This window comes from Schistocerca serialis, chromosome 5 (genome assembly GCF_023864345.2).
Source record: "Schistocerca serialis cubense isolate TAMUIC-IGC-003099 chromosome 5, iqSchSeri2.2, whole genome shotgun sequence".
Taxonomy (NCBI): domain Eukaryota; kingdom Metazoa; phylum Arthropoda; class Insecta; order Orthoptera; family Acrididae; genus Schistocerca; species Schistocerca serialis.
The window spans coordinates 796,026,381-796,098,469 of record NC_064642.1 but is presented as its reverse complement, the minus strand read 5'-3'; positions in this window follow the sequence as shown (position 1 = coordinate 796,098,469).

The following is a 72,089-nucleotide window of genomic DNA, read 5'->3' as shown; positions in this document are numbered from 1 at the left end:
TAACTATTTTTTCTTGCTTTTTCTCTGTTTGTAAGATTACTTTGGTAAATATCCCGAACTGATTGTACGCTGCGTAATTAATGACGAAGAAAGGAGTCTTATTTTTAAAATATAAATCACTGTTTCAAAAGGAAGATGTCGAGTTTACATCTTCGAAACAATGTTCATCATTTGTCTGTCATCCTTACTATTTCACTTATCTCGATTCCTTTCCTCCTGCCGGCCTTGATATGTTAGGATGTATGTGTCGTAGATGTGTTGGTGCGAATAATTGTCTATTTTGTACTAGTAATGATACTTGATTTATTATTTTTTAACATTAATCTCTTTCTTACTTTATTAACAGATTATCGAGTAAAAACGTGAGTGAGTGTTGTTATAAAAACCGCCATAACCGGTTTGGGCGCAGTATGCAGACCCGCCATTGCGGCCATCTCAGCGAGACAACTAAGGATTGTACTAAATGTTTAGAACCTGTTCTCCATTTAATTAAACGTAATTCCGACTGCCCAGGGTGAATTAAATTATCGCGCTTGAAATATTCCGAAGTGATACGGTTGCGGAAATAAGAAGCCGACCCAATGATTCCGAGGCAATAATGTTTTGTGTTCCAGTACCCTTTGATCCGTAAATTTCTTGTCAATTTAACTCACCCGGTTCCTATGAAGGTGAGTGAAAGCTCCTTGGTGCCAAGCCACGTATGTGAATCACGCCTGTCTCTGTAGTTTCAAAACGACACGGCTCCTAGTCACTAGTCGTTCTCACAGCCTAATTGTGGGATGGTCAGGTCTAATGATCGTAATTGCTTGCTACCTTATAGCGATGTGAATATTTCTATACTGTAGGTTAAATCCTCATACCCAAATGTAATAAAATGTTGCCAGAGATGTGGTAAAAACGCCACATGGGGATTGGGAGTTGATAGTCAACATAATTAAATGTAATGGTCTGTGCGCACGAAGGCAGAAACGCTCATTATTATATTATTAATCAGCTGGTGATAAATCACTGATCACAATTACAACGGTGAAATTAGAGAACCACGTAAGTAGCTGCAGGAAAGGTGGCAGCCAAACGGGGACTATCTGGGGGAAAAAAACAGAGGAAATCCTAATTATCACTCACGAAAGAGGTTCTTGAAAAACACGTGTTAGTCCACTTCTTGAGCATTGCTCTTCAGTTTTGGTCCCTTTCACGTAGCATTAGTAAAGGAAGTAAAGAGCATCCAGAGAGCAGCATCGCGTTTCATCACAGGTTTGTTCAGTATGAGCTGCAGCGTCATGGAGATGCTCGGCCAACAACAGTGACAGCTGCCACGATGTACGCATTAGGGAGCACACGAACGCCGTAGTACATGTGACAGCCGGCTCCTCTAGCAGCACGAACGGAATCCCAGAGGTCAGCTGTACCGTACCGGCGCCTCTAGCAGCACGAACGGAAAACTTCACGAATGAGAAACCCAGAGGTCAGCTGCATGTCTTTCGTACGGTGTCCGATACTGCAGGCCTAATTTATTTTGGCTCCCAGAATGTAAAATGGGACTGGTCGTATTTCATGTCTTCTACGTAAACATGCTCATGAGATTACTGAAATATTTGGCGAGGAAGTGTCCAGCAGGTTTAAGTGAAGTCAGCTACCTTAAGCGGTTAAAATCAAAGTAATGCGCATAAACATGTTTCTTGTCATTGTGTAAGACGGAATGGAAAAGAAAACGGCATGTACAGTCTCTATTTATTTCAGCTATGATTTGCCAGAAACGTCATCCAAGGTAAACGTGAGTTTAGAACAGTTCCGTCTGGACGCTGCAAGCATATTGCTACAATGTGCTGCTTCATTAATAATGAAAGTGATTTTTCTGAAACAATCTTTTACAACAATGGGAAATCGAGGTCGTTCGTACTTCATTTTGTACTTCAGTGCTAAAACAGGTGAAGAATTGTTTCACTGCAAAAATGACTCACAACATCTTATATTTTTGCAGACACGTATCCTTGAAAAGTGTAAGGACTTATTAACTCAAAACACCAGAACGAGTCGCTACACAACACTCAGTCGTCCACAGTTTATCCACCGGCTGCAGCTGCAAATTTTTTCGAACTTCTACCTCACTGTTGCCTATTATACTGTTAGAAGGATTTAAATCACTGCACTCGGTCTTAGTACTTGTTTGGGACGTTTCAGATTTGCAGAGAAGTACATCGTTGTAGTTCCCTGCATACCCTTTTTTACTGTTGTCTTTTCCTTTTCTTGTTTTAAGTGTCGTAGTAATATCATTTTTTGAAACGTCCAGCTCAGAAAACTGTGGTATCACGTACAATCTTTCGGTACTGATCCTGAACTCTCAGGATCTCTTGTAAGACATCATTGATGATCTTTTAAAGACACATTTGCAGAATGGGCGTGGTTATTACAAAAAAAACGTAGGTATAAGTTCAGAATATAAATAAGGAATTACTTAAGATATTAATTAGTACAAGCGGTTGTATCGATTGTGGCGTGCAACCGCTGAAACATTAGAATAATTACGCAGTTCAGTTGTCTTGCCGAGAAGACGGCACCTTTTTTGTTCCGGAAGCCGTCCTGCTCGGACGCATATCTGGCATTACTGCAGATAATTATTTGGCGCACCGCCATTATTATATTTTATTGGGACGCAATCTCACTAGGCGTACTCATAGTTGCACACAGCAACAAAATTAATGTGTCTATGTAATTTAATTTAGTATATTTTGTGAATACTGTGATATTATTTAATCTTGTGTTTCTTTTATGTTGCAAGCTGTTGTTCCAAATATTGTCGAAGGTCCAGCACGAACTTTGGAATTACTCAGTCCGCGAAGTCCGATAGAGATCTATTTCCAGAAAAATCATACACGGTCAAACGTATGCAAGAAGCCATAGTCAAGCGCACAAAGTTTGTATAAACCAATCACATACTATTATCATTACTTATTATTATTTTTCTGTTCTCTGACGCCGGCCTGGGTTGCCGATCGGTTCTAGGCGCTACAGTCTGGAACCGCGCGAACGCTACGGTCGCAGGTTCGAATCCTGCCTCGCGCATAAATGTGTGTGATGTTCTTAGGTCAGTTAGGTTTAAGTAGTTCCAAGTTATAGGGGACTGATGACCTCAGAAGTTAAGTCCCATAGTGCTCAGAGCCATTTGAACCATTTGTTCTCTGACATTTTCAAACCAGACAGGAAAAGCCACGATACATCAAAAACTGATGACTAGAAATGCAAGAATACTTAGCAGGAGTCCATTGCTTACCATCTGCTGTATTTCTCTTCAATGCCGTGACCCAAGGTCTCTGTCCAGTTGCATGTTGCTTTTCGTCAGGAAGGGAGAAGAACTTCGTTTCAGGAGGAGACTGCTGTCTCTGTAGTTACATCCGGCGAGAGAACGATTACAGCGCTGGCCGAGAGTGAAGCCACTGTTGCGGCTCCGCCTTAGACAGGCCACGGCAGCCAGCCATGGCTTATGTAGGACAGCCACCTGCATAATTTTGCAACTGGGCGCTACGATACGCTGGCACAACGTTCTGCAACGCAGTTATGTAGCAGAGTGCTGATTTGTTACATCCTGCAGCACAGAGCAAACGTTTCACATCCGGCTCGTGCACCAATTACCTTTATTTTTGAGTAATTTATGATATGATTTGAGGGTGCCATCGAGAAAAATGGAGGTCCCCTGATCAAGAAATTCAGATGTAATCTAGGATGGGGCAGTGACAGTACCTCCGGAATCCTCCTCTTTAGTTTAAGTCTCAGAAGAAGAAGGATGTAATGTTTCCAATTCCAAATAAAGAAGGTGCTGTCGGTGTGAATATTATCGAACTTTCAGTTTAAAAAGTCTTGGCTGCAAAATACTAACACGGATTCCTTACAGAAGAATCGAAAAACTGGTAGAAGCCGACCTCGGGGAAGTTCAGTTTGGATTCCGGGGATATGCAGAAACGCGTGACGCAATAATGACCCTTCAACTTCTCTTAGAAGATAGGTTAAGGAAACGCCAAACTACTGTTACCTGTAGAAAAAAATGGTTCAAATGGCTCTGAGCACTATGGGACTCAACTGCTGAGGTCATTAGTCCCATAGAACTTAGAACTAGTTAAACCTAACTAACCTAAGGACATCACAAACATCCATGCCCGAGGCAGGATTCGAACCTGCGACCGTAGCGGTCGCTCGGTTCCAGACTGTAGCGCCAGAACCGCTCGGCCACCAGCGGCCGGCAAGCTGGCTTTTGACGAGGCCAGTAACTATAGTACACATCATGTGATATGGGTCTGCCGCGGTGATCCTCTTGCTATGAGCCATGTTGGTGGAAGTCTATTACTGAGAACTCATGTTCTCAGCAAGTAGCAAGAGCCTTTAATAGGGAGTGTGATGTGCATTTTCCGCCAGTCGCCTTCATAGGGCACGGATCAGAGGCTGACCCGCTGCCGTCGTCTACAGGCCCTCAAGTTCCATTGTCGATTCTCGTTTCTAGACCTAAAGCAAAAACTGGAAATTTTAGGCAAGTTGAACCGACGTTTTTTGCAGAAAGCCATTGCTGCTGAGTAGACTGCTGGACAAGCAACAACACTGACAGGAAAGAAAATCGCAACACCAAAGAATAATTAATGTACAGTCAGAAAATATCGGGAATAGATTTGTCTAAGTACCATACTTAAGTGTTTAACATTGCAGTATCACAGGTTAATGTAAGCGCGAGATTAGCCATTGCAAATTTGAATTGCTCGTACGTTAATAACCGGTACAACCACCAGAATCTTGATTGCAAGTGTGGAATGGAGTGTGCGTGGGATAATTACTAGTGCTCCTTCTCTCAAACGAAATGCCACCCCAGACCATATTGTAACAGCTCCATGTAAGCCGCTACATGGCTCGACCCCACAACTAAAGACACCTGAGTGCCCTTCCGACACTCAGGCAAGAGCCTGATGGTAATTAGTAAGATAGGGTTATTTAAATATAGACCATCATTTTAATATTAGCTATGGTAATTGTCTGCAAAGTGTGAATGCGAACGTATGATGAGGTATGCGTGAGATGTCGGCTGTGGGTGTGCTATAGGCATAGTGGAAGTGTAGCCAACCTCGAATCTAGTAGAGCGCGACTGCACTGGACCAGAGAGGCATAAGCTCCACGCGCGTCATTAGCGCTCGTTAGGTTGGCAAATAACCGTGGGCGGTATCTCTGAGTCCTTGCGGCCACGATGTGTGGACCCGGACGAGGGAGGCCGTATCGGGGTTGTTGCTGGGAAGACCTTGGTGACTAAGCACCCTCTGCTCTATCGCTTCGATAATTAGCGAAGATTTAGAAGTCCATGTTCACTTTGAACTTGGAAGCAGCTTCCCTGCTGAGGAAAGCCACTATGGTATTTCCTAGAATCATCTCGGTTAGGAGAGATAGGGAGATGATTTCTTTTGCCAAGTAATTTCATGGGAATTTGTGTTCACTGCACTTGGGAGTGAACAGGTGCTCATTGCCGAGTAATACTCAGAATTGCTCAATTTGCATTTCAGTGTGAGTGTGAAGTATATATGCAAAGTGTATTTTATTTAAATGTGTTTATTGACTCCTGATTGTGGAGAGATTGGTAACACGTGGTCCGCAGACCCCGTGCATTTCTTGGTGAGAAGCTTCAGCTCGACGTAATCACATTTCGTGATCGAGCTGGATCTTCTACGTAAATTCACGCGTGTGATTTAATTGTTCCTTCATAATATCCAGTAAAACTCGCGGAGTTAGTTAAACGTGAAGACGGGACTTGCCCGAATTAAAGTTACAGTTGGAACCATGTGCTCTCTCCCAATGTTGTCCCACTTGGTGTATGGGAACCTTCCTCTTTTATCTGTTAGATAAAATGAATTGAGTGAATGTTTGTGTGTGTGTGTGTGGCTAAATGATGATAGAAATGTGCAGGCGACAGTCATTGTCGATTCACGGCACATGTTAGCCGGATGTTTAACTAAGTTTACTTAGATATTATACTATTTATACCACGCCAGCATTCCGTGATAAGTGAGAGATACTAAAAGGTATCAGATAGATTATATAATGGTAAGACAGAGATTTAGGAACCAGGTTTTAAATTGTAAGACATTTCCAGGGACAGATGTGGACTCTGACCACAATCTTTTGGTTATAACCTGTAGATTAAAACTGAAGAAACTGCAAAAAGGTTGGAATTTAAGGAGATGGGACCTGGATAAACTGAAAGAACCAGAGGTTGTACAGAGTTTCAGGGAGTGCATAAGGGAACAATTGACAGGAATGGGGGAAAGAAATACAGTAGAAGAAGAATGGGTAGCTTTGAGGGATGAAGTAGTGAAGGCAGCAGAGGATCAAGTAGCTAAAAAGACGAGGGCTAGTAGAAATCCTTGGGTAACAGAAGAAATATTGAATTTAGTTGATGAAAGGAGAAAATATAAAAATGCAGTAAATGAAGCAGGCAAAAAGGAATGCAAACGCCTCAAAAATGAGATCGACAGGAAGTGCAAAATGGCTAAGCAGGGATGGCTAGAGGACAAATGTAAGGATGTAGAGGCTTGTCTCAGTAGGGGTAAGATAGATAGTGCCTACAGGAAAATTAAAGAGACCTTTGGAGAGAAGAGAACCACTTGTATGAATATCAAGAGCTCAGATGGCAACCCCGTTCTAAGCAAAGAAGGGAAGGCACAAAGGTGGAAGGAGTATATAGAGGGTTTATACAAGGGCGATGTACTTGAGGACAATATTATAGAAATGGAAGAGGATGTAGATGAAGACGAAATGGGAGATAAGATACTGCGTGAAGAGTTTGACAGAGCACTGAAAGACCTGAGTCGAAACAAGGCCGCGGGAGTAGACAACATTCCATTAGAACTACTGATGGCCTTGGGAGAGCCAGCCCTGACAAAACTCTACCATCTGGTGAGCAAGATGTATGAGACAGGCGAAATACCCTCAGACTTCAAGAAGAATATAATAATTGCAATCCCAAAGAAAGCAGGTGTTGACAGATGTGAAAATTACCGAACTATCAGTTTAATAAGTCACAGCTGCAAAATACTAACGCGAATTCTTTACAGACGAATGGAAAAACTGGTAGAAACGGACCTCGGGGAAGATCAATTTGGATTCCGTAGAAATGTTGGAACACGTGAGGCAATACTAACCTTACGACTTATCTTAGATGAAAGATTAAGAAAAGGCAAACCTACGTTTCTAACATTTGTAGACTTAGAGAAAGCTTTTGTCAATGTTAACTGGAATACTCTCTTTCAAATTCTAAAGGTGGCAGGTGTAAAATACAGGGAGCGAAAGGCTATTTACAATTTGTACAGAAATCAGATGGCAGTTATAAGAGTCGAGGGGCATGAAAGGGAAGCAGTGGTTGGGAAAGGAGTGAGACAGGGTTGTAGCCTCTCCCCGATGTTATTCAATGTGTATATTGAGCAAACAGTAAAGGAAACAAAAGAAAAATTCGGAGTAGGTATAAAAATTCATGGAGAAGAAGTAAAAACTTTGAGGTTCGCCGATGACATTGTAATTCTATCAGAGACAGCAAAGGACTTGGAAGAGCAGTTGAACGGAATGGACAGTGTCTTGAAAGGAGGATATAATATGAACATCAACAAAAGCAAAACGAGGATAATGGAATGTAGTCAAATTAAATCGGGTGATGCTGAGGGAATTAGATTAGGAAATGAGACACTTAAAGTAGTAAAGGAGTTTTGCTATTTGGGGAGCAAAATAACATGATGGTCGAAGAAGAGAGGATATAAAATGTAGACTGACAATGGCATGGAAAGCGTTTCTGAAGAAGAGAAATTTGTTAACATCGAGTATTGATTAAAGTGTCAGGAAGTCGTTTCTGAAAGTATTCGTATGGAGTGTAGCCATGTATGGAAGTGAAACATGGACAATAAATAGTTTGGACAAGAAGAGAATAGAAGCTTTTGAAATGTGGTGCTACAGAAGAATGTTGAAGATTAGGTGGGTAGATCACATAACTAATGAGGAGGTATTGAATAGGATTGGGGAGAAAAGAAGTCTGTGGGACAACTTGACTAGAAGAAGGGATCGGTTGGTAGGACATGTCCTGAGGCATCAAGGGATCACAAATTTAGCATTGGAGGGCAGCGTGGAAGGTAAAAATCGTAGAGGGAGACCAAGAGATGAATACACTAAGCAGATTCAGAAGGATGTAGGTTGCAGTAGGTACTGGGAGATGAAGAAGCTTGCACAGGATAGAGTAGCATAGAGAGCTGCATCAAACCAGTCTCAGGACTGAAGACCACAACAACAACAACAACATGTTTATTGAATAAATGTGATTGTGTTATTATATAAATATGTTGCAGTGACTTCTCCCAGCCACACCATATCCCCTTATCATTTCACTGAATATTTGGTATGCGTATTTCAGTTAATCACCTGTCCCACTCATGGGCATATTTCATTTAATAAAATCTGTAAGGTGGTATTAAAACTTCATTATAATAATATTCTAATTCTAACTTGATCAAAACCACCGAATAAAACTTTAGTTTGAGTATTGATGCTTGTTGCTGCAAATGGCCGCTGGCGTCTTCTATAGTGCAGGTGCCATTTATAAAATTGAGGAGGCCTGCCGAGGGTGCGGTAAGCAAGTATCATGGAATATCTCCAGGTCTATGTCCAGTGTAGACACACAGGTCGTTGCAGGTTATCAGTCGGCTTCCTTCTGACCAACACAGGGCCACCATTGGCCCCCAGGCAGAACCATCTTTCATCAGAAAACACAACAGACCTTCACCGTGCCCTCTAGTGAGCTCTCACTTGACAGCACTGATGTCGTCAATGGCGGTAGTTTGGGGTCAGTGAAATGCATGCTACAGGGCGACTGGCTTGGAGCTTTCCTTCAAGTAACCGGTTTCTAACAGTTCGTTGTGTCATTCTGGTGCCAAATGCTATTCAGATTGTTGTGCAGCAAATGCAGTACAATGCGCCAGAAACATACACCGAACACGGTGGTCTTCCCTCTGGGCAGTGTCACGTGGTCGTCCGGAGCACGGTCTTGTACATCCTAGTCACCACTGCTGCCAGCAGTCATCCGCAGTGTCTTCATTCCTGTTCAGTCTTTCTGCAATATCGTAAATGGAACATCCAGCTTGTCGAAGCGTTATTGAACGGCCTCGTTAAGATAAAGGGATCTCCTTAAAGGCATTCTTGACTAACATGAACTCTCCTAGTCCACATGACCATTGACAAAATTCATGACAGGGTAACCCCAAATAAAAATAACAGCGTGTACTTAAAGGATATTTGATTTATATCTTCGCATTGGCGGTACTGTCACCACTCTTATAAGACGGGGCGACGTTTGAATAGGCATCAACTTTCGTTTATGTGGCCCGTGTCCTTCTTTGTGTTGCGATTCTTTCCGTCAAATATTCAATGCTCTATCCACAGCTTTAGAAATAATTCTTGGAGGACATGCTAAAGAACATTTATTATTAATATTGTTCTGGATTGGCAAGACAGCCAACCCACTATGAGAGGAAGCCGAAAGGCAGGCGTTTTAGCTCACGCAGGCTGGCGTGAGGTCTGGAACAGGTCAAGGAAATGAGACTAACAAAAAACGTACGTAGCTGCTGGAATACTTAACTTTAATCCATAATTGGTGAACATCGCTCTTGACGGTACATGTTTTACAGCGTCAATAGTAACTGGTAATGGCGCCTTGCTAGGTCGTGGCAAATGACGTAGCTGAAGGCTATGCTAACTGTCGTCTCGGCAAATGAGAGCGTATTTTGTCAGTGAACCATCGCTAGCAAAGTCGGCTGTACAACTGGGGCGAGTGTTAGGAAGACTCTCTAGACCTGTCGTGTGGCGGCGCTCGGTCTGCAATCACTGATAGTGGCGACACGCGAGTCCGACGTATACTAACGGACCGCGGCCGATTTAAAGGCTACCACCTAGCAAGTGTGGTGTCTGGCGGTGACACCACAAATATATTATTAATTTAGATATACCGTCATTAATATGGAATGAGCTGGGAGTATCCCAAATGAATAACAACGGCGATTTATCATTTCTTATTGCGTTACCAGTAGGATTTGTAGGATTTTTGTAGCACACTACTTCTGTATATCGTGTGTTACATTTTGGTCTTTTTTACTAGTTTCCAAGGGTGTTTTGATATCGCTGGTAAATGTCCACGAAAGAATGGAACTTTTTATGGCACCCTCATCGTTGGTAAGCGTGATTATTCCAAGAATCGTATGAAGAATTTCTACAATGTACAGCGTACAGTTCATTGTTGACAGCCGTCTGCATTGGTCAGTGTTTCGACTAAGACTGAAAATGGAGAAAACCGCGTTTCGTGCAGTTGTGAAACATTTTCATTTGAAGGGTTGGACTGCCGCACAAATCAAAACAGAATAGGATTAAGTTGACGAGGGCTCCGCACTATTATTGAACACCATTTTGAGCCGTGGTAAAATTTGCTGTTTTGAAGAGCGCGCCGCAGCGCGTAGTGTGAAGCAGTCGCACTCAGTTTCTGGCGGTGGCGCCGCTGTGGCAATCGCAGCTTTGTTGCCTCCCTCTGGTGGGAAAGGGGAAAAGTTGCCTGTTCACGTGCATTTAAGGCGCGCTATGAGTTGGTCAGTCTGTGAGTCTGTGTCGGTAAGTCGGAGTGAGTCTGGGGGCAGTCTCTCAGTCTCGGCGAGTCGGTCACTTGGTCAGCCGAACCAGTGTGGGGCAGTCAGTGTCTGTCTGTCGTCCGGAGTGCTAGTATGTGTTAGGCCGCCAGTCTGCTCGAGTTGTTCAGGCAATGGACATTGGCAGTTGGACTGATCGGTAGGTTGGTCCCTTCCTGGGGCAGGGATGTCGGGTAGTCTGAGGGCATGTTTCCTCTGCAGGGGTGGGTCTGACCGAGTGATCGCTTAGTCAATGTCGGTCTGCCGTCTGGAGAGCCAGAATGTCTGTCGTTCGGACCGACCTTTAAGGCCGGTTGGATCGATCGGTTGGTCGGTCGTGCACTGAGACACAAGATGCCTTGTCCGTCGTGAGCGTCGGCGCATGCGAGGTCGCCATGTGGCAGCCAGTGGCCCGCGCCGTATAGCGAGGGGTAGTGACTTCGCGGCTGACACGAGAGCAACAGGAGTCAACCCACGACATCGGTCTGGCCTGCGCGAGCTGCGACGCTGTGAGACGGGAGATGGCCGCGCCTTCCTGCGTCCGTTGAAGTGGCTGGCAGCAGACGGTTCGGGAGAGCGTTGGGAGTGCTGAGCCAGGTCTTCGTTGGAAATCGCAGTTTATTTGAAGCTGAGTGATTGAAGATGTGTTGTTTCAGTTACTTGTTAAATTCTACTTGTTTTCTTGGTCAGTCTCTCGTCCCCAGCTTGCTCACATTTGTTAGGCAGTTAGTGTCTGTCTGTCGGTCTGCCGTACGTTAATAGCTGCCTCTGTCATGTTTGTCGGATTTGGCGTTAACGAGTTTATGGAATTAAGGTAAAGGCCGATTTCCTGAAATACGTTTTTATCTTGCCTATCATCTTGCGAGGCGGTATATGTGTAATGTAGAGCATGTTGTACACCTTATGTAAGTCTGAATTTCATGGGTTTTATTTAGATAGTCATTTTTATAAAGTTGCCACCCTTCCACCGTAAGAGCCCTTTTAAAATCAAACTTGCACCTTTAGTGGCAAATAAATTCATAGTGTGAGTGTTTGTACCATTTCCATCCCTCTTACGAGGTGTATAGTTAACGTGTTTGTGTGAGTTTTTAGTTTAAAGTAATATGGTGTGTTGCAGATTTGCACCAGTGTAGTTTTCAGAGGTCGTTGTGAGCGGTCGTGACTACGGCCGTGTTGAAAGGGAGCGGAACCTTCTCAGCCCGAAGGCTCCTACTTAAATAAATTGTTATTCTGCCTCTGAATAATTGTAACTTGATATTTAGAGGGTGCTTTCTGATTGTGATTTTAAATCTGTTTTTTAAAAGGCTTTTAGGAATTAAATTCACATTTGTTAAATGTAATTTTATTTTCCATCAGTTACTTCCTGGCCACTGCTTCCACGCTCACCTAGTGTGATTAAATGTGTTAATGTTCTTGGTGAATCGCTAGTAAAGAAAGTAAATTCTTTAAGAAAAGATTTTGAAAGTAAAATCACGGTTCAGATTTACTTTTGGATTAATGAATCTAAACATGGTCGGATGGACACAAAAGACGAAACACGATCCGGCCGTCTAACTGAGGTCACCACAAAGGAAACTGTTGTGGGTTGGCAGGAGAGCCAACCCCGGTTTACTAGAGGAAGCCGAAAGGCACGCGTTTTAGCTCACGCAGGCTGGCGTGTGGTCTGGAACAGGACAAGGAAATTAGACTTTAGAAATAACGGACGTAGCTGATGGAATACTTAACTTTAATCCATAAATGGTGAACATCGCTCTTGACGGTACATTATTCGTAATCTCAATAGTAACTGGTAATGGCGCCTTGCTAGGTCGTAGCAAATGACGTAGCTGAAGGCTTTGCTAACTATCGTCTCGGCAAATGAGAGCGTATTTTGTCAGTGAACCATCGCTAGCACAGTGGGTTGTACAACTGGAGCGAGTGCTAGGAAGTCTCTCTAGACCTGCCGTGTGGCGGCGCTCGGTCTGCAATCACTGATAGTGGCGACACGCGGGTCCGACGTATACTAGCGGACTGCGGCCGATTTAAAGGCTACCACCTAGCAAGTGTGGTGTCTGGCGGTGACACCACATTCCTCCCCCTCAAATCGGCGCACGGTTGTGGCATAAGGCTTCCGCCCGCAGTGGGGAGGACCCCATGTTGACGTATGCGACGAGGTGGGGAGCCTAACAACAGGCGAGGCTGTGCCACCCGCACCCTGCCATTCGGACCGAGGGGAGCTAGGAAACGCCTGAAAACAAGCTCCAGGGTGCACGCCAACATGCGTTGTATGCGCCCGTAGAGAGACAGGAGGGGCCGAAGGGTCACCTCCATCGGGCCGGGGCACCCGACGGGCGAAGACGACACATGGTCCGGAGCGGGCAAGAGTTCCATGTCGGAGGACAACTGGTCACGGGAAGCGATCGGCGGCGCGTGACCCAGGGAGGCGCCCGGCGGTTGCAGCGACGCGTCCACTGCGGGCGTCGCCGGCGGGAGAACAGGCGGCGGCGGCGGCGGCGCGTCGCCATGGGGCAAAATGGAAGGCAGCGTCGGTAACACCTGGGGCTGAGGCGAGCCAGTAGATGGGTCCCCAGGGCGCTGACCGGACGGCACCGTCGCTGAAAGCAGACGGGGAGCGGCAGATCCCGTGCGACGACAGAGGCGCAGCTGATTGAGATGCCGACGCACCTCACCAGAGGCCCCCACAACCAGGTACATAGCGCGGCCGAGGCAGCGATGAATGCGCCCTTCGAGCCAACGCCGTGAATCTCGATAGTTGCGGTAGTAGACAACGTCGCCTGGGGCAATAGCAGGTGTCTGCCGCTGCACAGGAACCTGATGCGGCGGATGTAGCAAAGACATCAAGCCAGCGAGAGACCATCTCGGGGCTCAGAGCGATACGAGGACAAAAAGAGCAATAATGCGTCCTCCCGAGAATGCGACTCTGTTAACTTCAACATCTGCGACTTGAAAGTCCTGACCAATCGTTCAGCGGTACCGTTTGACTGAGGCGAAAACGGTGGGGACGTCAGATGTTGAATACCATTGGCCTTGCAGAATCACTGAAATTCTGCGGACAGGAATGGTGGGCCATTGTCGGAAACAATAGTCTGTGGAAGACCTTCAATGCAAAAGATAGCAGATAACGTTTGGATGGTGGTAAATGACGTCGTGGAAGACATCCGGACAACAAAAGGAAAATTACTGAATGAATCTACCACAACCAACCATCGAGCATTCCAGAATGGACCAGCAAAATCGACGTGTAAGCGTTGCCAAGGAAAGTGGCTTTTGGCCATGCAAAGAATTTCCGCGGTGGTGCTGATTGTTGTTCGGCACACACCATGCAAGAAGAGCACGTATTCGTAATCGCGGCATCGATTCCGAACCAAGTACAGTGCTGACGAGCAAGTTGTTTCGTTCGCACTATACCCCAATATCCTTGGTGGAGAAGCCGTAAGACAGAGGACTGTACGAACGTGGTATCACGACCCTGGACTGATCATTATCTGAACGCAACAGCAAAACACCACGTCGTACAAAATGTCTCTCCTGGTGAGCAAAAGTCGGCGAACCAACGGATCCCCGATCCGTGACTTTGACAAGGGCCATTGCGTAGCAACAAAACCCAGAACGGTAGCAAGGACAGGGTCGGCAGCTGTGGCTGTAGCTACACGACGAAAATCAATCGGAAACGATTCGACCACGTCATCGGTTTCTGAATCAATGAACATGCAAGCAAGTTCGGAGGAATCGAATGCTCTATCCTCAGCAACAGGCAAACGGGACAACGCATCGGCGTTTCCGTGCTTAGCAGTGGACCGATACAAGATATCGTAGCGGTACTGCGAGAGGAAAATAGACCACCGAATGAATTTCTGTGCTGTACGTGGAGGTACAGGCTTGGTCGGATGAAAAAGCGATGTCAAAGGTTTGTGGTCTGTGATGATGGTAAAGTGACGACCATACAAGAAATCATGAAACTTTGTAACACCAAATACGAGAGCCAATGCTTCTTTCTCGATCTGTGAATAATTTCTTTGTGCAGACGAGAGCAATTAGGACGCAAGGCAATAGGGCGATCGTGCGAACCATCTTTGTGCACCAGCACCGCACCGATCCCGAAATCCGATGCATCCACCATAAACAAAAGGGGGTTCTGGGGATCGAATGGCGTAAGGCAAGTACTGGAAAGCAACGCCGATTTCAACTGGCGAAAGGCGCGTTCGCATTCCGTCGTCCAGACGAACGGAACACCTTTACGGCGTAAGCGATGAAGCGGAGCTGAAATGGAAGAGGCGTGTGGGATATATTTATTATAGTAATATATTTTTCCCAGCACCCTCTGTAGCTGCTTCAAATTCTGCGGCGAAGACAAGTCTTGTATGGCACGGAGGTGCTCTGGACTGGGATGTATGTCTTGGGCACTGAGTACATGTCCCAGATAGGGTAAGTCACGAGCAAAAACACACATTTGTTCTTCAGCAAGAGAAGACCATTTTGTCGCAAGACCTGAAATAATGTTCTGAGACTGGCTAAATGTTCTTCTTCCGTCTTTCCGGAGATCACAATATCGTCCAGATAGTTTGCTGCAGTAGGGACCGACGCACAAACAGTTTGTAGATATTGCTGAAGCAATGCAGGGGCGGATGCACACCCGAATGGCAGTCGTTTGAATCGATACCAACCAAGATGCGTGTTAACCACCAAAACGCGCTGGGATTCTTCGTCCACCGGTATTTACAAGTACGCATCTGCTAGGTCCAACTTCGAAAAATATTTACCCAGGCACAGTTTGTCAAAATGATCTTCCGGGCGGGGCAAAGGAAAAGTTCCAATCACTAGTTGTGGATTCACTGTTGCCTTTAAGTCCACACAAAGTCTCAATTTTCCGGAAGGTTTTTGCAAAATTACTAAGGGTGATGCCCAGAGAGAAGCCTGTACACGTTCAATTACACCTTGTGATTCGAAATCGTGTAATGTTTTTGCGACCTCATCACGCAATGTGTGGGGAACATTGCGCGCTCTGAAAAACTTCGGTTGCGCGTTTACTTTCAGTTCCAAATGTGCTTTATAGTTCTTAGCGCAACCCGGTGCAAAAATGTCTGCAAATTCTTCACATAGACGAGAAACACTGTCTGAAGGCACAGTCTGGTTCACTGATAGGACCTGATTGACTATAGACACGTTAAACAACTGAAATAAACCTAAACCAAACAAGTTCACTGCAGAAGAAGAATGAAGGACGTAAAATGACACAAGTTTTGTTTGTCCCTTGTATGTTGCAAGAAGGCTGCACTGTCCTAACACAGGAATCTCTTGACCTAAATAGGTACTTAACATTTGCAGCATGCAGCGGAGGTGTGCCCAGCAGTTTGTAAGTGTCTTGATTGATCAGTGAAACTGCAGCCCCGGTATCGAGCTGGAAAGGTATCACTTTGCCATTAATGTCCATGTCCACAAAAAGTTTATTGCCCTGCTGACGACAAGAGCGACTGTCTCCTGCAACGTGAACTGACACTGGTACAAAATCACTTGCGACTTGACAGGAGTTCTGACGATGTCGACGCACACTATTTGTGGGACGAACACAGTCACTGTTAGAGAGAGTGGCACTGGGCAGAGTGGAATGAACTATATGAATTTCCATGGGCGAAGTTTCGCGAGCCTGTGTATCCTTGGTTCGTTTCCGATTCCGGCATGAAGCAAAGGGCCTGGAATGATTTTGAGATGCCGATCGGAGCTTTTTCTGGCAAACACTCTGAACATTTCCTTTTTTATTACAGTAAAAGCAAATAGCTTGGCATGACGGGCAATTCTCACGTGAATGTCTAGTAGCACACCGTGGGCATGATTTTAGCACTGCAATTACTTGCCGACGCAGTACACGTGGCTGAGAGCCTGGAGGCAGCAGCACGGCCGGGCGTGAGGACTGTTTACTGTTTCGTGCAGCTCGCCCGGCGGGCCGGTTAACCTGAGACATGGGTGGCAAAGTTTCAAATGATTCCTGAGCAAAGTCAAGTGTGTCCTGCCGATCCAATATGTCCATCACTTGTTGGAGGGAGGGATTGACTAGTTTCAAAATCTGTTCCCGTATACGAACATCAGAAACGTTCTGTGCAATTGCATCACGTGCTATAGTATCTGAATAAGGGTGTCCACATTGACACTCAAAAGCACAATCCCCAGTAAGGCCTTGCAAGGTTGCAACCCACTCCCGATTAGTCTGACCGGCCGTATGTTTTGTACGAAAGAAGGTATACCTTTTCGCAACTACATTGACTGATTCTTTGAAATATGCATCTAATGCAGACAAAATTCCGTCGTAGGACAGAGTTGCTACGTCGCGTCGGGGAAATAATTTGACTATCACACTGTACGTGTGCACCCCGACGGAGGACAATAAAAAAGGCTGCCGCTCGTTACCTTGAATTCTGTAGGTGGCGAGATGGAATCCAAATTGGCGTGACCACTCCGTCCAGCTTTCCAGTGCCACATCAAAAGGACGAAAAGGTGGTGCAACTGCGTTTTGTGGCTGCGTTAGCGGTGGAGCGGCGGCTGCCGCATCGTTTTGCATTGCACGTTGACCCTGGACGAGCTGTCCAAGGGCATCCAGTAAGGCCTGCGTCTGCTGATTCTGTAAGCGATAAAATTCGGACAGTACATCTGGAGATGGTGGCGAAGCCATTACACAAGTAAATCAGGGCAGTATACTTAAGAACACGGTATGGCCTCGTCGCCAATGTTGTGGGTTGGCAGGAGAGCCAACCCCGGTTTACTAGAGGAAGCTGAAAGGCACGTGTTTTAGCTCATGCAGGCTGGTGTGAGGTCTGGAACAGGACAAGGAAATTAGACTTTAGAAATAACGGACGTAGCTGGTGGAATACTTAACTTTAATCTATAAATGGTGAACATCGCTCTTGACGGTACATTATTCATAATCTCAATAGTAACTGGTAATGGCGCCTTGCTAGGTCGTAGCAAATGACGTAGCTGAAGGCTATGCTAACTATCGTCTTGGCAAATGAGAGCGTATTTTGTCAGTGAACCATCGCTAGCAAAGTCGGTTGTACAACTGGGGCGAGTGCTAGGAAGTCTCTCTAGACCTGCTGTGTGGCGGCGCTCGGTCTACAATCACTGATAGTGGCGACACGCGAGTCCGACGTATACTAACGGACCATGGCCGATTTAAAGGCTACCACCTAGCAAGTGTCGAGTCTGGCGGTGACACCACAGAAACAATTGACAAAATCCATGATAGGGTAACGTGGAATAAAAATTCCAGAGACTGCTGAGAATGTAGGCATCTCAACCAAGCGAATACGTGATATCCTGCGAGGGGAACTGGCTATGAAAAAGCTGCGTGCGAGGTGGGTGCCACGATTGCTCACAGCCGACCAAAAGCGCATCCGTCACAACGTTGCAACACAACGTCTCGCGATATTCAAACCCAATCCGCAAGAATTTCTGCGCCGATTTGTGACTGTTGATGAAACCCAGATTCATCATTATAGACCAGCTCAGAACAGCAGTCAAAACAGTGGTGAATGGCTGGTGAAAGTGCACCAAAGAAGGCAAAGAACATTTGGTCAGATGGTAAGGTGTTCTTTTGGGATTGAAAAGGAACAAACCTCACAGATTACTTCACAAAAAAGTGTGGTCTCTAACCACGATTATGGCTATGCCACATATCAGCGATAAAAATGGTGAAAGAGCGTGAGGTGGGAAGTAGTAAACTGTTGCCAGCAAGCGAGGGTTGGCTGTCAAACTGGTAAAAAACGAAATGGTGTTCGGAAGCTGAAGCCAGGAAAACTGGCACAGTTGCAGAGGGGTTTATAAACAAGACACAATAGTTAACAGAAGAAGAAGATTTAACTGTTCATTCCTTATCCAGTGCTGAGGAAACCGCACTCTTTTCCAAGATGCTTCCTTCAAATGCATTACCTGCCAAGAATGAAGAAGAAGCTCATGGTTACAATCAACAGAAAGAGCGCGTAACATTAATAGCGTCTTGTATCCCAATTGGGAGTGGTAAAACTACCGCTCATGGTGAATGGTAAATAACAACATGCACGTTGTTTTCGACTCAGTGACATCAATAAAGTACCAGTTCAATATAGCACTCAGAGGAAAGACTGTATGGACAGACAAATACTCCCGGTGGTTCCACGAAATCTTTTTACCAACGATGAGAAAAGAGTTGAAGAAGAAAAAGATTGCACTGAAAGCAATCCTTATTGTTGACAAAAGTTCGAGTCAAAATTCCAATGTGACCTACGTTTTAAAAATTGTATCTTTGCATTTAATAAAGTATATCCGCTACTTTTTTAAACTAAATTTCAGACACTGTCAATAATCCGGTACTTCCGCTAATCTGGCACCCATATGTGCAAGGAACACCCGTATTAGCAAAGTCTAGTGCAGCGGTTTCCTGAGTTTTTGTCACTGTGAACCGCTTATGAGGGCGGGGGGGGGGGGGGGGGGGGGGGGCAGACTCCATAAGTTTGTGCAACGACTGGAGCAGGGATAAGGAACGGTACAGGGGCAATAATTTTCGCCATATTGCTAAGTGCTGACTATACATGTACGGTTTACGCATGGTGTAGATAACTACTATGTATGACTGAAATGTGATGCAAACAAGTAACAACGTTTCGTGAAAGCACTTTCTTACACAGACGTTCATGTGTAGATGTGGATTTTACTTACAGTAAATAATATGAAATTAAATTTTAGGCGGTTTTGAAACAAATAATCAGTGTGTAAGACAGGAATGACATTTAAAAATTTTATTAAAATTTTACATCACAAATAGTGTAAACTGGTCAAAGGGAATAATAACGTGATCATGGAGTACATTAAAATCCCAAAAGCAAACCAAAAAAATGTGAGAAGCTAGTGAATCTCTGATGGTAAATCAGACTTCAGAATCAGTAGTTAGCTAGTTTTCAAATTTAACTTCTGATGAAAGAACATCTAGATGTTTCAGTTGGGGGCATGTTGCTGTTTACGTTTAATCAATGTTTCAAAGTCTGGCTCGACTGTGCTCAACTTAATTCTCAAGTCTTTTTCAACTCTAAGTCTGTTTCTGTATTTATTTCTAAAGTACAGCAACCCGGAAAACGCGCGTTCAGCCTATTCTTGGTAACAAACCGCAACAAAATTCGGAATGCTTCTTTGGAAAGAGAAAGGGTATTCTGATTTTGTTCCCATCCAAAAAGAAAGCAACATTACCTTTTTGAAAGCATCTTCCTCTGAACTGTCACTGGTCGTGTCTATGACAGTTTCTTTCATGATAAATTCTTCCGGTACTTATTCTGAAAATGGATTTCTTATTCAGTCACATTATTTCGTGAAATATTCAGCAAAGAACTTCCCAAAACTTTTCTGAAGGATCTCTAAATGTGTAATTGTGTCTTGAAGTGAATCTTGCATGGAAGCTAAGTCATTATCTTCCAAAAGTGATGTAAGAATGTGCAAAAGTTGTGTAACGCTTGTGAACTGAAAAGAGTCAAATTTCTTTTAGTGAACGATATTTTGCTATCTGCTAAGAGAGCTGTTGTGTCTCGTCTTTGTAAGAGCGTATTCAGAATGTGAAATGCATCAAAGATATTAGCTAAAAAGTTGTACAGTACTTGTGAACTGAAAAGAGTCAACCTTCTTTTGATAAACGATATTTTGCTATCTGCTGAGAAAGCTGTTGTGTCTCGTCCTTGTAGGCCCATAATCAGAATGTGAAATATGTCAAAGACATTAGCTAAAAAGCCAGTGTTGTTAATCAATAGTGAAAAAATTCGACATATCATTGTTTTTGTCACTGAGAGACTTAAAAATCTCTTACCACTGTTTAATATCTTGCCACGGAAGAGCCATCTTATTTCATAATGAAATAGGAAACTTTTACCTCTCGTATCTCCACACAACAGCATGAATAGTCGTGAAATGAGAGCCCTTACCATGTTGGAGTTTGTCGCCAGTACAGCTTCACATCAGAAGTACAGCTGTCAAGTGGGCGCTCTTTGTAATACGCATGCTCCTATTCCAGACACAAGCTTTCTTCACATCATGGTGCCATTTAACTCACAGTCCAACAAAGCGACAGTAACAACACTAAACGGAGTACTGCGTAATAACTATTATAGCGTCACACATTGGTAAACTGCATGAGATCGCAGGAGATGCAAAGTGGCAAGAAACTTTCGAATAACCACTGACTAGCCCCGATCAAAATACCATCAGTGTCAGAATAATATGAATCATTCCCGGCCAAGGCGCTGACGATTAACGAATGTAAGTGTGGGGAAAGTACAGTGCAACCCTGCCGTGTCCTGTATGCAGTCCGAAACAATCATTCTAGGGTAAATCCATTTTCTTTAACATTATTTAGGTGCCGTTTTATCAACTGGTTCCTCACTGTCATTTTACATAAAAAATAAACTGTAGTAAGAGATTGTAGCTATATTAGCACGTGTTTTGCTTACTTGTGAGCGCACCACCTTAAATGTCCTTGCGTGTCACCAGTGGTCCGCTTACCACCGTCTGAGAATTCCTGGTCTAGTGTAACATTGGGGTGGCTCTTGTTTCATCGTAGTCTTAATACCAATCACAAGCCAACCGGCCACCCGTATACATTTCGTTTCCAAGCAAATAAAGCAACATCCACATAAAATACAGTTTTTTTTAACTGCGCAGTTTCACTGTTTAAATAATAATTTCAGTCTTCTTTATCGTAACCTAATCGCAGGCGACATCTGAGCAGAATTAGAAGTAATATTTAACTCAGCGCTCAATGTATGAAGGACATCACAAAAAAGTGTAATAAGCCATCACAGACGGGGCGGATCTCGTGCTCCCGTGTCTACTTGCTTTTGTAGCAGTCGGTGCCGACGACTCTTTCTCCTAAGAATCCATTCCAGCTTCAAGTCCGGCGATAGCTTTCCGGTGTAAGCTAAATTGTGCAGATCGAGAGCCCTCTGGCGTTCGAATAGAAGGGCGCCAGTGCGATGACGGGCAAGTGGTCTCGGGGGTTGTGCCCGGCCTTCGCCCTCACCCCTACACGCCCCCTCGCAGGGAGAGGAGTCGGGTTTCGCCGGCCATTACAGCCCTCCCCCTCCACATGTTGGCCACGGCAATTGTTCGCTCCCACCGGCTGAGTAATGGTCGCAGCCACCACTGCCCCCTGTTCGCTTCTCTCGCCGCCGCTGGCCATTGTTTTCTCCAGTCTGCCACCCCCTCTGCACGGGTTCGCTGCCTGAAGCGGCGCCACTTTGTCAGGTGAGGGATCGGTCGTGGGCCGTTTGTGTACAGGCGATGGCTGTTCCGTCATTACCAATTACTGTCTGTCACACGGAGAGGCTTTCACATTGACATGTACTCTTCTCCTTACTAGAATATAGGACATCAAACATAGCAAAGATAGCGAATGTGTGGGGAAGAAGCATAGCTTTTCGTACCTTGCTCTCTGGTATTCATATAGCGCTCTTTTCTTTCCATTCACGGGTCCGAAAGGTTTTGGTTACGAAGGTACTTCTTCCCTAATGCCGTGTGCGCCTAGCGCAACTTCGTGGCGTCATAATTCTTGTCCACATGTTACTGCAACTTTTCTGTCACTAAGAAGTTTTAGATGAAGAGAAGTAATGATAGACAATGATAGATAGGAGCTTTCGAAGTTTGTCAGTGTTTCCTATGGAAATTGCGGTAGAAAGGTAAAAAGTCGATAAATCAAATGTGTAAAACCCCATGTGATGAATTTTCCTTAATTCTCTAAAACTAATTGTGGGCAGGACCCTCTTTAAGAACTAATCTCTAAATGTTTGTGTGCAATAACGCGAAAATTACGGCGCTGGCATAGCTCTTGAGGTGGGGATTTGTGAAACAAATATCTCACTCTGACTGATTCTGTCTGATTTGACTAATACTTTAGTGAAGATTTTGAGCTGATTACTAACATCTTCAACGACATAAATTACAAACCTGCTACTTGATGTACACTACTGGCCATTAAAATTGTGACACCACGACAATGACGTGCTGCAGAAGCGAAATTTAACCAACGGGAAGAGGATGCTGTGATATGCAAATGATTAACTTTTCAGAGCATTCACACAGGGTTGGCGCCGGTGGCGACACCTACAACGTGCTGAGATGAGAAAAGATTCCAATCGATTTCTCATACACAAACAGCAGTTGACCGGCCTTTGCTGGTGCAAGCGTTGTTGTGATGCCTCGTGTAAGGAGGAGAAATGCGTACTATCACGTTTCCGACTTTGATAAAGGTCAGATTGTAGCCTATCGCGATTACAGTTTATCGTATCGCGACATTGCTGCTCGCGTTGGTCGAGATCCAATAACTATTAGCAGAATATGGAATCGGTGGGTTCAGGAGGGTAATACGGGACGCCGTGCTGGATCCCAACGGCCTCGTATCTCTAGCAGTCGAGACGACAGGCATCTTATCCACATGGCTGTAACGGATCGTGCACCTACGTCTCGATCCCTGAGTCAACAGATGGGGTCGTTAGGAAAAGACAACAAGCATCTGCACAAACAGTTGGACGACGTTTGCAGCAGCATGGACTATCAGCTCGGAGACCATGGCTGCGGTTACACTTGACGCTGCATCACAGACGGGAGCGCCTGCGATGGTGTACTCAACGATGAACCTGGCACGAATGGCAAAACGTCATATTTTCGGATGAATCCAGGTTCTGTTTACAGCACCATGATGGTCTCATCCGTGTTTGGCGACGTCGCGGTGAACGCACATTGGAAGCGTGTATTCGTAATCGCCATACGGGCGTATCACCTGGCTTGATGCTATGGGTTGCCATTGGTTACACGTCTCGGTCACCTCTTGTTCGCATTGACGGCACTTTGAACAGTGGACGTTATATTTCAGATGTGTTACGACCGGTGGCTCTACCCTTCATTCGATCCCTGCGAAACCCTACATTTCAGCAGCATAATGCACGAGCGCATGTTACAGGTCCTGTACGGGCCTTTCTGAATACAGAAAATGTTCGCTTGCTGGACTGGTCAGCACATTCTCCAGATCTCTCACCAATTGAAAACGTCTGTTCAATGGTGGCCGAGCAACTGTCTCGTCACAATACGCCAGCCACTACTCTTGATGAACTGTGGTATCGTGTTGAAGCTGCATGGGCAGCTGTACCTGTACACGCCATCCAAGCTCTGTTTGACTCAATGCCCAGGCGTATCGAGGCTGTTATTACGGCGAGAGGTGGTTGTTCTGGGTACTGATTTCTCAGGATCTATGCACCCAAACTGCGTGAAAATGTAATCACATGTCAGTTCTAGTATAATATATTTGTTCAATGAATACCCGTTTATCATCTGCATTTCTTCTTAGTGAAGCAATTTTAATGGTCAGTAGTGCATGTGAAGGTGTCGAACTGAAACAATCACTAAACTCAATACACGCATTTACTCATTAACACATTTGTGAACTCAAGATAGTAAAGATTGAAACGTCCCCTTAGAAAAATTAAATACGTGACTGGGCTTGTCCTTCCAACGGAAAGACAGTGCTGACCTTTGACATGCACACAGGTATTGGTCCACAACAGAGCAAACCCACAGCAGAGTCAGTCGAAATTTTGAAGAGTATTTGTAGGTAGGTCATCACAGAGCAGACCCACTGTAGCCCTGGTAGAGATTACGGTATTGGTGGGCCACCAGAGGTGCAGACCCACTACAGTCCTTGTAGAAATAATGGTATTGATGGATCATCAAAGGTGTAGACCCACTGTAGTCCTTGTAGAGATGGACAGCAGCCATCTGCTGTGACTGTGCAGGTGCACAATCACCATTGAAGAGTCGTGCAGACACTATAGCAAGTCCATATCCACCACATGTGCACTCACAAAGTTTTTGGAATTGTCCTTAGAACCAGCAATGCTGTTATCCAGTCCCTTGCTGAATTATTAACACACGTGCAAACACTATCAGTCCCTATTTCTCACATATTGTCCATATACTATGACCAACAGAAACGTGTGCAGTGAAATGTAACTTACAAGTTAATAATATGATGAACTGGTATCAATTACAATTTTATAACATAAGAATACAATAACAATGGTACAAAATACATCATTAAAAACATAATAATACAGATAACATTTGTAGTAATACAGGCTTTACAAAAGAATAGAAATAAACATGCACATCAGTGTTACAAGAATTATGACATAAGTACATACATAAAGATCAGAATAACTTTTGAAACATCGACTTCACATATGAGCAACAAAACAGAACAGATAAATAATGTCTAAACATGTTTACAAAGTAAATAACATAGTATTAGAAAAATTCTATAATGTAATTCATATCAGATAAACACATAAAGACAGGAAAAACACAAATATACAAGAGTACACAAACACATAGCAGAATAACACAAGAGGAAAGGGCAGGGTTTGTTTTCAGTGTAACATTTGGTACTGCAGTCCAACCTAAAACTTCCTTCCATAGATCTTTCGTCTTATTTCAACATGTGTTTCCACCAAAAAAATCCTATCCAACCATGCTTTCTGTATTTATATGTTCACATATTTCTTACCTCATTATTTATTTTCCATTATCTTACCTCATCATTTATTTCCAAGAAAATCCTACGTAAACCTGTTGTCCCTAAACCCTATTTTTTTGCTCATATCCTCTTTCAAAATACTTTTTTGGCCAAACCATTTTCTTACAGCTTCTCAATGCATTTCTTCCAATTTATCACAACTCGTTCTCTCATATAGCCTACCCCCTCTTAAGCTAACTTAAATCTACTGAGCTCAGATGCTAAACTAAGGAACGAGGCAATGTAGCAGCACAAAACAATTAACACAAACAGCAATGACCAAAAAAATGGAAAATTGCAAAGCAAGCTACAGTAAATATAAATTACCGAGCAATGCAACATTATAACTAATATGAGCCAATGTGCAGCAACAAGAAAAATAAATCAGTAGTAAAACTAGTTTAACAGAGTAATACAAAGTGAAATTTAGTAGCACTATGCATGGCAAACAGCAGCAGCAAATGCAATAACTTATATCTCAACATGACATAGCTCAAGCAGAAAAAATATTACGCTAAGGACAATAATGCAGACAAGGGAAATGTATATTCACATCTTAATGTCTATGTAATTAAAGTGGTGCACCACAAGAAGTTATTCTACCAAAAAAATTACCAAGTAGTTGAAAAGAAAATTCCATATGCAATTCCTGTGAAGGGAAATGTCTTTTTATGCTCCTTTGTTTTTTTGAATAGATCATAAAATTATTTACTGGATGTGTAGGCATAAAATATTTATATTAGTACATCTATTAAATTTTATTTTAACCAATGCTGCTGCAGCTAGAAACTTGATATTAAACAAAATGAGCAAACTCTCAACTAGAAAGACAATAGCCGTGAAATGTTTCTCATCGTTTCATTAGGCATTTTAGTAAATATCATAAATTAAGAGCTCCACAGTGTAATCATGTTTTCAAGTTTGAGGGTGTCGTATTTACGATGCTTTGTACAAAGGAATGTCAATAGCGAGGATAATGGCCTCCCTCTTTTATTTTTTACCTGTGCCTCTGAAAAGGCACACACTAATGGCTTTTTCTCCAGGCATCTGACACAGCTGGCCACTCAAGACGCATTACGTCCAGGTCACTTGGCTTTCTTACCAAAATATTTACGACACCAGTTTGCACTACTGTGACAGTCTCATATATAAATTTCACGGTTCGAGAATTTGCGTTGCAAATCTGTAGAAACAAAATCCTATTGATATAACAGAGTCCAAAAAATTTTCGTTGGCATTGTAATACATTCACGCATTTACATACATTTCAAAACTCTTAAAGTACAATTCTTGGTTTCCAACAAACTTTTTCACAAACCAGAGTCCCAAACCACTACTCATTATTCCTTACCTTATTCGTCGACACTTCTTCAATATTTCATCATAACAGATATGTAGCATACTCAAATAACTCATATAACATCAGCTTATTGATCATAAACATACCGCAACAGCATAATACACATAATCATTGTAATAATAACATCATAACACCTCAGTCAACTCTCAAAATCGTCGTAGCTTCCTCCAATAATTTCAAAACCTAAAGAAATTCTCTGCTCATTTCAATAGTGTCATCTACCACAAACGTACTTTAAAATCATGATCACTTACCAAATATATCATTCAAAGCTCTCATAATATCACAATGGTTCTGAAAAAATATGAACAGTTCACAAAGTACAGACAAAATACAATTTCATAAGTGTGAAGTTACCCACCTGTGTAATTGCGTAAACATGTGTCACTGATGTAGTAAAAAAATGTTTGTTTCTCTGTTAAATGATCAGATAACTGTGTAATTTGTGTGTTAGAGAAATATGGTACCGATGTGTAAAGTTGTATAAGCAAATACCATATTAGCTAGGGCTCCTTGTGCTTGCCAAACACATGGTACACAAACTAAGCGTGTACCCCCCTGAGGGTTAATGTAATTATACCCTCAGGTGTTACAGATTACAGCAATGGAATGAAATGTATCACGGAAAACTTTCTTTGTAATTAAAAAATCTTGAAAAATAAATGTTTTAAGTACAAAATTAATCACTCAAATGCATGTCCTGTAGCGCTAAATGTGCATCTTGCTGTAAGATAATTCTGTGGAACTGTTGTAGTTATCGTCCTCTGTAAGCAAAGTTCTGCTGAAGTCAATGTACTTACCTAATCATAAACAAAAGTGAGATGCTTTGCGTGTAGATATCGTAGTTATTATGCTTATTGCCGTGATGAAGAAAGTACTATAATGTAACATATTGTTGTGCTACGAAAAAGGCTGTCTCATTGTAGCTATACCACAAAAGTTACTACTAAAACATGTTTTACTTTCCAGAATAATATAGAAAAACTGTGCAGATATAAAACAGAAACACCGCAAAAGCAACATTGTAAATTGTCACTCATTAGTAGCGTCATGATAAAATCGTGTTGCTGTCACATAAACTAACCACTGTGTCATCTGGTATCTCACAGAAAGTACTTTAAATCCAGAATGTATTTTCAAGTAAACCAAAATGTTGCATTAAAATCTCATTAGCCATACTGGTAAATGTTCTAAGTATGTGAGCCTTATAGTCGTTACGTAATCATGCAACTAACAAGCAAGAATGTACACACACAATAACACTGTGTCGTCTGTTCACTATAACAATGCATTTGTAATTACTGTCTAAATATGTTCCCTAGGTTGTAGACTGGATAGTTTGTTTTAAAACATAGTTATATGTTAACAGTTTCTAAGTGTGACAAAGAGTACTAGTAATGTGAAGTGAAAAATTTTATAGTAAAGACTAAATTTAAAAAGCAGATTATCTTTCAATAAACGGTTTTACATGTGAAATGTGGTGCAATCTTTTACTCTTCATAGTACTCAGAGTTTCAACTTGAACGCAATTATCATGCCTCAGGTGTTACAGATTACAGCAATGGAATGAAATGTATCACGGAACGCGAAAACAGGAGCACAACAATTAGAGGTCACATCCGTCACAATTCCGCGATGACAGAAATAATAACTGGACACGACAAGGCTATTCTTACAACGTAAATCGTGACCAAAACAGACACCACCCATATGACAACCAGTGGCAGAGGAATTTTTCTCAAGTTTAGCGTCTATGTTATTTTTCCCTGAGCCAGCCGGCGCACGTGGCTGCCTGCGGTGCGAGTCATTGTCTGTCTCTTTGTCGGCACACGTCGTTATTGGGATTAGGAGACCTAACTTCTACAAATTCACCTTGACGAGAAGGCCCTGCCCTGTTTGAAGCTCGCCAGTTCTGATGATGCAATTCAGGTCTGTCGTTACGATTATATCGTCTGTCGTGATGTCGGTAGATTCCATAGTTTCTTTCTTGTCAGTCATGTGGTGGAGAATTTCTCCCGGAATCGTAACTGCGTGGTGGACCGTTGCGTCTGAAGTTATTCTGTCTCCCTTGATAATAATTATTTTGGCTCCCATATTGTCTGTTTCTATGGTTGTCTCTGTCACATTCATTACTACGAAAATGCGATCTTTCTCTGTAACTATTACTCTGCCAGTGGTTGTCATATGGGTGGTGTCTGTTTTGGTCACGATTTACGTTGTAAGAATAGCCTTGTCGTGTCCAGTTATTATTTCTGTCATCGCGGAATTGTGACGGATGTGACCTCTAATTGTTGTGCTCCTGTTTTCGCGTTCCGTGATTGTCAGTGTCAATTTCCAGTTCTTGTAAGAGCCCCTGAAAAGCTTCAATGTCGTCTTTTCAACGCCCTGCTAAAATAATATGTCGTAAATGTTCAGGCAATTTCATTAAGCAAATGCAGATGAGTTCTGAGGAGCTGTATGGGTTTGAAAGATACTGATTCTTATGCAACATGTCTTCAAAATATTTGACAAGACTGGAAAATTCAGATTGTTCAAAGTGTTTCATCATCATGATGCTATGTTTTACTTGATGTTGTGTAGCTTGAGACCAATACGCTGAGAGGAAGGCATGATAAAATTCTCCTTCACTGTGGCAATCGTGAATGACTGATCACATTCTTACAGCTGGTTCATCCTTTAAATAGCCACACATAAATTCTAACCTGTGCTCCAATGACCAGTTGGGAGGAAAACAATGAGAGAATTGATGGAGCCATGCTTATGGATGAATGTCGTTGCCAGAATTCTTAAATGTTTTGAATTTACGTGTAGTAATGAACAGCTTATAGTCAAATCATCATGTCGGCGAGTCACATGTCGGTCATTGTTACGTCGTTTCGGCGGTTCAATCTTAAAATTCGGTGTGCCTTGCCAATTTCTTTCATAATTTCCGAAGTGTCCTGTGTTATTATTTTGTGGTTGTTCCGTATTTCTAAGTCCCTCTTCCCGTGTTGGAGCGCGAGTGTCCTCTGAAATATGTAATTTTTGTATTACTTGTGCCAACTGATCTTGTACTTCCCAGATTTCTCTTTTGTGTTGCGTATTAATTTGATTCTGATTTTATTTGAATTTCTTAATTTGTTCATACTCTTCTGTGTCAGTGATGGCTACAGGTCTTGTGTCATTCAGATCATCATCTACCTTTGTAGATAAGTTAGTGAACTGATCTGAAAGTTCGGCTACTTTATCCGTTAGTGAAATTATTTCCTCTGTGTGTTTTTTTGAACCAAGTTTCAGAGTGTCCATTTGTGTTGAAATCGTATCTACTGTGTCCTTTAAGTTTTCCTGAGTTTTTGCAAGTTGCATAACCGAATCGGTAGATGCAACTGAGTCAATTTTAGCTTGCAAGGTGTCGTGATTTTCATGAACAATAGTTTGCAGTTCTTTTATGGCTGCTTCGTGATTCTGTAATGCAATTTCATGACGCGAAAAAATAGGTTGCAAATGCTCACAAATTTGTGTTTTTACGTCATTACACACTTTTTGACATTTCGATTCGATTTTATGTAACTCAGTAGTTAAATCTTTACGTGTTTGTTCAAGCGTGGTGTGAAGATTTTGTTCCATTGCGTCTAACTTTTGAAGATTTTGTCCCATTTGTTTCTGATTTTGTTCAAGCGTTGTGTCTAACTTTTTAAGGTTTTGTTCCATTGTGTCTAACTTTTGTAGCCTTTGTCCCATTTGTTGCATTAACTGTAATATCAATGCACTGGTGTCTGAAACATGTTCTTCAGTGCTTTTCGGTAGTGAATTTGCACCGGCAACATTCCCATTTTGACAAGCGGAAAATGTGTCTTGACTCATTTGAGAAAACGGTGAGAACCCAAAACCTGAGTCTACAGTATTTGCAATATTGTGTCCTGTCATTTCGGAATCCTGAGGGGAGCTGTTGCCGACCGATCGATCGATAATGCTTCCCTGTTCACTAATTGTTTCACTGTCTACAGCATTGTTTGCCGCCCGCTCCATTTCCCTATGCACAATTACCAAATTACTACTTTGAATGTCTGTTAATTCATTACACAGTCGCCTAGTGTAACTTTTTTCACACGCCATTATTGTCACAATATTTCACACGATAACACAGAAAAGCACAATTTGAAGAGCAAAAATAAGAGAACACATTAACATAGCACTGAAAAAAATATCTAGTTAATTGCAAGCGCAGCTGCTAAATACTTGGTGCAAATTTACATGCATGCCACAACTGTTTTACTGTACAACAGTGAAAGACTGCAACTACAAAGGAGATTCTCTCTACAATTACGCGCTATCAATAAACAAAAGCTACACTAATTACACGAACTACAAGAAAAAATTAGAAGATTCCAGTGAGGTATCCTCAGCTAAGGGTCGACATATGAAACGTCCCCTTAGAAAAATTATATACGTGACTGGGCTTAAACTGACACACAACATTTTTGGCGCAACGCAATCTGACTTTTAAAAATCCCTACAAAAGAATGGCTGTGACTAACATTAACCTATACGTTTCACAAATCACCTACCTCACAAAAATCTTGGTTACTTCTACTACTGCAATACAGCGAGCGCTACTACTGCCAGCTAAATAAAAGATTCAAACTATGGAAGGCACTAACTACTGATAGGCATAGTTAGCAAATGAAAGATTTTAATAGAGAACAAACAATGTATTTACCTTAATAGTCATAATATATATAGCAGTTCATGACATCCAGTCTTACAAATTTCAAAACTCCGCCATCTCTCTCCCCACATCCACCACTGCTGGCGGCTCAACTCCAACTGCCGAACGCTATGTGCTGTTAACATCCAGCTGCCCAACTCTACAATGGCAGACAACAATGCAAACTAGCCACAGACTGCACACAGCACAGCCAGTGATTTTCATACAGAGCGCTACGTGGCGTTACCCATAACAAAACCTAAACAGCCTACTTACACGATTAATCAAAAATAGTGATAATTATCTCTATCCAAAATTACATAAAAATAAATGGAAAGCAGTGTCATCCCCTGTCAGTTAAATTTTCTTGCCCTCTCCCCATCTTCGTTGATAACTGAAATCATTGAACGGAACAGTAACTGAAAGTTGGCGATAAAAAATCCAGAAACTCACACATTCTTTACCAGTGCAAAGGAGTTGAGACAGGCGATCGTCGTGAATTCTCCCTGTGAAGTCAGTTTAACTTCTGTGCCGGTATTGCTACTTGCGGTCAGCGTAAGGCTGTGACGCGCCGAGCTCTGCGGCCCAGACATGGACGCCCCTACGCGAAGACGGACTCGTCAGCACCTGAGCAGGTCTCTAAGATGCGACACCCTCTACCGCGCTGCTATGTCTGGACGATGCGATACTTTCGTGTCCTAGCCGCAAGTGCTTCTCCGATGCGGACACGTTCGTGTCCTTCGGGCCATAACTTCTCCGATGCGGACACCCTCACATCTTACCGACAAGTGACTCCGATGCTGCGCTTACTTACCTCCTGCGTATTCCTTTCCGCCAAAACAGTGCCAGTCGCAAGTCGCATAGTTAGGAACCACTGCGGTCCAACCATGAGGAATCTCTCCAATAGGGAATGCGGCCAAAAAATAATGATTCTTTTCCAGCTTTCAGTGAGAACATGAAACTCTCCCCTACTATCAAGAAGTATTCATTTTAACGCTGCGATCTGACGTCGCACTTCTTTACGCCAGTCGCACGTTCCCCTTCCAGTGTCCATAGGATCGCAACTGGGTTCGAAAAATTCAGAGAGTACCGCTACGAGGCTAGAGTTTGTTTCCAGTGGCCTATGCTCTCTACAAGCGCTGGGTACCAATCTTCGTAAGAAGTCAGAAAAACGTGGAAAAGTCGCCTCCGACTCCTGCACGCGAGGCCGTAGCGCCCGAGGCAGGTCTCAGCCGCCCGCAGTCATTGTGGGACGACGATGATTGCCGCTCCCTGTAAGTTCGGCCGTGACATCACTTGCCAGAATCTGACGCCATCCAGTCTGGGATCCGCACACGGGTCACCGACCCGCATGACCGAAGCGTTTCCTGTCGCTCTGTCTCGAATTCTCCGCACATCTGCACGCACCCCTGACATTCATAACACATTAAAATCTGTGACCGAGCTAATAACGAGCGACATGCAAATTACACCCTACTGCCAATGTTTTGTGATATCAAGAACATTTTCCGTACCGAGTTTCCCTATTGTCAACTTCAGAACGAGACATTTTTTCTAATTATTAATGAAACTGGCACGCAAAATGATTACTCCGTTTCAGGTGTAATCTCTACTCGATATACAATTAAAACAAGGAAATTCAGTAAAAACTATTGATACACCGAGTCTGGTATAATCCGTCTAGATTAACTACCTTTTGATTTCAACTGACAAATTTAACTGTAGTTTGTTGGAGACTAAAGACCTTAACAACGTGGTGTGGCTTTTGAGCATTTAAACTAGTACATTTTAGCAGCAGTCAGCATTGGAAGGGATCCCTCAGAACCCACAGTCACGCGTGCCATGTGTAAATAACTTCCGTTAATGTAAATTTAGATAAGTTGATCCATATTATTGAGCTTTGTTTCAAAAATATTCCCTTTCAGCAAAAATATAGTCTGGGTACTGAGAAGTCCCAAATGTCAAAGTAAAGATCAGTTTAACGATCAGAAGGGGAAGCTGCTGTCATGAGCTGTTCAGAGCAGGGTAACTCTAAACACCGTGCTCCTCGGTGCACGAAATCTGCCACTATGGACAGCCAGACAAGGAGACGTCTCCAAGTCTCTCCCCCCTCTGCGTCGGATGTGTTACACTTTGATGAGGAGTTATTTGTCTTGAACTTCCGTATTAGAATGATGAAGTAGTTGGCGCGTGCTTGTTATTGACTGTCTTCTGCAATGCTATTTGTCTTAATCATCATGGGGAAAGGGGGTGTGATGTAGCGAATTTATAATAGTTGATTGATAATCGCTACTTAGGGCGAGAACCTTTGATGACTGAAATTTATCGACAGCAGCTACCAGGTAACTTTTCTGCGTTATGCGGAAAGTAACGATTGCGAGCCCTGAAATACCATTGTTAGCAGGGAGTGTTTGTGCTGACACTCTTTTAAATCATTTAGCAAGTGTAGAGAATTTTTTTTTTTTTTTTTTTTTGTTTTAGGGCGCAAAACTGCTATGGTCATTAGCGCCCGATGTAGAGAATTTCGTGGTAGTGAGTGTAATATTATTGATTCAGGAATATAATCCCATTGTAATAAAAAATGTGTTGAGTTTTTCAAAATATGATAGTACGTTGCATTCACTAAATGTGCTTGGTGTCAAATATAATAAGGTGGCAGGAAGGGAACCTCCTTACCACGAAAATTAGTTGGTGTTACAAGGTGGTCTGCCTGCACGCAGCAAGTACAGAGCTTTCTTACAGAGCCAAATAGGTTTACGCAAATTACAGCATAAATTATGACAGTACAAATTAGCAGCTGTTTGCTAATGTGAGCTAGTTAATTTGAGTTTCAAATTGATGCATAGCAATGCACTAAAATATTTGCTTGCACTGTCCTAATCTTAGAACACAGGTCTAATGCTAAACCTAGTGAACCATGATCAATCTAAACAGTAGAGTGTCCAAATGGACGCTTCTAGCCGATGACTGTAGAAGTTCTAAGCTATCATGAGACACAAGTTGTAACCGTCGAACTAATTTTGACCACACCCTTCCTGGTCACCCCGCGTGAGTGCTCCCAACGAGCTGCAGTAGAGGAAACTCGAAACTTCCAGTTGAAGATGAATTTTAAAACTTCTTGTTTTACCTTAAGTCTTCTTGCACGTTTTCTATTTGGTCATTACTGTCTGACTGGAAGCGTGTGTCCGTTTACATCTCAATCGATGTTCATGGGGGAACTACTCGGAGCCCGCGAGAAATACGGGACCCGCAACGTATTTGTGACGTCACACCAGTGAGCTTCTGCGCCACACTTCGGAAACGCTCGGCTCCGTTGAGGGTGCACGATGGCGGACCCTCTGGGTTCTTCATACATTTGTTAAGGGCCATAAAATTAGCCTATCCCGGACTTCTACAATCTGAATTTCCAAACCTGCAAATTAATGTCATTTTACTACCGTATCAAATGCAATGCAAAGTAGATAATCGGATGGCTGTGTAACAGTATGTACGAGGGTTGGACTTAAATAGTGGCAACTATTTGTTCACAACCAATACAAAAGAGTTACATGTTTTCACCTATTACTGTCCTTCAAAATAGTCACCAGCGTTGTGTAGGACCCGTTGCCAGCGATGTGGAAGACGTAGTATACAGTTAGCAGAGCCTGTTCTGTTGATGGTGCGAATGGAGCGGTCTACTGCCTGTCGAATCTCTGGAACAGTTCTGAAGCGAATGCCACGAAGTGGTGCCTTCGTATTCCGAATCAAATACAAGTCACAAGGACGTAAGTCCGGGGAGTATGGTGGATGGTACAGTACTTCCCAGTCCCATCGACCGAACAGAGCAGCCACAGCGTGCGCTGTATGCGCCCGCGCATTGTCGTGGAAAATGATGGATGAGTTGCGCAGAATGTGTCGCCACTTTCGCAAAGCTGGTCGCAGGTGACGCTCCAAATACGAACAGTAATACTACGTAAGTCCTTGTGACTTTGATTTGATTCCGAAGATGAACCACTTCGTGGCATTCTCTTCAGAACTGTTCCAGAGATTCGACAGGCAGTTGACCACTCCATTCGCACCATCAACAGAACAGGCTCTGCTAACGGTATACTAGGCCTCCCACGTTGCTGGCAACAGGTTGTACACAACGCTGGTGACTACTTTGAAGGGCAGTAACAGGTGCGAACGTGTAACTCTTTTGTATAGGTTGTGAATAAATAGTAGCCAATATTTAAGTTCTATCTCTCGTACACGATTGAAATAGGAGACATGCATATCGTAAATCTGTTCATTTCACGTCTGAGACGAGCGGGAGCTTTTGGACTGTATGGCGACCAACAACTCTCAATAACAGGAGGTGGGGAAGGGGGCATCTGGTCACTGGAAATAGCAAAGAGTCCCGACCCTTGCTGGCAGCTTTCTCTTTAGACGTCGGGTCTCAGATTCCAAAGCGACAGACACTTGTTATTTTTGCAATGGTTGGGTGCAGTTTTCTAGTGAAAGCCTCATTTTTTGAGCAGAAAAGCCACGGCTGTGCTATTTTCTGGAACGTTTCCGAGAAACAGTCGCCGAACTTCAGGAGACAGGCAACAGAATAGCGACACACAAAGTACCCCAGTTATCGTAATCCACTGGCACCCGTTGGCAAAAATCTCCCCGATAAAAGTCTTGGCGAAGGCTACGATACATCAGCAAAGGCTCTCAGTCACAGTTGGGAATTGGCGGGAAGGGACGACATTGGCGCCCAGGCTGATGGAGTAGCAAGTCTAGACGAATTTGCTGTGAGGTCAAAGGCGGCTGAATCTTGCTTCATTTGCTATTATTGTCCGAGTTCTGGTACAGCGGAGCCGTCCCTCTCAGGCTGTGGGGCGGAAGAGAATTTGAGGGAGTTGGTTCCTGGCCAACGCAGGAGTCGGTCACGTACTTTGTCGTCCCTGCTGCAAAGTAATTTCATTCACAGTTTCACTTGTCCGGCCACCCAAAAATCAGTTCTTTTTTTCGTGCATCCGTTTCTATCGGTCTCCAAAATGGAGCCCTATCTACAGGCAATGGAGCCGTTAACGAGTAGCAGCCGCCATCAGACATCGCCTTGAGCGGCACTGTAGTTAATAGAAGGAGCTCCGGCCTGCACGGTTCCAGCTGATTTTTCAGCCACTTTGCCTCCTTAAGTTATATCGTGTACTGCATCCGATAATCCACTTGTTTATCTTGGCTCTACCCTTCATTCGATCCCTGCGAAACCCTACATTTCAGCAGGATAATCCACGACCACGTGTTGCAGGTCCTTTACGGGCCTTTCTGGATACAGAAAATGTTCAACTGCTGCACTGGCCAGCACATTCTCCAGATCTCTCACCAATTGAAAACGTCTGGTCAATGGTGACCGAGCAACTGGCTCGTCACAATACGCCAGTCACTACTCTTGATGAACTGTGGTAACGTGTTGAAGCTGCATGGGCAGCTGTACCTGTACACGCCATCCATGCTCTGTTTGACTCAATGCCCAGGCGTAGCAAGGCCGTTATTACGGCCAGAGGTGGTTGTTCTGGGTGCTGATTTCTCAGGATCTGTGCACCCAAGTTGCGTGAAAATGTAATCACATGTCAGTTCTTGTATAATATATTTGTCCAATGAATACACCTTCATAATCTGTATTTCTTCTTGGTGTAGCATTTTTAATGGCCAGTAGTGTATAAGCAGCTCCGACCTGCAGTGTTTCAGCTGCTTTTTCGGCCACCCAAAATTCGAAAGTAGCTTTCTCAGCGGTGGTATCCATAGAGCCCCTTTGCCTCCTTAAGTTGTATTGTGTACTGCATCCGATAATCCACTTGTTTATCGATATTATTCATTTCCCCTGTTCTCTTTGCTGCCTCTTCTCTTAGCAGGAAAGCACATGGATACAGCGTCGTTTGTACTAGACTGTGGCCAACACCTCCGTCAAGTGATGACTATTTAGGTGTTTGGTCTACGTTAATATACATGATTGTTCCCTGTACTAAACCATGATCAGTTTTGTGTTTTATTTAAAGGAAGCAAATGTAATCGTAGAGTTTTAGGACGGCATTTATCTGTTAAACAGTCACACTCGCCAGAATCCTTTTCCACCCTAATTTTTGCAGGGGAACTTCGATAATTTAATTTTCGTAATAAATTATGTAGAGGCTAGCTACACCACGTATGATATATATCAGAGTCATTATAAGATTGCGTTACACGCCTTGTGCAGGTTCATTAAAAATCCACCTGGGTGTAATTTGCGCAACATAATGATTCTGCTCCACTAACTTGCGTGTCAGTTAAAGGTACCACGACAGCAAACACGTGGCTAGTTTCCAAGGGCCGGCGTGAAATCAATACGTAACTGTAAGGTTACCCAGTAAAGGTCGTAACTTCGTTGTGTGTTATCGTGGGCTTCCGTGGATTTAAACGAGCACTCATAAATCATTAACGTCGTCTGAAACAGTTCCTTGCTCAGCTCCGAAGACAGATGCCGTCACTCGCAAAATCTGCAGCGTCACACACTGTGACGTACAAGCCACGATATGTGTTTCTTATGGGATTCGGGAACTATTTGTGTTCCAGCGTAACAACAAGCGACGGCACGAAGATGGAGAACGCAAGAGCAGAGAAGGCTGTGAGAAGACGTCGGCCAATAGTTCGCTGACTAGGACCGCACCACAACAGGAGCGGCCTCTATACGAAGAGTTCATAAGCGCCGCTCCTGCTAGCGTTGGCCGGACAGTAGAAGACGGACATTAATAGAGATGTTACTTGTGATCAATATCCATTGATTGTATGGAAAATGTATATAGCGAAGGACACTGATATTTTGCATGTCGCCCGTCGCTTGCAAGACGTTATTGTAAACCAAAGTTAAGAATTGTCAATCAACTTTATTGTAATGAAAACCATTAATGTGATTTGCTTGAATTATTGTATAGCTATCCGAGAAAGCAGCATCCTTTAGGTACCCTATAAGAGACTTGTTATGTATGAGGCGGAACTATGGGCCCCATGGAAAAAGGATGACCCGGCTGAGTCACACGATTTGATTCTCAGTCTGTTCACAAGGGGTGGTCATTATTGCACGCGTTGATCACGTAGGCTGACATGAGGATCAATTAACTATACTTGACGGGATGTATCTGGAACATCCTAGGTGATTAGAAGTTAGTAGACAGGAATAAAATTAAATACTTACCTTTAATCCAGCATTAGCGGTGAACGTCGATCTTGACTTTGTACAATAATATTTACAAGTGCAGTTATAGAATGAACTGCGAATACTGCTTTACAAAAATGTTCAAATGTGTGTGAAATGTTATGGGACTTAACTGATAAGGTCACCAGTCCCTAAGCTTACATACTGCTTAACCTAAATTATCCTAAGGACAAACACACACACCCATGCCCGTGGGAGGACTCGAACCTCCGCCGGTACCAGCCGCATAGTCCATCACTGCAGCACCTAAGACCGCTTTTTTTTTATAAAACCTTTATTAAAAAAAACAATGTTACACATTGCAAATACATACTAAGTTATACATACATGAAGTTATTTAAACAAAGCGGTTTGATCAGTTCAATTGCGCTGACATTAAGGAAAGACAACAGAAGATTGTGTTACTGACTAAATCACCAGAAAGAATTAAATTAAACATAAATACTTGAGAATGGCGGAAAGGAGATATGTAATAAAGTTGACTAGCCTTCCAACTACACTTTCTGGACATTAATTGAATCTAAGTATTTGAAGTGATCAGACCTATATAATCAGTCTTTCACGGCAAAAATAAACAGGGCAATGTGCCAGCCATTGAATATTACATTTATCGGATAGAATCTCATGGTTTTAACCAATTGATAAGGAGATTTCTATAAAAACGGTCTATTTCCAAATTTCTAGTATAAGCCAATAATGCACCTTTCATGTTTTGTGTTTGGCACTATTAGACACACAATCTCAATGTCACATAAGTTCTGTACATTATCTTATAAATTTCAAAAAACTACTCTCTGAAGTAGAGAAAGCACACATCATAAATAGACTGTAAAATCTTAAATAGTATCCTTCAGGTAACTACAATACATCACTGTCAACACAGTCTTCTTTTTTATATTAACCAATGCCCATTCTTTCAAATACAATTTTTGGCATTTTACCGAACTTTTTCTTGTGATTCGAATAGCTTCTAATTTTGTAGAACTCACACAGCATGTGTACCTTGAACTCTATGATGCTATCGGATTCTAATTTGTGAAGGACGTAGCTAACAAAATTTCCCAGCAACCAGTACACAGCGTTATTTTTTGCTTCTGGAAAATAACTTAACTTAACTGAAGGCTATGCTGACTAGCGTCTCTGAAAATGAGATCTCTTAAGCTACAAGTGAACCATTCCTATTAAAGTCGGCTGTAGAACTGGGCAGTGGGCTAGCTTGTGTGGCGGCGCTCGGTCTGCTAGCGTCGACAGTGGTGACTCGCGGGTCCGATGTGTACTGACGGACCGCGGCCGATTTGAAGCCTACAACCTAGCAAGAGTGGTGCCTTGCGGTGACACCACAAGTCTAATGGGCAGCACCACAATTTGCATATATGACGTAAAGCAGAAGCATAACAGAGTTAGTGTTGTGTGCACTCACTATGGCGTCTGACCTAAACCAGTTAAATGGAGGTTTGGCATGACGCGTGGCGCCCTTTCTGTGTATGTATAGCTGTGTCTCGCATCTTTAGGCGGCGGACCCAGCATCGTATTTACACTCCTAATGTTAAATCTGTTACGTAGCTGCTGTGACGGAGAAAATGCAATTTTCAGGCGATATACAGGAAAGGGACGTATTCAAGAAAGCCGTGTGGGGATATTGTTTTTGCCACTATTTTTCAGGTGGTCACAGCATAGCACACATATACCTACTACGAATGTGTGCTACAGAGCTTCTGTCACGAAAAAGATGCACTTTTCAGGCGACATGCCTGAAAGGAGACCACGGGAGGAAATGGTATGGGGACACTGTTTCTCCCAGTATTTTTCAGGTTGTTGTTGTTGTTGTTGTGGTCTTCAGTCTGAGACTGGTTTGATGCTGCTCTCCATGCTAATCTATCCTGTGCAAGCTCCTTCATCTTCCAGTACCTACTGCAACCTACATCCTTCTGAATCTGCTTAGTGTATTCATCTCTTGGTCTCCCTCTACGATTTTTACCTTCCACGCTGCCCTCCAATGCTAAATTTGTGATCCCTTGATGCCTCAGGACATGTCCTACCCACCGATCCCTTCTTCTAGTCAAGTTGTACCACAGACTTCTTTTCTCCCCCATCCTATTCAATACCTCCTGATTAGTTGCGTGATCTACCCATCTAATCTTCAACATTCTTCTGTAGCACCACATTTCGAAAGCTTCTATTCTCTTCTTGTCCAAACTATTTATTGTCCATGTTTCACTTCCATACATGGCTACACTCCATACGAATACTTTCAGAAACGACTTCCTGACACTTAAATCTATACTCGATGTTAACAAATTTCTCTTCTTCAGAAACGCTTTCCTTGCCATTGCCAGTCTATATTTTATATCCTCTCTACCTCGACCATCATCAGTTATTTTGCTCCCCAAATAGCAAAACTCCTTTACTACTTTAAGTGTCTCATTTCCTAATCTAATTCCCTCAGCATCACCCGACTTAATTCGACTACATTCCATTATCCTCGTTTTGCTTTTGTTGATTTTCATCTTATATCCTCCTTTCAAGACACTGTCCATTCCGTTCAACTGCTCTTCCAAGTCCTTTGCTGTCTCTGACAGAATTACAATGTCATCGGCGAACCTCAAAGTTTTTATTTCTTCTCCATGGATTTTAATACCTACTCCGAATTTTTCTTTTGTTTCCTTTACTGCTTGCTCAATATACAGATTGAATAACATCGGGGAGAGGCTACAACCCTGTCTCACTCCCTTCCCAACCGCTGCTTCCCTTTCATGTCCCTCGACTCTTATAACTGCCATCTGGTTTCTGCACAAATTGTAAATAGCCTCTCGCTCCCTGTATTTTACCCCTGACACCTTTAGAATTTGAAAGAGAGTATTCCAATCAACATTGTCAAAAGCTTTCTCTAAGTCCACAAATGCAAGAAACGTAGATTTGCCTTTCCTTAATCTTTCTTCTAAGATAAGGCGTAAGGTCAGTGTTGCCTCACGTGTTCCAACATTTCTACGGAATCCAAACTGACCTTCCCCGAGGTCGGCTTCTACCAGTTTTTCCATTCGTCTGTAAATAATTCGTGTTAGTATTTTGCAGCTGTGACCTATTAAACTGATAGTTCGGTAATTTTCACATCTATCAACACCTGCTTTCTTTGAGATTGGAATTATTATATTCTTCTTGAAGTCTGAGGGTATTTCGCCTGTCTCGTACATCTTGCTCACCAGATGGTAGAGTTTTGTCAGGACTGGCTCTCCCAAGGCCGTCAGTAGTTCTAATGGAATGTTGTCTACTCCAGGGGCCTTGTTTCGACTCAGGTCTTTCAGTGTCTGTCAAACTCTTCACGCAGTATCGTATCTCCCATTTCATCTTCATCTACATCGTCTTCCATTTCCATAATATTGTCCTGAAGTATATCGCCCTTGTATAGACCCTCTATATACTCCTTCCACTTTTCTGCTTTCCCCTCTTTGCTTAGAACTGGGTTTCCATCTGAGGTCTTGATATTCATACGAGTGGCTCTCTTTTCTCCAAAGGTCTCTTTAATTTTCCTGAAGGCTGTGTCTATCTTACCCCTAGTGAAATAAGCCTCTACATCCTTACATTTGTCCTCTAGCCATGCCTACTTAGCCATTTTGCACTTCCTGTCGATCTCATTTTTGAGACGTTTGTATTCCTTTTTGCTTGCTTCATTTGCTGCATTTTTATATTTTCTCCTTTCATCAATTAAATTCAATATTTCTTCTGTCACCCAAGGATTTCTATTAGCCCTCGTCTTTTTACCTAATTGATCCTCTGCAGCCTTCACTACTTCATCCCTCAGAGCTACCCATTCGTCTTCTACTGTATTTCTTTCCCCCATTCCTGTTAACTGTTCCCTTATGCTGTCCCTGAAACTCTTGTACAACCTCTGGTTTAGTCAGTTTATCCAGGTCCCATCTCCTTAAATTCCCACCTTTTTGCAATTTCCTCAGTTTCAGGTATCATTTACAATAGTATGTGCTGCCACTGTAGATAGGGATGTGTAGGAAATGTAGCAGCTGAACAATTGGAAATCTACAAAAGTCTTTAGGCAGCAGAACCCAACCAGCAATTCAGTAGAGAGTAGAAATATTTAGTATCGTCCCACGAATATCCCGCTAAATCCCAGCAGCTAAACACTGAAGTGCACGTGCTCTGAGAAGGAGACCACACGTCTATCGGATTTTCGTAATTTTTTATATTTATGACACACACAGTTCAGAACTCAAATATCAGTCTCGTTGAGCAGTTCAATGCAGCCCTTAAAAACTTTCAAGAAATTCAACTTTAAAAGTTTTCAGACCATTTTCAACAAACTAATACAAGCGCAGTTTTTGTACAAGCAGTGTAGCTGTGTGGTAATTGGCTCGCCTGCCGAAGGGAGTGTAGAGGATGGGGTCTGGGTTCTATTGCCGTGGTATTCAGATATTGAAATGAAGGTGCATGTTCTACGAGCATTTCCGTGAAGCGTAAAGTACCAGGGGCTTTCGATAAAAAATGCAACACTTTTTTGTGAAAGCCGGTTCCAATACACCATATTATTCCCCATTATTTTGGCTGCAAAACTCTGTTTTACAACATAGTATGTGTCCAAAGCGACGACCTTACTCCACCTTACCGAGAGGCCCTGTATGCCTGCTTGGTACCCCTCGACTGGACGACGTCGGAGGCAATGTCTTGATGCGTCAGTAACCTCCCCAGCATCCACGTACTGCTTCCTGGTGAAATGCATCCTTCATTGCGCCATCCTTCATTGGCCTTCTTTTAGGGTGCGAGGAACCCAGCGGACCCACAGCTTTGAGTATTCCAACGGTGGACGAGTGTGTTAGCGCTACCAACAGATATGTCCAACTGAGCAGCGAAGCGTCTGTGATCCTGCAGCTATGTGCAGCCGGCAGGAATGCGAGGGCTCGGACAGGTTTGCACGACCTTGTTCTTTGATAACAAACGCCTCGTCCAACGACTCACCTTGCTTTTGTTCACGGCCAGGTCTATGTAGGCGTTCCGCAAGCGCCTATGAATATCTGCGATGCTCTGGTGTTCCGTCAAAAGAAACTCACTGGCAGTTCTCTGACCGTTGAAGGTTACGTATACCGCCGTCACCAATCCGAAGTTCATAAATTATAGAAGATGAAGCGGGAATATTCCACGATGTGCCACAACAAAATCCGCATTTTTTCAATGAAACTGGCTGAGAAAAAAATCTTGCAATACTTATTTAATGTCTCTCGTATATAATGACGGAAAGATATCGATAGCGCTCGAGACTGTTAGTCGCTGCATCGAGTCTTGTTTTGGTCATAATTTTTTCGTTTTTTCCGCTCAGTTCTAATACCTACGTCATTTAGCTATGACGTTCATCAAATGTACGCTAATTAGCACATATAATTGTGTTTTTGTGAACGATGCACGTCTTCTTATTTCTAATTTCGTATCAGGAACAAAAATTCATTTTTCACAGAAAATATAAATCCTTTGTAGCCGATGTTTTATATAAAACGTAGATTGTTTAAAGAAATATGAATAAAATTTTTTGACAATGTTATGTATTTTACGCTGGACAGAATTCTCGTTGTTTAACAATTCGAATCCACTGCGAATCGAACCAAGCCTGCATTCCCCCCCACCCCCTCCCACGTGGCAGGCGAGCATTCTCGCAGAGAATTACGCTGCTAGTAAATAAATAAATAAATATTTAAAAATTAAAAAATTCTATCGCTTGTGTGGTTTCGTAGTGAATAGGTAAGACATGATTGTGGATTGCAGTGTCGAAGGCCAGCAACTGTTTTAAGTGGCTGTAGACCTCCAAGAGAAAGTGACGACCAGCTAGTCAAGAGACTTGGACGGTTTGTACTAATGTCTGGTTGCAACACACAGGATACTTTAAGTCATAATAAATTTATCATGCAGGGGCTAGAAGTGTTACACATGTACGCGCCATAATCGTATCTGATATAAACAGATTTTACAGTTCGCTTCTACTGCTAAAATTTCCGTCTAAGGCGAATGACCAGATGATTCCTCTGTATAGGCAACGGCCGTGTTCCGTGCTCTGCCTCCACCGACCGCACAGTACACGACTTATTTTCTTTAGATTCTCCTGAAGCCACTCTGAAACAAAATCTTTCGAGGAAGACTTCGGTCGGAGCGGAACAATTCTGTTCTTCCGACATCATGCCCTCTGCAACGCAATGCGCAACACAGTGTGAGGAATTTAATGACGTATGAGATAGCTTCCCGGAACGGCGAGAAAAACTACAGGACGCGCTGCCGGGACTTACAGCGAGAGTTTCCTGCGGAATCGGTTTTGCACGGGTCGTTAGCACCGCGGGCCGCACCCGCTGTGCCCTGGTCGCGTGTTTGCGAATAGCGCGGAGCCGTAGACCCTCTGCGCTGGCACCGGCATGGGGCCATAAAACTTGCGCGCCCCGCCGCCGCGGCGCCACCGTCGCGCCGCGATGGGGCGGGGGCGAGTGAGCGCGACCTTCCCACGTGATATATAACAACCATCTGAGCACATTCCCACCGAAAAATACTTCAAATGCATTCGATAAGGTGGGCGGGAGAGTTGCGGCGATATTTATGTAGGGCGCCCTTCGCGTGTTAGACGAATAATGTAGTGTTATAGCGGTGGAGAGGGAACCCCGCGCAGACTGCCGCTCGACGTCTCTGTCACATTTGCATATGTCCTCCAGACGTGCGACTCTGGAGGAGGACATGTAAAGAAAGGCGCCGAGGGAAGCTGTAATACTCGCTCCACAGTGTTACGAAAACTCCCACAGTACCTTCATCTTTAATGCAGATTCTCAAAATAACTACTTTTCGATGCTAGACTCCGTTTTTAATCTACTTCTTTCTCCTCCTGAATAAATGTGGAAATATCAGTTCCAAATAGTACACAAACTGTTTATTATTGCACAGGTCACGAACTCTATTAATAAAGAGAAACAAGACAACTGGAAATGTAGCTCGCCTGTAATCCCTGAACATACCACAGCATTGATCTCTCGTACGTCTCCGGTGAGGTAACTGCAAAATAATTCATAGTTTCTGGTTGACACACACAGTGGTTACGGTTACTGGAAGCCACACCACGAGTTGGGAGACGGGGCCAAATCTCTAGTAGTTTACTGTCGAGTTGAGATTTTCACAAATGTTTTATTCGTATCTTACAGATACTAGCAGTATGGCAATAAAAAGCCTTTTAAACACTCCGCTAACGGCAATCAAGTAATTTATAGCAATACAACAATTTAAAAAAAAATTAAACACACAGAAGCTAACAGTACGGCTATAAACTACCTTTTAAAACACGCTGCTAACGCCAATCAAAGTAATTTATAGCAATACAACAATTTAAAAAAAATTAAAGAACATTAGTAAACAGGCTACTAAAGTAAATACAGAACTTTGTTAATAAGGTACGGTGAGGTTGTGAAGCTACCAACATTGCGATTAAAAAAAATTAAACAGGTCTCAGCAAACACACGATTACTGGCAATAAAAGGAATTTACAGACTTGGAGGAATTTAAAATTTTTTTAAACAAAAGTGTCTTGGAACATCATTAGAACATAACAGATATGACGGACCCGTGTAAGGCAGCCACAAATCACCCACTCAGGGATGCTCAGGCTAGACAGAATACTGACCAATCTAAACTATCCCGTAAACACAACTGCCACTCTCAGGCTGGTCACTGCACCGACTTTCAGCCAGCGAAAACTTGTTATAAGATGGCTTAACTTGCTGACGGAATTAGAGCTAACCTCGTGCAAGGAAACATTACACCACACAGTCCTGAATGAGCGACCACATGATCAACCAACAAGAAGTATGAATTTACTCATAACCCACGACAGAATAGCGAAACAATAAAACTGCCAAAACTACACCTCCGATCGGACAGTAACGAGACGAGGAGGAAAGATAACTGTCTTCAATTACACCGGTGCCAGAGACAGGAAACCCGGTCGCCGGAGGCCACAAGGCAGAAGAGACGCTGGTTACACAAAATTATTACTTAATGATTAAACCTTCCACTAACTTAACTTGCAATTATGCTCGAACAGGCAGTACACGACCTCCGATGGCAAGGATCCACACATCCGACCGCGCGCACGTCGCCAGCGTACCCAACACGCCACGGTCACGCGACAACACGCTCTGTCACCGGAGTTCACGTCTTCTCTGCAACGTTGACGGGTAGTGACCGCTCCTTCATGTTAGGTGTCTCCTTTTAAACTCCAGTGTTCAAACGGAGGATTTAAAGAAGCTTGTTAACGTCCCACCATGGCGAAGTGAACAGCAACTACTCGTGGGACGATTTGTATTCAACCTACACATGGGGAGCTCTTCCGTCAACTCGACCCGCTCGTTACACACAACCGACATACATCACGTGGCGACTCGGTACAACCGACCACGCCTGCTTCACGCTGGAGAGCCACACTGCCCTCCCGTCTTCACCACACGAGGTTACAACCATCAAAGATCTCACTTCCTCCATAGAAATTTCCAAGAAGCAAAAACGCAGATATCGATAGCAGAAGGAAAAGACAACCAAGCAGCCACTTAATGACAGACAACATATCAAACAAACATGTCAGGGGAAGAAAAGGAAAACAAATGCAATCTAAACACAAGGTGTAGCGCGAGTCGATACACGGCTCACTGGTGTGCCACTTTTGCAGTATCAGCAAAAAGACCTTTGTAATCCCCATTAGAATTCCACAAAAAGATAATGGAGTCACAACAGTGAAGTCTCACTACACTCCGTTCATTATAAGAATAAATCTCGTGTAAACATTATAGTATGTTTCTAGAATGAGATTTTCACTCTGCAGCGCAGTGTACGCTGATATGAAATTTCCTGGCAGATTAAAACTGTGTGCCGAACCGAGACTCGAACTCCGGACCTTTGCCTTTCGCGGGTAAGCGCTCTACCAACTGAGCTACCCAAGCACGACCTACTTTCCAAACTGTCCTGCAGGAGAGCTTCTGTGAAGTTTGGAAGGTAGGAGACGAGGTACTGGCGGAATTAAAGCTGTGATGACGGGGCGATAATCGTGTTTGGGTTGCTCAGTTGGTAGAGCACTTGCCCGCGAAAGGCAGAGGTCCCGAGTTCGAGTCTCGGTCTGGCAAACAGTTATAATCTGCCAGGAAGTTTCATTGTAGTATGTATTCTTCTGCGTTTGCTGGAACCTCATTGGATTTTGTCTCAGGTGGAGAAAAAGCCAATCTTTCTCGAGTACAGTCAAATACGACAATGAGGATACGTTTTATGCTGTGCGTTACGCGTACACCGACTCAGCGAAAATACGGGATAACAGCTGTAAGTAGGCTGTTTAGGTTTTCTTATTGGTAACGCCACGTAGCGCTCTGTATGAAAATCACTGGCTGTGCTGTGTGAAGTCTGTGGCTGGTTTGCATTGTTGAAATTTGCTATTGTAGTGTTGGGCAGTTGGCTGGTAACAGCGCGTAGCGTTGCGCAGTTGGAGGTGAGCCGCCAGCAGTGGTGGATGTGGGGAGAGAGATGGCGGAGTTTTGAAATTTGTAAGACTGGATGTCATGAACTGCTATGTATATTATGACTTTTCAACACTATTAAGGTAAATACATTGTTTGTTCTCTATCAAAATCTTTCTTTTGGTAACTGTGCCTATCAGTAGTTAGTGCCTTCAGTAGTTTGAATCTTTTATTTAGCTGGCAGTAGTGACGCTCGCTGTATTGCAGTAGTTCGAGTAACGAAGATTTTTGTGAGGTAGGTGATTTGTGAAACGTATAGGTTAATGTTAGTCAGGGCCATTCTTTTGTAGGGATTTTTGAAAGTCAGATTGCGTTGCGCTAAAAAATATTGTGTGTCAGTTTGAACACAGTCATGTATAATTTTTTTAAGGGGACGTTTCACAGCTTTACCCGCGCATTTAACTTGGAATGCACTGGCCAGTCACCTGGTCCAATTAACCTGCTGTGATGTGAACAGTTTTAGTAAAGGCTTAAAAAGAGACGAGATGAGAGCAATATAGCCTCGAATGTCATTTAATTTTCGAACAGAAGGACATAATGGTAAAACTCAGGCGATACGCTTCTTAGGTGATCTGAAGGATTTCTCTGCCTCGTGATGACTGGGTGTTGTGTGATGTCCTTAGGTTAGTTAGGTTTAAGTAGTTCTAAGTTCTAGGGGACTGATGATCATAGATGTTAAGTCCCATAGTGCTCAGAGCCATTTGAATTTTGATATGAAGGAAAATGTGCTCTAGCTCTCAGCTAACATAGTATTGCAATTAAAAACGAGAGTGATGAAAAGTTCTGACCCTAACAAGGGTAATTTTTCTGCATAAGCTATGTGTGGCCTAAAAGCGCACTGCTGTGATTTTACCATGAAGTTAAATATTGAAACCACTGAGGGTATTGCTTACTGTCAGTCATCTAGTAATCTCTGAGTTTCTTCCATGTCGGACTCCGAGGAAAGTCGTACATTTCAGTACTGCAACGCTAATAACGAGGCGATCAGCAACAGAATCCCAAGCTACCAAAAAGCCCACATTTCCTCCTCCTCCTCTTTTATGACGGGCTGTTCTGCGTTTCGCCATCATTCGGCCGTGCATTAGTTCCAGTAAGTCTGGTCGCTTAAATGTCTTGTTATTTCTCGTGACAAATTCCGAACTTTGGCTCTAGATCAATTCTATTGGGTTTATATAGCAGTGGTATGGTGACAACCGTAAAAATGCAGCATTTGTGCAGTGTTCTCGATGCGATGAAAATTGTTTTCCGTGTTTCTATGACGCTTGTCACTCTGACAGCCGGCCTGTGTGGCCGTGCGGTTCTAGGCGCTACAGTCTGGAACCGCGGGACCGCTACGGTCGCAGGTTGGAATCCTGCCTCGGGCATGGATGTGTGTGATGTCCTTAGGTTAGTTAGGTTTAAGTAGTTCTAAGTTCTAGGGGACTGATGACCCTTCTAAGTCCCATAGTGCTCAGAGCCTTTTTTTTATTTTTTTCACTCTGGCACTTTGGCTCGTGTGAGACCACATCTTTCCTGTAAAACAGTGGGCATATTCTCCAAAAAAATTAATTTTGTAATGTTTTCTTAACTTCGAGATACGTAACAATCTTTTATAATATATCGATAATTAAGAAAGTGTATTTGCAGTGAAAACCAGAATTCTACATGTGGTACGTAATTATAAATCAGAAGACGTGCATTTCTCTTGAACAAATAATGGTTAAGTATGAGTTTATAACGACATATTGATAAATTTCATATTTAAATGATTTAGGTATTCGTAGGCAACAAAAAAGTGTTGGTCACTGCGGGTTTCGAACCGTCGCCCATCAGCTCACTCGACGCTACCAATTTATCCGCATGGTATCCGCAGCAGAGGAGGAGGAAGAGATTAGTGTTTAACGTCCCGTCGACAACGAGGTCATTAGAGACGGAGCACAAGCTCGGATTAGGGAAGGAAATCGGCCGTGCCCTTTCGAAGGAACCATCCCGGCATTTGCCTTAAGTGATCTAGAGAAATCACGGAAAACCTAAATCAGGATGGCCGGACGCGGGATTGAACCGTCGTCCTCCCGAATTCCGCAGCAGAGGGGAGACTGACAGATCAGCTGTTGTTGAAAATGCCTTACAGCCAGGAGACCACCACGTTCGTTTCGATAGGACTTAAGTACAAGCAGCTCCAAGCAGATGCCATGAAAACCTATAGAGAGAGGCCACACAGATTGCAAAACAACCCAGGAACTTCAGTAGGAAGAAGGTGGACGTGAAAATTAATGATATTTGGATTGCGGTGTTGAAGAAGATGTGTACCATGGGATGATAGCAACAACGGCAGTCGACAACGGCCAATTGCGCTCGCGTATTCAAAACATGTGACGTCACGCAACCAGGCGGAAGCTCGCAGAAGCGGAATTTTGCTGTACTCAGTAGCGAGCCAGGGTGTGAATCGGACATTCAACGAAGTTACGATCCCTCTTGTCCTCCGCAGATTGGGTCGAAACATCGGGTTTGAAGGTGATATCCATTTGACCACCGCATAATAGCCTGGAACGTTTTATTAATTGTAACCATAACGATCACCCATAAGCTTACCAACAAGATAACTGCAGTAATAAAACGTTTCTTTCTTTTCATGTCGAGTGCCACAGCCACAAGTGTATTAAAAGACAATTCCACGTTTCACCCTGGCTGTATGAAGGTCACTGCCACTTACTTCACACGATCATATTATTTCGGCGAAAAGTGTTACCAAAAGCTTACTCAGTCAACCTGTGAAGGTGAAGACATTGACGTCCGTCGCTTAAATGTACACTGTCTGCTAAAAAATGTGAAGTACCTAAAAGACATGGAGAGATTTCAATAAATTTCGTACACGTATGCACCATAGGCGAGTATGTAATTGATCAGAGTGCAGTTCTTTGTCGCATGTGGAACAGCCACAAGTATGCATTTATGCTGTCCGCGTTCACAACTAGAGTTGCTAGCAGGTCTGGTGGGATATAAAGGGACGGGAACAACATCTGATGTTGAATGATCACTTGAAGGACAAGCTCGCACACTCTTGAGAGACACTGTCACGATCACCTGATAAGAGTATGAAAGGGGACTCGTTGTAGGTCTCCATTTATTCGAGTAATTGAATTTTGCAACATCCAGATTATTGGGACATTTGGCTGTGACAGTGGCCCGATACTTGGCATGCTGGTCGTCAAGGTTGTGGTCGACCGTTCCTTATTACAACAATGGAAGATCGCTATATTGTGCGCTAAGCTCAAGGTAACCCCCTCACATCTGCGCCCTGTCATCAGTGGACATGCAATGGACTCCCTGCAACATTTTGTGTCATTCTGCACAGTTGGTCGGACAGCAGCAGCAGCCAGGCAATGTGACTGCCATCCCACGCATAGGCTATCGTTGACACCACACCACAACAGGCTGCGTTTGAATTGTTGCCGTTACCACGAAGCATAGCTTGCTGACGAATGAGGTATTGAAACAGAGTTCTGCAATGCCCTGGATGAGCATCGATGGCGAGTACTGCGGCCACCTGGGGAGAGATCCCTTTTTTCCATTGTTTTAGAAAGGGACCGCATTGTTACACCTGGCATCATAGTTGTGGGGAGCAATCTGATATGACCTCAGGTTCTCAATGGTAGTGGTTGAGGGAAGAGTGACGGAACAGCGGTACACTACGGACTGCTGCGTCCTCGCTACAGTAGAGCTTTGTCAGCAGGACAATCCTCGTCTACTCGTGACACACGTCTCTATGAAGTGTATGTGTGATGCTGTAAGGTGCTAGTTTGAAATGTATGGCGCATTACGGATATAATCTCGTTCAACTTATTATAGTATTACAAAACAGTACTTATAATGTTTTGTCAATATGACGAAGAGTAAGTATTAGTATTAATATTGGTCCGTGCGTGGCTCGTGTTCCCGCCATCATGTACACTGCTGGCCACCGTAAATGCAACACCAAGAAAGACAAGAGGTAGCACAACAAAATTTATTTTGTAGATAACATGTTGACCAAGTATCAAACGATTACGTTTACAGACGCCTGTGACATGTGGTTCCTGCCAGAATCAGTAGCCGGAGTAGCCGCCATTGTTGTAGATCATCGCTGCCACACGTCTCGGCATTGAGTCAAAGAGACGTTGGATGTCTTCCTAGGGTACAGCAGCCCAAGCAGCTTCCACACGTTGTTAAAGATCATCTGGTGTGGCAGCTGGGGATGTAATCTGGGTCACTCGTTGAGCAACCATGGACCACATGTTTTCTATCGGCGAAAGATCCGGAGAGCAAGCCGGCCAGCGAAGCACTTCAATCCGGTTATTGACGAAGAACCTTTGGACAATGCGTGTCACGTGTGGTCGCGCATTATCCTGTTGAAATATGGCTGTGGCCGAGCCCTGAAGGTAAGAAAGGACAACTGGCTCCAGCACCTCGGATATGTAGCGCCGCCTATTTAAAGTACCGGCAATGCGTACTAGAGGCGTGCGAGAGTAATATCCAATACCACCCCATACCATAATACCCAGTGCAAGACCAGTGTGGCGGTACATAATGCAGCTGTCCAGGATCCTCTCTCCACGGTGTCTCCACACTCGAATCCGACCATCGTGGTGCTGCAGACAGAAGCGTGCCTCGTCAGTAAAGACAACGTCATTCCATTCTGCCGTCCACATCCGTCTGTCATCACACCATTGGCGACGGAGACGTCTGTGGTTCTGCGTCAATGGTAGACGAAGCAATGGACGTCTTGCGGACAGACCACTCTGCTGTAAACGGTGTCGAATGGTACCCGCAGACACTGGATGATGCGTTACAGACGCAATGTGCTGTGCTATGGTTCGGGATGTCACTGAGCGATCCGTCACTGCCATGCGCACGATTTGCCTATCAGCACGTGCAGTGGTGCATCGAGGTGAATGCGATCGACCACGTCGGTCCGTCGTACCCTCCTGCATCCAACGGTCACATATCCGCATTACAGTTGTTTGGTTTCGTCCAACACGACTAGCGATTTCTCTGTATGATAAGCCACAATCTCGGTAAGCCACTATCCTTCCTCTGTCGAACTCGGATACTTGATCAAACGATGTTCACTGTTGTCTACGAGGCATAACTGATCGTCTTGTGAAACAACCACAAGGTAAACACACGTGCCGAACGTACACTCGTCGAAATCGCCAAGCCTTAAATGGTGCTATGAGGTGGCGCCACAGGCGCGCGTGATGTGCGTCTGCGCTGAAATTGTAATCAGTTGCATATCTCATCGCTGCAAACCCATGGTGTAAATTTCACTTGATTCGGATGCTTCCTTCAGGGTGTTGCATTTACGGTGGCCAGCAGTGTATTTTACACCCTGTTTCTAACGTTCTTCCACCTCAATATGTTAATTTAAATTGCTACTGTGACTGAATTGCTGCTTTGCCTGACCGCGAGCGGCGCTAGCAGCGATATATCCCCTCTCGTAGTATCTTCGCTCGACTGTTGTTACTTCCCGGCCGTTGTCTGTCGTAAGGAGATCGGGTCGCGAGTTCGGGTCTGCCAGTCAGTTGGAACGCGCCTGGAGCGCAGTCCGGACCTGCCATTCAGGGAGTTGCAATGCGGCACTAGTGCAGTCGGGTTGGAGCAGCAGTGAGGTCTGCGTCGACATGGCTCGCCCGACCATTGCCGCCACGCATCAATGGAGACGGGCCACGGTCTTGGTGGATCGTCGGTCGGTCGTCCTACTGGACGACGCGTTTTGGCTCGCCGATAGTTCATCAGTCGGCTGTGTGTGTGTGTGTGTGTGTGTGTGTGTGTGTGTGTGTGTGTGTGTGTGCACCGACTCCCGATTTGTCTTCGTGCGTGCTTAGTTGCTGTTGGGTATCGTTCACGTCTTCGTACAAGTGTTTGTCACGTTGTGTGTGTAGTTGGTGTTATTTCCACTGACGACTATTTTAGATGTTGTTGACATTCTGAGAGGTGTCGGTTGGTTGCTGCAGACCAGGGAAGTTATCTCCATGCGGTGCAGTCGGCTGGGTCAGCTGGCGGTCCTTGCACAGTGTCAGGGTGTAACACGCCTGATTTATGTATCCCGCTCGATCGGGATCTGAATAGCAGCCCAAATAATAATTAATTAATGTGACCGTGTACCTAATGGGGCTGGCAATCGGATTTGACTGCTACGGAGTTGTTACATTCCATTTTGTCCTTCTCAAATGCTGTAATAATGAAATGTCTGGTGACGAGAAGAACGCCAACACAGCTTCATTAATCAAGAACCTATATTCGTCTCTAAAACACAAGAAAAAGGAGGCAGCCACTGCCTTCGTCATACATATTTAATAACGGCTAATCTCAGCACAGGCTTCCTCGCTATTCATTATTGTCACACGCAAATTCAATCACTGCAATCCAACACAGCAATCCAAGACTGCAGTCCAACACTGCAATCCAAATGACGCCGGCGCGGTAGACGCGAAACCACAAATATCGGCACAGAAATATCACTGCTCACTCTCGCAATTATACTCTTTCACTTTCCCCGTATTATCCTAACACAAAGGGGTTAAACCGCGGTGATGGCCACTGCCTTTGTCGGTGAAGCCTTGCATTACAGCAACAGGCCTCCACACGGCTCGGCCCGCAACCTGGGAGCTGACTACAACTCTACACTCGCTCTCGCAACACGACACACTATCGATTGTTTGCCCTATCGAACTGTGCCGAGTGCAAACTTATAGTAAGGGCCTACGGACCCCTTACATCCCCGCCCTCAAAAACTTCTTTGGAGCCTCTGGCGTAAAAGAATCGCCAAGGGAATTAGACATTGCTACATCTGAACAAAACATATAGTGTAAATAATTAATGAAAGTACAATTCACCAAATCATCCCTCGACTCCGGTAGTGGGCTGCCTCCACAATAATTTCTACAAAAGGTTATTACATCTCATAAACATGGCATTGTCCAAATTACAATTTTTATATCAAACAGCAATAGCCCTCTATAGTCCAATATTGAATGAAACACACGACATACAATCAAAAATTATCACTTGAACACATGACATATGAATTATTACACTACAAATTAGTTGTTACAGGTTTTATACCCATTCTCAGGTAATCGTCGATGTGAAATATGCAATTCTAATTATAATACATCAGAAAACACACTGTAAATAAACATTTCCCTTTTTCACATGTCCGTTTAACAACTAAATGTTCTAAACATGTCCTACCCATCGACATCAAGGAGCTTGAACACTCTCATTTCAGACACTCGCCCTAATCGAGTTCCCCTTCCTCATCTGGGTTATCCCTGTTCTCGTGTGAGTAGTACCTTTTTTATGTTTTCCACATGTTCCTTACCATGCACTCTCTTTGTTCGTGCATATTCCAACTCCACAGTGTTAGGATGACCAATTTTTATAATCCTGTATGGTCCCTTATGAACGTGGTTGAATTTATGTATTTCAGAGTTTATTTTCTTTGATTTTGCATGAACCTTTACTAGTACCAAGTCTCCCACTCGGTAAGTTATCGGTTTCACTAGCTTGTCGTGTCTTTCCTGTCTTTTTCTAGCCTTCTCCTTCATACTTAATTCCACTAGCTCCAATTTCCTTTCCCAAGTCAATAAACTTCCTGGTGGGTAGACTACCAACTCACGAAAAATACTGTCAGGTTCTTGATTGAGCAATACTTCACATGGTGCAAACCCTGTAGAATCATGTGGGAGGTGATTCCTGACCCACTCAAATTCTTCCAGATATTCTTTCCATGAACCATGCTTCCTATGACAGTATGTTCGGCATAAACGGTTCAATTCCTTCATTGTTCGTTCTGCAGGGTTAGAAGCTGGCCTATACCTAGAAATGGCAATTCGCTATATTCTGTGCTCATTTAGCATCTCTGTCCACTCCTTTGACCTAAATTGTGACCCATTATCACTCAAAATTCGCTTAGGAATACACACCTTTTGAAAATAGTCTTTCTTAAAATGGTTAATGATGGTTCTACTAGTAGCTTCTTCAACGAGTAAAATTTTATGTACTTGGAAACCAGTTTTTCCACTACTAAGATTTGTGTGTAATTCCCTCGTGAGGCAGGAAGTGGCCCAAAGAGAACCACTGCAACTATGTCCTTAATTGCTGTTGGTACAATTGGAAGCATATATCCTTTGTGCTGTACTGTAGTCGTTTTAGATTTTTGACAGGTGTCACATGTACTCAGTATCTTACGTATACGCCTTCCCATGTTGTTGAATGCACAATCTAACTTCAACTTTTCCAGACACTTCTTCGGTCCATAATGCACATTACTATAGTGCGTATACCAAATTAATTTTTCTACCACATGCTCAGGCACACAGAGTTTCCAGTTCTCCTCACTCTCCTTGTTTCTTTTATAAAGTATCCCATTATGAATATAATAAAATGTGCGAATTCTTTCCTCTCCTGCACACCTGTATTTGTTTTTAATCGTCAATAATTTCTCGTCCTTGTTCTGTTCCCTGCGCATATTCTTTAGGAATTTCCTTATGAATTCTTTATACTGTACTCCCTTCATCAGGTTAATTCTAACTCCTTCTCCTTCTGGCCTGTCCACCAACATTCCTCTCGAGTCAGCTGGTAATCTTGACAAGGCATCAGGTATTATATGTGTTGCTCCTGGTTCATAAATTATCTCGAAGTCATAGTCCTGTAATTCCAGGGCCCATCGTGTTAGTCTGCTATGCCTCAGCTTGCTTGTGGTCAGAAATGTAAGGGCCTACTTTCACATGCCTCCCGGCCAAATAATACCGGAAACGCTTAAACCCCCACACAATTGCCAATGCCTCCCTTTCAGTAATCGAATATTTCCTCTCCCAAGCATTTAAACTTCTGCTACCGAACGCTATTGTTCTTACACTCTTACCATCTCCGCTCCTCTCCATTTGGTACAAATGTATTCCTAGTCCATAGTCAGAGCTGTCTGCTCCTAAATAAAAATCCTTGGTAAAATCCGGGTGGTACAATATATCTGCACTATACAGTGCTTCCTTGATATTCTCAAACTCGGTTTGGCACTCTGCACTCCAATGCCACGGCATCCTCGCCTTGGTCAATTCCCTCATACTCGGGGCATTAAGTACAGATCCTTTGACAAATTTTCTATAAAACTCACAAACCCCAAAAAATGCTCGCAACTGCTTCTTACTATGGGGGGTCGGAAAATTTCTAATAGCCTCCATTTTACTAGGATCAGGATAGATACCCTCCTCGGATATTATATGGCCCAGGAATTTTATCTTTGATTTGCCAAATTCTGACTTGTCCAGGTTTACAGTTACCCCTGCGGTTTCAAAAGCTGCCAAGATTGCATCCAATCTATTCAAATATTCTTCCCATGATTCGCTTGCTATCAAGAGGTCATCCACGTAGACGGTGACCTTTTTAAGTAACTCCTCGCCTAGTACCTTATCAATCGCTCTTATGAATTCAGACACTGACACATTAAGCCCAAATGGCAACACTCTAAATTGATAGCACCTTCCTTCATAAGTAAATGCTGTATACTGGCGGGACTCTGTGGCCAATGGTATTTGCCAGTAACCAGCAGTTAAGTCGATACTACTAAGCACCTTTGCTCCTCGGAATTTTTGAATCAGTTCTTCTATAGTCTCAGGTTTGTTCCGCTCCGGCTCGATGATTTTGTTCACTGTTTGTGCATCCAAAACTATCCTTACCTTTCCATCCTTCTTATCAACAACAAATAGGGGGTTGTTATATTGACTGTTGGCCCTTTCTATAACACCAAGGTCCATCATCCTCTGTATCTCTTCATCTACTGCTCTTCGCTTCACCTGGGGAATGGAATACTGTTTTATATTGAACGGTTTATGGTTCTTTATCTTTAGTTTACACTCCACCACTTTCATGATACCTGGCCATTGAGAAAATACCTTACAACGCCTGTATAATACTGTGGCTAATTTCCTCTTAGTCCTCTCATCTAGGTGTGTCATCTCCTCCAACTTTTTACTGATCTTATCCTCTTTATGTCTATCCTCTCATGCTAATCCCTCAAGGTATATCAATACTTCTTCTCCTAGTTCCTCTTCCCGTATCCCATGGTGGGTTCCTCTTCATGACACAAATTTATTCTTCTGAATTCCTCCTCTTCTTCGATTGCACTCCCCTCAGCAAACTTTAACCTGTTCTCTTCTCCCTTTCTTCCTTTGACCTTGATAGTACCTTCGTCAAAACTCACTACTGCATCAACTTCATTCAACCAATCTATCCCTAAAATAATTGATGTGTTCAATCCGGCCACCACCAAAAATGTTGCTTCGTATTCTTCTCCCTCTATCTCGAAAGTAATCAACACTTGTTCTTTAATAGGTTTACTCCTTGCACCCAACGCGTTCACAATTCTCACTCCACTCACTGGGAAACTAGGCACGCTAATATTTGCTTTTAGTATCTGTTTATATAACCTTTTGGATACTGCACATGCTTCACTTCCTGTATCGACTAATGCCTCGATATTCAGTCCACATAGCTTTATCCTTATCATGGGTAGTATGGGTTCTTTGGGAATCCTACTTCTTTCCTCCAGTAGATCTTCTCTCAGATCTCCACCATTGTCGTCTCTTAGTAGGTTTACTCTGGTCCTAGTAGTTCTCACTCCTGACCAGACCTCATCTGGAGTGTCATTCAGTTTTCCGATCTCTCCGCTTCTTCTATATGCATTGTGTCATTCTTTCGCCTATCCCATCCTCTCTCATGATCTCTTGGTTCTTCACTCCTTCTCCAATCATTTCTCCATTGCCGTTCACCACCATGGTTCCTGTACCTATGGCCACCACCTCTTCCTCTATAATTAGACGAATTACCAAAGTGATTCCTTGGGTCATTACTTCCCCCTCGGTTTTGATCATTAGCTTGATTGTGTTCCTGTGATCGGACAGATTCTAACTGTTCCAGTATTTCCATCAAGGCCTCCCTATCTTTAATTAGGCTCCCGGATACAGTTTCTTGCATTCTCCGGCTCATTCTTCTTTTTATCACTGATATCATTACGTCATCACTCAGGAGTTGTTCCAAGGTCTCGTTCAATTCCCACAAATGTTCGGCAAACTCTCTCAACGTTCCTCTCCATGTACTAAGTGACTTACGGTGGAGTAGGTCCTCAATTGCTGCACACTGATGACTTTTGGACCAGTATTTCTTCAAGAATTCCTCTTCAAACTGATCATAACTAGTAGTCCCTTCCTTCTTCCTGACTCCCCAAGTGAAGGCCTCACCTTCCATTCTATCTATTGCAAACTGAATCTTGTCTGAGTCTTTAAGATGTGCTGGGAAAACTCCTTTTAACCATTTCATAAATATCATTGGGTGCAACCCTCCTTTCGGTCTAAATTTCTGCCCTGTATTATTTTAGATGTACCGATTATCACTGTTCATCAAGGTAACGACTCTACCTTCCCCAACGGTTAAAGTGGCATTGCTAATTCGTTTATCAATTTCTTCTGTCTTGCTCTCCAATTGCTGCACTCCCTGTTGTAATTGCCTGACCTCCATTGCAACCCTCTTGTTATCCTCTTCTCGTTGCACGGCTATAGCATTTCTCAGATTGACAGCCAGGTGGTTTTGCCTATCTCCTATCCCCTTAACCGCATCATTGCATTGTTTCTGCATCTGCGTCACCTTGGCGATTCGATGATTGCAATTTGTTTCCACTTCGTTGATTCTTTCTCCCAATTTGGCTTTCGTTTCTTTAATATCGTCTTCCATCTTTTTTGTTAACTTTCCTTCCACCTTCTCCACGTCTCCCTGGACTTGGTCTATGCTCTTCTGTAGCTTCCTCTCTCTCTCGTCGATGTCCATCTTCAGTCGTTCTTGTAACTCCCGCATTTCCTTCTTCAGATTACATTCTATCTTCCTTTCCGATGTTTTGAGCTCTTGTGTTAGAGTTTCCTTAAATGACTTTTCTAAGCTTTCTCTAGTTTCTTGTAAACCCTTCTCTAATGATGCGTTAGTTTCTTGTAAACCTTTCTCTAATGATGCATTAGTTTCTTGTAAACCCTTTAGTGATTCTCTTGTTTCTTGTAAACCCTTCTCTAACGATGCGTTAGTTTCTTGCAAACCCTTCTCTAACGATTCTCTGAGACTTTTCTCTAATGATGCGTTATTTTCCTTTATCAAGTCTACCAACATCGACCACTTATCTGCATCCTCTGAAACCGACTTATTTCTCATCGTTTGTCCCGGTGTCTTGGGATAACTAGTTGAATGTGCTAATGGGCTATCTAATGACACTCCATAATCACTGATTCCCGAATCCTCTCTGTCTTCTTGGCCTATCTCTTTCCTTTCAACTACTGCCTCACAAACCTGCTTATCTTCAGTAGACATGTTTGGTTTATTTTTAATGCACTGGCAAGTAATATAAAATAACCTCTAGTAACCCAAAACACTCCTAATTACCATGAAACTAATCAAACAGTACCTGCAGTATTTTCAGTTAATCCCAAAATTGATACAATATGTATGAATACCCAACATAACAACTCTCAAAACCTAATAACTTCAAATATCAATTCTCATATACACAGCTTATCTAACATGTTCTAAATAAGATAAATCATACCACTCATAAAATCTATAAATGTAAAATCCCCAAAAACAATGAGCATATCTGTATAATTACTATTTAGACAGCGCAGTCTGCATAAATAAGTATGCTATACTTCAGAGTATGTTTCGCAAACTTTTCGGAAATTACTGTAATTGGGCACTTTTCCTAATGTGAACTTCCGTTTACAATTGTTTATTTACCACGAAGACTGCGCACTACAATTTAATGTTATGCAAACCAGTCGTCTTCACTCACCAACTGACGTTACCACGAGTCGCGATGTTTTGACGTTTGAAGTGGGCGTGGCGCTGTACTGCCGCCGAAGCCGCGTGAAGTTGCGCTGAAGATCTGTGGCGAGTCGTCGTAGTTCTCAGCCGGCCACTCCGTGGCGCTGCAGGCGGCCGTAGTTTGCAGTTCGGCCACTAGATGCCGGGTCGGCGCTCGGTGTCTCGAAGTCGCGCTGAAGACCGTCGGTGTAGTGCGTCTGTGCTTGAACTACTCCTTGCACAGGTAGTTCGGATGACGTGTGAAATCACCTCGCAGATCGAAGTTCTTTGGCGCAGCTGCTACACGGGTCTTCGTGACGTCACTCAACAATTGCGTCGCCACAATAAATTGTCGCCTGCATAACAGTTTATGGGTCCACATGAAGCTGTCCGATTTTCACTACTCAAAAAGCAGTTTCAGTCATAATATTACCACTAAACACTTCTTTAAAAGCTTCCGTGACAAATTCTTAGTTCGTTTTGCTATAGTAATGTTCACATATGTCTTTCTTTAGTGTTCACTTTTCACCGTTTTTCGCGCAGATTTACGCATTTGCACATTATAACACAGTTTATTGACACTATTATTCTTATCTAATATAGCAAGGAAAAAGTTTTGTCACAATCGTAAGATGCTATTACTTCGTATTGTTCAAAATGCACTGTTTCTTGTCGCGATTTCAAAGTTTATGCTCTGTCTCGATCCAAAATTGGAAAAATATTTTCTCGCGTTAAGCAAGATAAGCCAAGGGTGTAACACGTCCGATTTATGTATCCCGTTCGATCGGGATCTGAATAGTAACCAAAATAATAATTAATTAATGTGACCGTGTACCTAATGGGGCTGGCAATCGGATTTGACTGCTACGGAGTTGTTACATTCCATTTCGTCCTTCTCAAATGCTGTAATAATGAAATGTCTGGTGACGAGAAGAACGCCAACACAGCTTCATTAATCAAGAACCTATATTCGTCTCTAAAACACAAGAAAAAGGAGACAGCCACTGCCTTCGTCTTACATATTTAATAACGGCTAATTTCAGCACAGGCTTCCTCGCTATTCATTATTGTCACACGCAAATTCAATCACTGCAATCCAACACTGCAATCCAAGACTGCAATCCAACACTGCAATCCAAATGATACCGGCGCGGTAGACGCGAAACCACAAATATCGGCACAGAAATATCACTGCTCACTCTCGCAATTATACTTTTCACTTTCCCCGTATTATCCTAACACAAAGGGGTTAAACCGCGGCGATGGCCACTGCCTTTGTCCGTGAAGCCTTGCATTACAGCAACAGGCCTCCACACGGCTCGGCCCGCAACCTGGGAACTGACTACAACTCTACACCCGCTCTCGCAACACGACACACTATCGATTGTTTGCCCTATAGACCTGTGCCGAGTGCAAACTTATAGTAAGGGCCTACGGACCCCTTACAAGGGCGTGTGTGGAGCTGTCCGATCACTACGAACTTTGTGGTTCCCTGTCCCAGGATGTCAGAGTTGAGAGTAGTGGTTTCAACTACCCAAGACACATCCATTCGTAGTTCCAAAGGTTCGGCTATGTGCCATTTTGGTTTAAAGGTGTTATTAAATTACAATAAATTACATTTTTGACTTTACCTGACCGACACCTTATTTGGCCCTTTCCACAATTCTAATCATCTGTTCTGCCCAGCGGGTTTAGTGAGCGTTTCAAATATTTTGTAAGTTTATTGTATTTATGATGTTGTAGAAGAATGAGTTATGAAAGATTAAGTCGCGACAGTGGGCGAGACCAAAGATGACTAATGTGAAGCCATCATACAACCGTTATTCAAGCAATATTGAGGATTTCAGTCCAGTTGTCAATCGTGTGATTATTGCCACACCATGTTTCGGGACAACGTTATCCCATTTTCAAGTGCTAAGAGAAAGGAAACCAGATAAAACAATCCTCTTTTTATCGTCAGACATATAAGGATTACAGACATCTTGAGTTATAATCTACTTTTTAAAAAATCAGACCTTGACACAATGTAAAGCCGAGCTACACTTGTGTATTATCAACTCAAACCATAAAACATAAGAAGCCGGTGCATCCACCGTTCCCGAGGCACATTTGCCAACTGAAGGCCGCTGTCATCATCTACCAACGATGATATTTACTTAAAGCCTAAGGATCACCACCAGCAATCTTTGAGAAATGCCTGCCTGGTCCTAGCCTATTCTAACTTAAAACTACTTGCAATCTCAACGGAAATAGCATGTGTAAATCCTATGTCACTAGGTAAGATATGTGGTGGCTGCTTCTTAAGGAGGATATCGCTAAAGTGTGCCCAGAAATGCCTTTCAGACACTTTCGTCCTTTAATTTAAAACGGCCATGCACCCCTGTTTCAAGGCGCAATAAATCCCTACCTCTCGAAATTTGATATCAACCAACCTTTTCGCTGCACTTGCTACATCCACATGCATTCCGTTATACCCCCCAATGAATGCTGCTCATTGTTGAGATGCTTTGGTACAGCTGACGAGCCGTTCTCTATATTATTATACTCTCTAAATCTAACTTTAAAATTCCGTCCTGTCTGCCCCACATATCTCGCTTCACAATCCAACACTTTACTTCATCCACTCCCGATTTCCTCATCCAATTCTGACCTGTGTCGATCTTATGACTCAGCCTCTGTCGTAATTTGTTTACAGTCTTGAAAGTAATTCTAACCTGTTCCTAAATTTTTTTAAGGTAGATTGTAGCTCAGGACGTCTGTAATTCTTATATGACTGTCGGTATAAGGAGGACTGTTTTATCTGGGTTCCATGTTTTTAGCACTTGAAATTGGGATAATGTTGCTTCGAAACATGTTGCAGCAAAAATCACATGAATGGCAACTACGCTGAATATCCTCAGTGATGCTTGAGACCAAAAGTGATCACGAGCCACGCGGTCGTACTGGAAAGATGCTGAGGGGCAATCAATGTGTGGACCGTTATCCGACGGCGAGACGGCAACGAGACAAGATAAACTAATTTTTGAAAGTGTGATTAACGCTGTTCCTTTACTAGCATAAATTCTTCCAGATGGTGTCATACGCGTTACGTTGTAGTCTGGTTTTAACAATGGTACGAAAAGGAGCAACTGTTACTGTGAGTAAGGTTGCAGCTGCAGTTTACAGGAAGTTCTGAAATTCCCGTTAGAGACTTATATAACTAGGAGGGGGGGGGGGAGTGAGTACACGCTAAAGCCGTTTGAAAAGACGTTTTCCAGGTAGGTATACAAATGGTAGTATTCATGGGGGGGGGGGGGGGGAGGAGCAGGGAGGGCACGGGTTACGTCGGATCGGTTGATATCATATGACATCCGTTCCACCACTCTGACGTGGTTAGAGCCTAATCCTCATGTTTGGGCCCGGGTTCCCGGGTTCGATTCACGGCGGGGTCAGGGATTTTCTCTGCATCGTGATGACTGGGTGTTGTGTGATGTCCTTAGGTTAGTTAGGTTTAAGTAGTTCTAAGTTCTAGGGGACTGATGACCATAGATGTTAAGTCCCATAGTGCTCAGAGCCATTTGAACCTCAAGTTTGGGAGTAATAGAGCAACGAGGGTGAGTACAAGTTTGCAGAATACACCGACCTAATCCTTCTGAATGGCGAAGCTCACGGTAATGGAAGAGCTGTTCGTCGCCTTTATCAAGATCATTCTCCACAACGTCCGACTCCATTGTGCATCCTTATCGCCACAATTACGCAGCGGCGTCGAGAAAGGGTACCTTCACCGTCAGCAGGCGTGACTGTCGTGCTCCAAGGAGACATAGGCCGTACCGCGTCACGTTGACGAGAACTAGCCTACGAGTACACGAGCAACTTCTTTGGCTGTTAATGAGTGCAAGTGTAAGACAACTGATGAACTGGATCACGCTTAATCAGTTGTAAAAGTGATAGCGTCACGAACACGTTTTGAAGCGGTTGAAACACCAAAACGGCACGTTTACGAACATGGGGTCCAGTTCAAAATGTTGTCTACTTACTCTGCTCTACAAGTCCTAGAAGTTTCTAACGGGAATTTTGGAGCCCCAATAGAACCCTTCAGTAGGCTAATTCGATGCAGGTTTGCCAAGCAGAAACATTGGATATCATTTTTGGAGGGAATTTGGGTTTTGGTGGTCATAATTTTTTTGACCATTGACTTTGAAAGTTGGGGTTAGTGATATGACTAGTCGCAAAGCTGACACTTAAGGAAGCTGCTTCGCGTAAGTTTATTAAGCTTATAAAAGAAGCCAACTGGTGTTTTGTCAGTAGAAATAGAAAAATGTTTCTCTAAGAAAAATGGGTAAAGGGACGTTTTCAATTAAAGATTTTGTATGGATTTACTGAAGTACTACCCACGAGAGGCTGACTGGTCGGGATTTGCAACTGATTAATGTATAACGTACCTGGCACCCGAACCAGAGGTCCACATGGCTGCGTCGAAACTATAACCCCTCGCTGGAAGATATTCTGAGCATAGCCCACTCCTTTGAAATCGCACACGCGGCGAACAAGCGTTCCATGGCGAGGTCACAGGTGGCAGCAGTAGAGCCCTCCCCACGAGCGCCTACTTCGCGCTGTCAAGACTTGTCCCTGCCCAAGGTCTCTACGGCTTCGGAGCCCATCGTCTCCTTGATCAATCTGGTGCCTGCATTCCCTGGAGCTGTCTCCCACCTCTTGCCGATTGGTCGCGTTCTATCACCCTCTGTGGACAGATCTCGGTCCCAGCTACCTGTAAACACGGTCCCCAGCTCCCGACCCTACTGGCGGTTGGCCATCCCTCGGCTTCAAACGTTTTTGGACTAGATGCTTTCACACTGTTTGGCTTTTCGAATTCTGACCAAGTTAAGGTCTTTCCACTGCTGTCCCTATTCATGACCTCGACCTATGCTCGGCCTATGATTCTCTGTTTCAGTCTGACTTAGCGTGTGCTTTGTATTTCCAGGCGCACATTGCTCTCCAGCCAGATGCTCAGCCTTGGTTCTTCCGAGCTCGACCCATTCTGGTGGCCTTACATCCAGCAGTCAAGCAAGAGCTCGATCGATTACAGGCTGCTGGCGTCTTCTAGCCCGTGAAAGTGAGTGCTTTGGCGACCCCATTAGAGGTGATCAGGAAACCTAATGGCTCCCTTCGCCTATGTGGGGATTTCGGAGTCACAATCAATGCACAGTCCCTGGTTGAAACACATCGCATTCCCTGGCAGAAATTCTCTAAGACCGACCTGATGGAGGCTTAGCCGGCCACAGTGGCCGTGCGGTTCTAGGCGCTCCAGTCCGGAGCCGCGCTGCTGCTACGGTCGCAGGTTCGAATCCTGCCTCGGGCATGGGTGTGTGTGATGTCCTTAGGTTAGTTAGGTTTAAGTAGTTCTAAGTTCCCTAGAACTGATGACCACAGTAGTTGAGTCCCATAGTGCTCAGAGCCATTTGAACCATTTGCCATGGAGGCTTACCACCAATTATCCTTAGACGAGCAATCCCAGAATATCGTTGTCATCAACATGCCTTTCGGATTATATAGATACAAGCGCCTTTCATTTTCCTGAGGTATGTGGACCAGCTCACACAGCCTATCCCGTCTTGTGACAATTATCTCGATAATATCTTGGTCATACTATGAGCATTTGCAAAGACTCAGTACCTTATTTCACGCCCTGCAGGCCGCAGGCTTACGCTATCTGCTGGAAAAGTATAGCTTCTTTCAACAGGAAGTAAATACCTGAGGCACTGGCTCAGTAAAGACGGCATTCGTCCGTCGGATCGCCACGTCATGGCCATCATCTTCCTTCCCCACCTGAAGGATTTTTCTGACCTCCAGGTTTTTTGGGCAAGGTTAACCACTACTTAAAATTCTCATCCCAGGCTACTGAAGTTGCACAGTCCCCCAATCACTTGGGTCGCAAAGCGTTGCCTACAATGGGACTCCTGCCTGTGATCAAAATTTTCTCTGCGTGAAACCCATGTTCAAGTCCGCCCCTTGCCTGTGTCTCTTCTCTCCAGACTACCCCTTGCTTGTGGCAGCCGATGCTTCAGCCTGTGGTATTGGGGTAGTCCTGGATCAAAGGAATGAGGATGGCTCAGAACAGCCCAATGTTTATGTACCAAAGACGCTATCCCCAGCCCAGAGGTACTATTCTCATATTGAGAAAGAGGCTCTGGCAACTGTGTTTGTCGTTCAAAAGTTTCACATCTACCTGTTTTGGATGATGTTCACTCTCCTCACTGATAGCTAGTCTTTGGTTACCCTATTCGGCCCACACATACACACCTCCCAGAGCAAACTGTTCAATGTCTCCAGTGCTGAGAGTCGTTCTTACGCAATTCCATTATCCAATATAAGTCCACCTCTCAACACTCCAATGCAGATACCTTGCATGTCTCCCCTAAGGCGCTGATCCCGAGTTCGACCAGCAGGAAGTCCTCTATTTTCAAGTTGATACGGCCCGCCATGATACACTGGACGGGTTTCCTGTCACGATGGCACAGGTCGCCTGTGCCACACGCCAGGACACCATTCTGCATCAGGTGCTCTGCTACATGGTTGGCCCACCTGCCTGACTTGCCAGTTGAAAACTGAATTCAGCCCCTGGCGGCACTTCTCAGACACGTTCTTGGTTGTGGCAGGTGACCTTCTCTTGGCTGCAGAGGCTGACACCTGTCAGGTGATCATCCCACCTGATTTGTGACACTGTATCTTATGTTTACTACAGTGTGGACACTGGGGGATGTCCCGTATGAAGGTGTTGGTTCGCCAGCATGTGTATTGGTCCAGCATCGGTGGCGACATTGAACACTTTGTCCATGGATGCACAGTCTGTTCACGACACCAGGCCAGCCCTTCACAGTCCGTTGCACCCTGGCCCACGCCTCACCAGCCCTGGGACCAAATCCATCTCGATTTTGTGGGCCTTTTCTTGGGATCGATATGATTACTTATTGTGGATTCATACTCCAGATACCTGTATGTGGGGCACGTGGCGTCCACCACGACTGATGCGACACAAGGCCTTGACTCAGGTTCTTGCCATTGAAGGTCTGCCTCGTACCTTGGCCTTCCATAATGTCTCCCAGTTCATGGCAGCCTCCTTTCACGTATTCTGTGAGGAAAATGGTATCAGCCACATCTGCACCCTTCTATTCTATCTATACTCCAGTGGCACAGCAGAATGACTCATCAGGACATTTAAACAATAGCTAATAAAAGAGGTAGAATCCTCTACCACCATGTTGGCCCTCACCTTATTCGTGAGCACTTATTGCACTACGCCAATTGATGGTCATAGTCCATCTGAACTTCTTCATCGGCGGCAACCACAGACCCTGCTCCAGCTGCTGACCCCAACGCCTTCTGAGCCCTGCTACCACATCTCTCGGCACTACACCCCAGGCACGGCCGTATGGGGACGCTCATACAGGGACAAGGCTGCTTGGACTCCTGCCGCAGTAGTCACGACCCATGGGCGGCATGTGACATCGATACATACACAGAAGGGCCTCGAGTGCCGCCACCATAACCAACTCTGGCCTCATACCCTTTCGTGTCACCTTATGTCCCCCAACACCCTGCCTCCTTCTGGTGTGCACAAGGCCCTCGAGTCGGCCGATCTACTGATGGCCACTGACTCCCCACAGGTACGCCGGCACTCCTGCCCACATCCACAATGATTGGAGGCGCCGAGTGATGCCCTGCTCTCTGGCGACGTTATGATGGATTCCATGGACTTCCCCCCCCCCCCCCCCCACACACACACACAATCCACCGCCGCCAGTTGACGACACAAGATCTCCATCTCTTCCCTCCTTCCACCCACCATGGCACTGCCTGAGACGTTTCTGCCCTACACACAGGTTTCGGCGGGGTAGGGGGGCGGGGGGTGGGGGCGGGGGAGGGTTCTGGTATCGTAAGATGCGGAAGTTGAATGCGCGCCAGACGGTATGAACATGGATACCAACTAGGGGTCTCTTTGCTCCAGCACGAGGCTGCGCCGGCAGCCTCATCATGCAAGTGCACCACTCTTCCTACCATGTGAAGTCCGCGGCCAATCACATTACCCGCCGTCATGTATTTAGGCAGCTATGCAGCGCTACCCCGGCAGTCTGGTACTCGCCGTAGTTCGTGAATGTTTCTCGACCGTACAGCCTTCCAAATCCGAGTGTGAAAATACAGACTGCCATTGTTTGGATTGTTCCTGCGTTGTTGATGTCTCACCGTGATTATCGCCTCAGTTCTTGCTTGCTTGCCTCGTGTTGTGACCTGGCCAGTCGTAGTGTCTGTCATCTCCTACTTGCTAGTCTGTCCTACCTGTTCATTGTTAGCGATCCCTTCTGCGACTCCCCCACCTGGCGGCTTCGCATCTCCATTCTCTGTCTGGCGCCGCTCGCCGGTCGCTCTCGGTTGTAACAGATACAATATGATACAGGACTCCTAATTTTGTTCGTAACCATCCGAATTGTAAATCAGATCTATTTCACAATGGGATCAATTGCGACCTAGCATGCCCAGCTGAGATGTGTAGGGGCTTCTGGGTACTTGAAGTGTACCAGTCGGTTGTTGCGGATGAGGGAAGTTCTCTGGGTGGTGCAGTCGGCTGGGGCTGCTGGCAGTCCCTGTGCAGTGTCAGAGCGTGTGTGGAGCTGTCCGATCGCTACGAGCTTCGTGGTTCGCCGACTTAGGACGTCAAAGCTGAGTAGTGGTCTCAACTACCCAAGCCACGTCTATTCATGTTGTCGTGGTTCGCTTCAGTGGTTTGTTGTTGGGGAGGTTTTCTGGTGAGCAACACTGAGTGGTTCTACTGGTGAGATTTAGCCACCATGTGGTGCAATTAACTATTTTGGTCGACTACGATTTGAGTGCACCAGTGGAATTTTGTCTTGTGACCCCTAGTCTTCTGGTTACATGCCCTGGTCACTAACGTAAATTCAGGCAGTGTTCTTTTGAGCGAGTTAATTATTACCGTGTTTTAAATTCAAGTGTACCAGGGTTATCTGCCCTGGCCACTAACGTAATTTCAGGCAGCACCGGTTCCTCACCTATTGTCGCTGTCCAACATGGAATGTAATTTTGACAGCTAATACGTATTCCATTGTGGTGGTTCTGTGCACTATGGGACTTAACATCTATGGTCATCAGTCCCCTAGAACTTAGAACTACTTAAACCTAACTAACTAAGGACATCACACAACACCCAGTCATCACGAGGCAGAGAAAATCCCTGACCCCGCCGGGAATCGAACTCGGGAACCCGGGCGTGGGAAGCGAGAACGCTACCGCACGACCACGAGCTACGGACGTATTCCATTGTGGATTATCACGCTTGTAACATTGCCGGTTGGGGTTCTCATGTACTGATTGACAGGAAGCGAGTTGTTGTGTCAGTCGTTCCATGGTTCAAGTGTAGTTGGGTTCACCAACTGTCTCACCCTAAGTGAACGAGGGCAGACCGACCTCCCTGGAGGCCTTCTGAGAGCCACCTGTGTTTAATAATCTGTTGTCAGCTATTTTAAATTTTAGGCTAATGGTTATTGTTTGTTCCTTAAAATTTTGCAAATTAATTTTCAAATTTATCTTTCAAGCTTAAAAGTGGTAATATATTTTGAAATTTTGAAGTACGATTGTGGCCCTCAGCCACTGATATTGCACCTTGCATATGTTGTTTCTTTCAATTATTTTATTGCAATCTTAATCGGATTTCTATCTTGTTGATTTTTAAGATTTCCTGTTGTTAAACATGCTGGCCTTCTGCCTTTAAAGGTCTATGGTAATATATTCTGAAGGTTTGAAATTTAATTGTGGCCCTCAGCCATTTGTGTTGCACCTTGTTTATGTTGCCTTATGGGTTTTCAATTATTTTATTGCTATCTTAATTCAATTTTTTATTTTTTTTTAAGATTTCGTGTTGGCCTTCTGCCTTTAAAGGCCTATGATAATACACTCCTGGAAATGGAAAAAAGAACACATTGACACCGGTGTGTCAGACCCACCATACTTGCTCCGGACACTGCGAGAGGGCTGTACAAGCAATGATCACACGCACGGCACAGCGGACACACCAGGAACCGCGGTGTTGGCCGTCGAATGGCGCTAGCTGCGCAGCATTTGTGCACCGCCGCCGTCAGTGTCAGCCAGTTTGCCGTGGCATACGGAGCTCCATCGCAGTCTTTAACACTGGTAGCATGCCGCGACAGCGTGGACGTGAACCGTATGTGCAGTTGACGGACTTTGAGCGAGGGCGTATAGTGGGCATGCGGGAGGCCGGGTGGACGTACCGCCGAATTGCTCAACACGTGGGGCATGAGGTCTCCACAGTACATCGATGTTGTCGCCAGTGGTCGGCGGAAGGTGCACGTGCCCGTCGACCAGGTACCGGACCGCAGCGACGCACGGATGCACGCCAAGACCGTAGGATCCTACGCAGTGCCGTAGGGGACCGCACCGCCACTTCCCAGCAAATTAGGGACACTGTTGCTCCTGGGGTATCGGCGAGGACCATTCGCAACCGTCTCCATGAAGCTGGGCTACGGTCCCGCACACCGTTAGGCCGTCTTCCGCTCACGCCCCAACAACGTGCAGCCCGCCTCCAGTGGTGTCGCGACAGGCGTGAGTGGAGGGACGAATGGAGACGTGTCGTCTTCAGCGATGAGAGTCGCTTCTGCCTTGGTGCCAATGATGGTCGTATGCGTGTTTGGCGCCGTGCAGGTGAGCGCCACAATCAGGACTGCATACGACCGAGGCACACAGGGCCAACACCCGGCATCATGGTGTGGGGAGCGATCTCCTACACTGGCCGTACACCACTGGTGATCGTCGAGGGGACACTGAATAGTGCACGGTACATCCAAACCGTCATCGAACCCATCGTTCTACCATTCCTAGACCGGCAAGGGAACTTGCTGTTCCAACAGGACAATGCACGTCCGCATGTATCCCGTGCCACCCAACGTGCTCTAGAAGGTGTAAGTCAACTACCCTGGCCAGCAAGATCTCCGGATCTGTCCCCCATTGAGCATGTTTGGGACTGGATGAAGCGTCGTCTCACGCGGTCTGCACGTCCAGCACGAACGCTGGTCCAACTGAGGCGCCAGGTGGAAATGGCATGGCAAGCCGTTCCACAGGACTACATCCAGCATCTCTACGATCGTCTCCATGGGAGAATAGCAGCCTGCATTGCTGCGAAAGGTGGATATACACTGTACTAGTGCCGACATT